Source organism: Paramormyrops kingsleyae, chromosome 24 (genome assembly GCF_048594095.1).
Source record: "Paramormyrops kingsleyae isolate MSU_618 chromosome 24, PKINGS_0.4, whole genome shotgun sequence".
In the NCBI taxonomy this organism is placed as follows: Eukaryota; Metazoa; Chordata; class Actinopteri; order Osteoglossiformes; family Mormyridae; genus Paramormyrops; species Paramormyrops kingsleyae.
Window position 1 is genome coordinate 6,252,796 of NC_132820.1, and position 68,945 is coordinate 6,321,740.

Below are 68,945 nucleotides of genomic sequence, written 5' to 3' on the forward strand. Positions count from 1 at the left end.
TGTCCAATAAAAATGTGCAGTGAGATGATCAATTTCTAAGATACATTGAAGTATTCCGTGAGAATATTTAATCTTAATTAAATTTCCTTTCTAAAGCTATACCGAAATCATTTGTCATGAATAATTATTACTTATTTCTTTTGCAACATTTAAAAATCAGACAAAAACCCATAAAAATAATGTATAAAATTAAACACCTATTCATCTCATTCTTAGCGTTTATTAACATTGATCAAAAAATGTGTGACTTTTTTTTCTCTTTTTCTTTTGATATATGACTTAAATACTTAATGTCCTCATATTTTGAGTTTATTCAATGTGATAAAAAATGAATGTAACCTTTTTTTTCTCTCTCTTTTATTTGAATAGTAACGCAGTTCATCTAGCTATACGGGTGCCACATGGTAACGAAAACCAAACATTAACACAATGTCCAACAGGTTCCGAGGCCCGGCCGTTGCCCCCCTCCCAGGACGGGGGCTGCTGATCGTCTCTGTCTTCCCCCGGGGAGCAGCTGAAATGTAACCGACTCGACGGACGGGTGAGGTTCGGCAGGCCGTAGCAGTCCGGCGGAACGTAAAACGATACCGAATCCGACAGCACACACTGTCCTCCAAATGAACCCCCGAAGGCCTCGAATTAGCAAGTTTCGTTTTCCAGTTAAGTCTTTATTTTCTCTTTAAAACAAACACAAATGGAGGCATATGTTAACAGCGTTAACAGACACCCACGTTCGAGAAGAAAACCAGATCAGCTGGAACCTAAATACAGACTGACTTCGATTGCTAATGTTAAGGTGCTACACATCTGTGCATAATACGTACGTGGAAGAATAACACACAGGTGAGTGGAAGTTCACGATGCCTGACTTAGAGCGTTAAACTTTTATTTTATAACTGCTGCCCGAAATAATGACCTACAGTGTGTCTGACACATTTGGTGCTCATGTATTTATGACTGTATTCCAATTCTTCCACAATGCAGGGTACATACCATGGAACCTGATTCACTTGTGAAACAGAAATTAGCTACAAACATTGTGATGAATAAAAATGATATTGGTGAAATGGACAATTAACACGTTTTTTTTTCCGACTCGGCACTCGAAACTCGTTTCCATTACAACATCAGTATATGCTTTGAATCCATTTCTGCACAGGCATCTCAAATCTTAATTCGCAACATGCATCACCTTGAAATGTTATTGCCATGACATTAAGCTTACGCACAATTAACATCCCACGTCGTTTTTGACCTTGACCAAGAACCGAATAGCTGTTCGAATAAAAAATTATTTTTGGCTTGTTTTTCACAAAAATAATGAACAGGGGCAAAAAAAAGCAGAATACATTGTCTTTAGCAAAGTGTTAAGCTTTATATAATATCTGGTCGATCTGAAATATGGAAGGAAAATAAGAGTGTTCTTGCATAGCACGAAGCTGACTACTTAAATGTAAATTAAGCTTCTAATGTGCAAAATGCATACTACTAGTCTCTTACAAACAATACCTATCTGTACTATAAGTAAATATTTATATGTATATATATATATATATATTTATATTTGTATTTATATATGTACTTTCTTGATAATAAACATCCGTACAGTATGTTTTAATTGGCATATCTATCCATTTGTATGTGTTTATACAACATGTGACAAGAGCACACAGCAGTTTGAGATGGACAGAGTGCTTACATACAATCTGCAGGGGAAAACAGCCCCCCCCCCCCCCCCCCATGAACACTAAACCCCATTCCGACTCAATCAGTCTTCCTCATATTTGGGCTGCTGTGCTTGGACCCTTAAAATATGTGATTTCCTCTTACTATTCGTGTAGCAGGAACCGTCCCAAAGCATCGATGGCCCAGAATCGCTCATCTCCCCTTACAAACCCACTCCACACACAAGCAGTTCATTTTCAACGGAACCAAGACCGAGGAAAAGCCTTAACCCACCAGAGTCTTTCGAATTCAAAGTACTAAAGTACATATTTCTTTGACGTCAACATAAAGCTACCATTGTGATCCCCAAATAAATTTGTTACCCAATAAAATATCTCCTGATCACTAAAAAGCCCTTTCTCACTATATTGCTACATTAAAATAAATTAAACAAGATATGCTGAGTTGTGAAATCACTCACTGCAAAGAAAAAAAAAACAAATCTCTAAAGTGGCTTATTTTGGTTTCTCTGGAACGTTCTCATACAGGACATCTGGCTACAAAAATAAAACATTTTGTTGTTACTGTAACAGCAGAAGACATCATTGTGTGCAGGGTGCAGTACTAATGTACAAGGCTAGGTAACGTTTTTCTGTAACAGACAAACAGAACGCAATAATCGTAATAAAAACGACGATGACAAGCTACTGAGGGCGTGTGGGATGGAAGGCAGTGCAGCTGGCACGTTCCGACCTTCAGTGAAAAGTCAAAACGAAAGAGTCGAACTGTATCAGGACAACGTAGAACACAGCGGATGGACTTCTCACAATCTGTGGAACGCAATCTGTCTTAGTTCATCCCTTCAAGTGGAAAAGGCACTGCTCTTCACGGTCAATGTAACCAGCTACCAGTGGCAACCGAAAAAGAAAAAACGAAAAAACGATGCAAAGAACTATTCAGCTCTGACAAAACCATTTACAAATGTCTGTTATATAATAAATCAAAATATATAATAAGTGATAAATATAAAATGCATTCCGACATTTAAATATTACATTTACATTCTCACATCTTGCTGATCCTTCTTAGAACGCATGTTGGTGTGTAAATACACACATATATTCATCTGTTTTTTTTTTGTTTTTGTTTTTTGTTCTTAATTGTATTTGACTTATGTGTTTAACACTGGGAACATAAACCAGTATTTAGAAGAACTCTAGCCTGGTAAAGAAACAGTCACTTAAAATTCATGAACTTCCTCATTCTTTGTTTAAACTGAGCTTTTAAAAGCTGTTCTGTTCCACATATAGAATATGTATATCTTATAGTTACGTTTTACAAAGCTTAAACGTAATATTGACATCTCTAACACTTGGTAATATTTACAATAAAACTAAATAGTCTGCTTGTTCCATGTAATACTCTAATGAACTTTTTTCCTTTTTTAAATTCATGAATAGAATCCACTGAGACGTGTTTTATTGCTATTGCTGAAACCCTATCGCAATTAAAAAAAAAATAAACAAATAGATCCAAACATTAAATATACTACTGCTAAATGTGGAAGATTAGCTACCTAGCTGATTGCCTTGGATTCAAGGTAATCTCTGCAAGTGAAATTAAGTAAATTTGTAAGGATTTTGAACGGATTTTGAAAATGTAGTGTATAAAATTTCATTCCATGCAACTTTTTTCCCATTTTTTTTAATAGACCGGTTTAAAAGTAATGATGTTGTGAAGCAAAATAAGGGATGGAAACTGAGACGAGGAGGGCCCGTTAGGCTAGCTGTTAGGCTATGTGCATTGGTAGTTTAGCATTCTCTCATGTATATATTTTAGCGTATTTTAATAGCAGAGCGATTCCTTAAAGGTTCCCATTCGTTTAAACCACATTTCTGGAATTCTAGAATCTCCTTTTTTCCTAATTTAAGGTACAATATTATCTTTGATACACATAGAAACAATGTGTCAACTTGAACACGACAGACTGCTCCGGGGGGAAAATATCATTCCCTGCGTCCCCTCCCCCCTCCCCAAAAAAGATAACGCAAAAGAAAGTGAACCTCCGGATTAGTGAGGCTGTGGCATCCCCTGCAATTTTGGTTTCTTATTCAAGTAGGTGGCCCAGTAGACAAGGTTGAAGGTTCCGAAGAGCAGGGGGAAGGCTATCCTGGCGATCCTGTCAATCTTGCTCACGCTGTTGAAGGTCTTCTTGGCTTCCGGGGGTTTGGGTTTGGGCTCCTCTTTCGGCTCGGTCGGTGGGGGCGGGGCACTTTTGGCGATGGTGGCCAGTCCGGGGTCTCTAGCGATATTTGGTGCGAAGGCCGTTGCAGTGGTGGCAGTGTACGTGTTGTTTTTCTTGAGAAGTGACTCCTTCTTCTTCTTTTGCTGGGCAAAATAACAATACCTCAATAAGGGCAAGTGAATATTTTTCTTGGGGGGGGAGATACCAAGTGTATGACTGTGACTGAACTTGCTGTTGTTAAACCAAATTAAATGTTCTGCAAATATTACATAAAAGTAATTATAACGGGAAAAAATGATGTACAACATTTAATATTTCCCAGTATTTAATTTGTACTGCTAATAAGCAGGCTTGAATAAGGCAGTAATTCAAATATTGAAGAAACACATTATTAATTCGTCGGTCTCAGCAAAATCAAATTAGCTTCCTTAAATGATTTTTACACACTTTCCATTAAGCCCGACCCGTTGCAATAATAAAGACGTTTGGGTACACTTTGATACTTCCAGACATTATGGCGTCATAAACATGCCGTAACAGGTTATAGTGTTTGATAAAATGTCATGGCCCCCACGACAACAGTCATAAACTGGTATTACGATAAAAGGATATTACAAATTGATTTAAAAGTTAATGCTCAACATAATCCCTATTGTCACAGAGTATGAATAAATACGTCATGAAACGACACAGTAATATCACTGCTATCTCTTACAAACATAAATGCTGTCAATTATCCTGAGTCTAAACTGAATCTCCCATTTCGTTACCCTCTTGCCGCTAATTTTCTAGCAGGAGAAAGTGTTAAATATCTTGCAGTTCTAAGATTTAATTTAATATTCATTTTGACATTACTTATCGAGGTGTCACTGGGCTTCATTCCCATAACGAGTTATGACACATGCGTGTCGCAGTGTTGTGAAGATTTTTGAGACTCTTCTTCTTTTGTCTTGTTTCAATTCATGGAATAATGTTATAATGTGTATCACAGTGTTAAGATGGTGTAACAGGAGGTTTTTCAAGATGTTATATTTAAATCCGATTTAAAAGCACATGGTGTTGAGAAACACATGATAATGAACCCATTGCTTTTGTCTGAAATTTCGCCGGCGAACAGTTTACACGAGTGTTTCTTAACTCAGTCCTCAGGAACTTCCAGTCCACATTTTTGCTCCCTCCCAGCTCCCAGCCAATCAACAGCACCGAATATTGGTACAGGTGTGTTGGGAGCTGGGGGGAAGCAAAAATGTGGACTGGGGTTCCCTGAGGACCAGGTTGAGGACCATTGGACTAGACTAATCGGTAACGTGCTAACGTGCTAAACAACATCAAAGGACACAAAAACGCACCTTCTCTGGCACCACACTTTTGCCGTCCCAGGCGTAGCCCCGCTTGGTGAAGTAGTTGACTGTAGCGAACTCGATAAGTGCGGAGAAGACGAAGGCGTAGCAGACAGCGATGAACCAGTCCATGGCGGTGGCGTAGGCCACTTTGGGGAGGGAGTTTCTCGCGCTGATGCTGAGCGTGGTCATGGTCAGTACGGTGGTCACCCCTGCGAAGACAGGAAAAAAGATGAAGAACAAGCACATGTGACCAATACAGTCATTATCTCAGAATCCTACAGGGAGACTACAGACTGTCCTTTGGTGAATGCATACCGAGCTTTACTCATGACTTGACCTTATGAAGCCTACGGATAAAAACAGATAAAATGTTATATACCATTTCACCATTTTGCAGGTAGACTCCTTGCCAAGAAGATGACAAACTCCATAGTGAGGTCGTGGTCTTTTGGTTTTTTTCCGGAACAAAAAATGAGGATCTGAGGTCTGACTTATTCTTTTGCACAAAGCCTTTAATCCAGTGTTTCCCAATCCGGTCCTCGGAGACCCACAGATAGTCCATGTTTTTGCTCCCTCCCAGCTCTTGGTAGGAGGGAGCAAAAACTTAGACCGTCTATGGGTCCCCGAGGACTGGGTTGGGAAAAACTGCTTTAATGGACCTAAAAATAGATCCCGGCAAACATGATGTATCAAAGTTATTCAGTTAAGAACGGGATACCATCCAAAAGAGAACACTTTGAACTGTAACTTTTACCTGTGCGTGATGTGTGACATTTGTTTTGTTAACTGAACTTATTTGGATCTGCGGTACATTACACTACTGTGCAAGTGTGAATGGTCAGCCCATGAAGAAGAGGGAAGCCAGCTAGCGCCAGCCTCAAGCATGCCCCGCAGTCATGGAGGAATTGGGTCCACAGAGCTTAGCCGTCCCTATCTGCCACTAACATTAGGCACGTATAATTTGGACTGTGAAAGGCTTTTCCTGTGTAGCAGATTTCTATCAATTAACATTTAAAAAAAAATCCCCATTCAGAATACCCATAACCCCTGATATTCTCATGAAACGGGGATATTGAGGGTCTCTCTCCCTGGATTTGCTGCAGAAAGAGGAGGGACGAACTCTAAGCTTTCATAACAAATAATCCAGCCGGAATTACACTGCGGGCTGTGTGACATTTTTCTACTCTCTGTTGCTCTTTGACCTTGGCCTGGATTCTGGTCACACCAAAGGAGAACAGCGTGATTGTGCATTTTAAATCCTCCTTATATTATTCTCTGTTTAGTGCGGGGGGAGGGGAGGGGGGGGGGAGCTTAGCAAGAACGGCCCTGCTGTTGACGGTCGCTTCAGCGAGTGCCTGAGATATGGACGACATCTGTTTCGGCATAAAAAACGGAGGGGGGAAAAAAATACTCCCAGCGACTGCGGCGGAATTTATGTCCGACGAGACCTTAGAATGTATTCAGTGTAGCGTTTCTTTGCTGGGAAATTGGTTAGAAGGTATTTAAACCCCATGTATGCACCGTGACTAACTCACACAAACAAAACGACGAACGCGGTCTACCGTGAACAATTATGCTCTAGCTTCATGTCGCTTTTCATCAGAGTTATTTAATCGCCCGTTGTTCTCAATGAGTGCAGGTGACTCATCCGGCCTTTGCTCACGCAAAGCCTATGTCAGTTCGATGGCGTCGCATTGGGCGTGACGACTGTGCATGGAAGCGATGGGTTTATGCTGAATTCAGACAGAAGTGTCATGAAGTCCTACTCCGTTGCCGCACAGATGTATCCTGAAATGCGACCTGCAGATTACCATAGTAAGGACCATACCAGTGATAACTGGAACTATGCTTTAATGCTTTGGTATCACTTTCAGTAGAATAAATGGCCACTATTGGTTTATTGGCGGCACAGACAGGGAAGCCAATAATTTACACGACATTCATGGTTACATGCTAACGAGACACACGCATTCCGCAGCAAACATTACGCAGTTACGCCGTTTACCATTAACAAATTCTACGATATGAGCAATGCGGTCCAAAGCATGCCGGCAACTGCATTAATTAGATGTGCTGACTAATCCAGCCAATCGTGGACAGGGGGCGGGATCAGAACAAAGGAAACGTACACCTCGGGGACCCTGCACGGGTGGTGTGCTGAAACGGTGATCACCACGGTGATTACGCCACGTACGTCATCGTATTACTAAAACGACATCAGTTCCGTCGATTACATTTGAAGTGTGCGGTCAGGCGGCAGATAATTTACGTCATCTACTGTTGTATTTGTGTGATGAAGTTGAAATTATAGTCCTTGAATATGATGACCCCAGTTTATTAGAGGCAAGTTTTTCTTTTTTTAAAAAAAAATAAATAAAGCACTGTCGTATATTCGGGCCAATTTCAGGAGGATTTTTCGTGTGTACCACAAAAAATGGGGCACAGGAGTTGGTCCCTTGTGAAGTAACAGAAATCCCAAATGGGTTTTTGGTATCACAGAATGCTTAATGCAGGTGGGCCTTTCTTACCCTTGCAGACTTCGAATCTGTGATGCTATAAGGCGTAGGAGTCTTACTTACACAAAAAAAAGTTCTGAAAGCAGAAGGAAAAATGATTGGTTATCTCTCTGAACCAATCAGATTGCAGAGGAGGTGGGTCCAAGCAACTAGAGGAGGCTGGAACAACACATCTGATTGGTTGGTCCTGCCTCCTCTAGTTGCTTGGACCCACCTCCTCTACAGTCTCATTGGTTTTCTCTCTGAACCAATCATTTTTCCTTCTGCCCTCAGAACATTTTTGTGTAAGTAAAATGAGCGTAATGTTACTCTCAAAGACGCCACCTGGCAGCTTTTTTCATCTGTTTCTCATCTAAGGCCCCGGTGGACTTTACTAAGGTTATGGGCCCTGAATGAACTCAGTCAGTCATCTGGAAAGTTCTTGAAAGGAATTGACTGATGTATAACTCGATTGTTGGGACTCTTCCACTCAATTTAGTCCAGCGAAATTTGATTAAGGCAGTGCACATATTTTAACAAGGCGTGCTCTGGCACACACACCGCAGGAGATGAAGAAGAAATTAACATAGATTAATCAGAGTGACAGCAAGGGAGCAAACACATCTGAGAAATGTCATTAGAGATCGTCGGCAGGTATCAGGACAGCTAACCTACACCGCAGTGATTCACACCATGACTGCACACCAATACTGGAACTAGTCACTACTAAGACCTCGTTAGCTAAAGTCAAGTCCTTTCTTGTGCACCGGTGAATAGACCATCCAGCATCCAATCCCCAGCCCTGCACTCACAACAGTCATAAATTCTCCGAAGCAACATCCACCAAAAGCACAGCAGTGTCCCCTAGCTGTAAGGCCACTTTACCACTAAGGCACAAAAGCCTCAAGTGGCTATTTTCATTAGCCTTAACAAAGGCGGGAAGAAAAATGAAATAGGATGACCAGATAATCCATATCAGGAGGATGTTATGAGCTACTTCAGCTTTTACAAACTACCTTAAAACCAAATGGCTCCTGTGTTTAGCTAAATAGTTCAGTTCTTGTGCTTTGACTGGTTTGTTTCCTTGATTGAACAACTCATCCAGCTCACATTCAAATTAGTGACACACGCATGACTATAGGAGGCTGACCATGGTCACCCTAAAATGAACAAAACGTGGACAGAGAGGATAGAGGTAACTGGGAGCTGGGAACTGGGACTTGAAAACCAATCAGCAGTTATATCAAGCAGGGCGGTGGGACAGTCAGTAAACACACCAGGGTGCTTCAAGAGCGATACCGGAATTGGGCTCATCAGCCACATTTCCTCTAACCCCAACCATGTCCCAAGGGACCAGGATGACCATTCAGGGGATCAGAGGTGGACATTTCAGGTCCGGAAAGTAAAAATCCAGACCAGGATTTTGTTTCAACCAACCTGCTGAGTATAAAGATTCACAGCCATATACTGTAGTACTCAGCTGGTTGGTTGAAACAAAATCCTGGTTTGGATGTTTACTTTCTGGACCTGAAATGTCCACCTCTGCAGGGGATAGATTAAGACTGTACAGAAAGACCAGCACAACAGAGTTTCCCCTTTCCTCCTGTGACAAATACTGCCCTGCAAGGGCAAGACACAGCATGTACGCAGAGGCTGAAACTGATTTGCCTTGGTGTTGGTGTAAATTTTGTAGGTACTGTAATGTTCAGACTCTGTTTTCTTCAAAAACTATTGTAGTTGAACGAAGATATTTTGTCATGAGATAAAACAGAGCTTAAGAGGCCCAATTTTGGTCATAACTCAGTTTTGATATAATATTACCGTGTTTTAGCTTTGTACAACATAATTATGTTTATTAAGGATGGAGCCCCACAACTGGGCCTAATGAAGTCAGGGTTATTACTGTTAATGAGAACTAGTACTGTAAGAATTTTTTTTCGTAAGCTAAAATAAAATAAGATACAAAAACAAATTTAAAAAATCCAACTAAACGAAAACTATAAAAATTGCTTCCAAAATGAACTGAAACAAAATAAAAACAAATGTCAAATATTTTCTGTTATGGTTTCGAAATCCCATTTAGCTAAAGCAACAATTTGTTTATCATTAATTATTAACCTGCTTTGATGACATTTATACATGACGTGCACCGTGTAGTCATTTAGAATTCTGTAAAGATCAGACACATAAAATGGCTCGGCAACTCCCAGGCTATGCTTAGAAGAATGTAAATTAAAACTACATAAAAAAAAAAACTAAATAGAAATGTATCTTTAAAAAATGATATCACACTGAGAAGGAACGGAAAATAACCTCCATTTCATTTGACAATCGAAAATGGCATTAAAACCAAAACGTAATTAGAAACTGAAGACTATAATAACACAGCATCGACTAGCAGAGAGACGGAGTCCCAGACCTACCTCTTCCAGTGAGTCCGATCTGCTCTGTACGTTTGTGCTTAAGCAGCAGCGGTACGTCCTTAACGCTGCGCCCGACTGCCTACGAACCTTTGACTTTACCCTTTAAGGGCAGCACGGTGCCTCAAACCTTGCCCTACCTGACAACACCATCGCATCACACATCCCGCTAATATTACCGCTGTCCTCTGATGATGGTTGTCCCTCCTAGGTTAAGTACCACCCTTGGGATTAGACCTGCACCCCCCCCTTACCGGCAGTACCACCCCTGGGATCAGACCTATATGTCTAATTTAATGCTTAATTTAACTCAGAGAATGCAGTTGCCCTCCACAGCAATGTGTGTAAGTGGGATATTTTAAGTTGCCATAGCCGTGGGAGACTGAGTCACACCAGTGCTGCGGATGACTGCGGCTTGTTAAACAAAATCGCCGCGGCAACTGCCTCATTATGACGCGGCAGTCGCCCTGCGTCGTCCCTGTACATCACATTGGTTTTTTTTTCTGTGGAAAACGAGGGATCAATTAAAAACACGTCACAAGCCATATAAAGAACGTCTGGCTGGCCGGCGCTTCCAGATCTCCTCTGCGCGGTGAACGAGTCGACGCGATCCCTCATCCTCCATTATGCAAAAAAATCATCCAGTGCAAATCATCTCTATAATATTATTATTGTTAACTTTGGCCAAGATTTACACGTCGGACCAGTGCCGATATCTAGCTTTTTAGCGGAAATTGGCCGATACCGATGTGATACCGATATATCGTATATGTCTAATAGGACATGAATGATCAGATTTGGCAAAACAGAGAAAACACCCCCTTCCTCCCAAGCCGTTCTGCAGTTGTAGAGCCGTGATAGTAGATTACACACAAAAACCTGCTCATCTGACTCAAAAGCGCTTCCCAGATAATCACGGGCATGCAGTGCTACCCACTGTTAGATGCTCATAAGTGAGAATTAGGCAAAGAGTTTTGTGGCCGTACTCCTCTGTCACACCCTAGAGGTGCGAAGCTACCCACTGGGCCAGCAGCTATCTCATTCAAATAAAAAAACCATCAGAAGATCGCAGAAGCTCTGTGACTGATGAGCAGACAGTTGCGCGTGATTTAAGGACAGACTAATGGGCTTTCAGATACTGAATGTTCCGCCCCTGAACTATGACAGAAGGTAACGCGAGGACAGGCTCGCGGCATGGAGATTAGAAAAAGGCTCCGCGACATTCTCCCTTACGTAACTCTGCAGGGGCCACACTCAGACCTGGCGGTTGCCGCGGTTGCCGTTGCCTGGGGACCCGGGGATGCACCAATCCGACGAGCCCGTGCCCGCATTCTGAATTCAGGCCTCTGAGGAGGGGCCAAACTCATCCCCCCAGTAATTTGAAGTACAACATGAGGAAAAAACTCCATCAGACTGGCGGGGGGAGGGGGGGGTGGGTCATTCCAGGTCATTCTTTATGGCACCCCCCCCCCCCCTACTTCTGGGAATTAAGTGAGTGCATTTTTCAAATAACAGCTACTCACCGAACACAGTTCTTGCAGGGACAGATTCTCTGTTGAGCCAGAACGACACCTGGGATAGAATCACCGTCATGATGCAGGGCAGGTAGGTCTGGATGACAAAATAGCCAATCTTCCTCTTTAGGTGGAAATGTGTTGTCATGACAACATATTCGCCTGCAAGAGGGAAAAAAAAGAAACATATTTTATTTAATCAAAATTTTACTCTTTTATTTTATGTTATTTCACCATGTCCCTGGATTAAAAAAAACAGTTCATCCAGATACAATACCCCTAATTCAACCATTACGCCAAGACTATTATCCAGCTCTTTCACACAAAAAGCAAACTTTTATGCTCCAGTGATTCTTGTATTGCAATACAATCAAAGGAACGCTACTTTCAATGCAATATATGGCATGAAATATGTTTCTCGATAAGTTCTTTTGCATCATGAGTAGTTTTACTGCTGTGGGGATTTATCGATACTGGTGCAGTTATGCTTGGCGACCAAATTATGTAGTCATCACGTTTATGAAGTGAAATATTAAATTCAAGTAACAGTAATAAATATTAATCCAATTATCTTATATGGGGTATCTGCTAGGTACGGGTAGAAATCAATAACTCCTTTTGGCAGTGAAAGAAATGAAGTTCTTACTGATTAGGGAGATTTACTAAGAGGAATCTAACAGCACTTGAAATTGACAATATATCCATTGACCTGGAAGTAGATTCTAAAGAATTTACATTGAAATGAATGGTTTAGCTCTGTCATGCCATTTTCAACCTGGAAGTACGCCCTTCTATACTGCCCTATTACTCCACACATTCAAAAACTTTATGTCGTCTTTCTCATCAACATTTTGAGAAGGCTAATATAATCAGAGGTGGAAATTTCAGGTCCAAGAAGTAAAAAATCCAGACCAAGATTTTGTTACAACTAACCAGTTGAGCATAAAGAGTCACAGTCACAGAGTAACTCAACTGGTCAGTTGAAACAAAATCTTGGTCCGGATTTTTACTTTCTGGACCTGAACTTTCCAACTCTGGTAATCACCTTTCTCAAAGTGCTTCATGTTTATAATCAAGGCACCTCCTTGCTGCTGAACCAGCATCTTTTGACATGACTTCGCCAGTAAACTGACCTGTGCTCGACTGGACCACACCAGAGTCCACAGACTGTCCCATTAGGTCATACTGGTTAAGTCGGGATCCATCTTCGGCCACAACCACAGACTGGGCAGCTCCCCTTGTCCACACATACACGACTTCCGCGCGCGTGTAAGCGTCTGGTCAGGATGTACAGAAATGTAGAGGTTAAGCGGAACAGTAATTAACAGGTTTCTCGTTAATCAGGTCCCATAACCAACAAAACAGCGGACTGTGAGTAGATCGCAGAGATAGCAGCATAAAGGTCAGACTAGACGTGCAGGTGTCCACGAGAGCCTCGTAAAAACGGGACAGGTGCGTTCTCCTGCGATCGAGCCTAAAAGGGGCTGCAGAGGACCTCCTCCACTCCAGAGGATGTTTTATCTTAAAACATTTAAAGACCTTGAGAAGTTCAAAGTTAAAGGTTAGTTTCTTGTTCACGCTGGATGTTTTTTTTCTTTCCAATTCTCTTTTACGGGGATGATGCTTAACGTCCCGTTTTATGCTGAAGGACATCGTAACGTCAACAGACTCGATGGCGGGGGCTATTGCGTGGACCCTCCCCCCCCCCCAAATAGAATCCTGGCCACACACAGCTGCCCATGTCATCGTTGCTCTCCACCTCCCAGGAAGACGGCTCCACTTACAGCTGCCGAACTTGAGCGGGCAGGCGTGAGCATCCATGGGGAAGTCCTCCAGGTGCATGGGACACTCAGCTCTCACCGTCAGCCTGGGGGAGGAAGAGCAGGGGGGGGGGGGGATTCAGTATTTATATCCCGTGTGCGTTTCAGTGTGGGGCGTCCTGCTCGGACCCACCACGGCACATGAAGGCACCCAAATCCTTGGGTCCTCGGGCATCTCCTGACAGTCACGGTGAAAAATCGACCGTCAGAGCCCTACCTGTCTTCCATTACTCATCCCCCCGCCATAAATATGAGCCCATGCTGAGCCCTAATCTCCAGATAAACGTTTTAGGAGATGCTTTATGGGGATCGTCCACGGCCCAGCTCGTTAGCGCCGCTCTCTAGGCGGCCCGGGGTGTCAGCACTTTTATTTATGGGCCTGGTGAAGTGACGGCACTGGGGGCTTAATCTGCGGCTGTGTCCACAAGGACAGCTGCAAGATGGTACGTAGGGGCGAGGAGGACAGGGTGTATAAAGGGGCGGGGCCCCAGCTAAAAGCCGATTGGCCCCCCAAGTTTCCCTTCCCCTGTCACTCACTGATTCAAAACATATCATTGGCTAATGATAAGGTTTGCCCCTCTGTGTGTATGAATTAAGTCTCTTACGTACTCTCACCTCATGGTGTAAAGCAGAGTGCCTTCCTCAGTGATGCGCAGTAGCTTGTTGGGCATCGTCATGTTATGGGCGACAGACTTCTTGCCATTGTGGAAGAACGTGTCCGGCGTCCAGATTTTACTCGCCATGAGATTGTTCAGCCTAAGCACCGCCATGGGACCCTTGAACTTCAGCCGCTCGTCCTTCCAGCTTTGCCGGAAGAAGACGTCAATGGTGTACTCCTGCCAGAAACAGATGGATGCAGGGGAAAGTGGGTTTTTTAACTGCCTCGGGACGGTCCTGCGCTTCGGGGAAATACTGACCGTGCAGCAAAAAGAGGGCAGAAAATGATAAACAACTGCATCCCGAGAGCGTCAAACTAACTGGTGGAATTTATGTTGAACCTTGAAGGTGCAGTACTTATTTTCCGTAGGTGAATGTTCCCGAACAAAAAATGGGGAAAACTGTTATTTTCAGAAAATAGACACAACTGCTGCTTAGAAAGCAAGCGTGATGTTCTTCTTGCCTAGATGGCAGGCGGTATCCCATACAAGGACTCTGCTTATGTGGCTTCTGCAGGGGCCACAAATCTACCCCTCATAGAGGGGCCCCATAACGTGGTCCTCCCCTTTAATGAAGACTATTTGTGCTTGAAAGCCATAAAGTGTGGCCTGTCACGTTGGGCCAAGTAGGTAATTAGAAATTACAGGAAGACGAGGCGCTAACGAACAACTATAACGACAGCCAAGAGCCTGCCTTTAATTTATTTATACAGCCTGACAAAGTCAGCTGCCAAAATAAAAAAAATTTAAAAATCGGGAGGACGCTTTCCTTCTCAGTGAGTTAATTAGACGGGTCTGCAACCGAGCTGAAAGGTTACGCGTGCAGACTGAGGGAGAGACGATAATTATTCCATTTTGCAGCCGATTTCGTAACGATGCAGCAGCGGGCCTGGCGCACGCATTACAGTTATCGGGAATTATACTCAACGTCAAAGGTCCAAGCAAATATTGCAGGAACTCTGTCAAGAAATTAATAGCATTTCGCAGATATTAAGTGTTCTGAACTTTGAAGCTAATCTTATCCCTTAGGGAACGTATTAAAATACAGCGAGGGCTAAAGAAGTTTCGTAATGACATTGTCAGTCTAATAACTTTTGTGCGATATTCATGACGGTGTATTTAAACAAAACAAATAACATATATGTACTTAATTATTATGCGTCTTGTAATCCTGTTTATCAAAAAATAGATGAATTGGTGTTTAACATAAGAGGGTAGGTGTAGATTTTAGATATCATTTTTGGAAAATAGTTTATATCCATCTTCTGTAACTACTTGTCCTATTACAGGTCATGAGAGGTCTGGAGTCAATGGGCACAAAGCAAAGAACAACCCAGGATGGGGCACCAACCCATCACAGGGCACAAAGCAGGGAACAACCCATGATGGGGCACCAACCCATCACAGGACACAAAGCAGGGAACAACCCAGGATGGGGCACCAACCCATCGCAGGGCACAAAGCATGGAACAACCCAGGATGGGGCACCAACCCATCGCAGGGCACACTCATGCATGCATGATTTGGTAACTCCACTTAAACTCAGCATGTTTTTAGACTCGGGGAGACCGGAGCACCCAAAGGCAAACCCACGATGACACAAGCGAGAACATGCACACATGGAGACTCGAACCCGGGTCCTAGAGGTGTCAAGTGACAATGTTAACCACTATGTCACTGTGCCGCCTCCTAATTCACATTTAAAATATATAGCAAGTAAAATTTATATGCTGCACAAACAGTCTGTACTTTCCAATGTCACTATCAAAACCTGTGCTACAAAAATGGCATTTAGATGTTGTGTTTTCAACCAACATTTTTCTGCTTTCGGTTCCCCAGTTACCCATTAATCCCTGGAGCTATGAAGAGAACAGGGTGTGGTCTAGATGACAGCAAAAAGGTCACTGTGAGATTTTATGAAAAATGCTCAGGCGGAATCAGGAGAAATATGAAAATGTCATTAATCAGCTAGAAGCGGCATTACAAAAAAGATGGTGAACAATTCAAGGACTAATCACCTTTCTGGAGGAGGTCGTGTTAAGAACTATATTTGCAAGGTGAACTAAAGATTTTCTCTGTAAACATTTAATTCCTTGGAGGTGCAAATGAATCGATTAACTTTCCTAAAGTAGAAATAGATGCAGTTAAGACATCCATAGAGATGTTATCTAAGCAACCGATTCGTGATTGGTGGAAACGAAGGCATGCAAGGGTGATGACATTTAGAGGAGGTGAAGACGGGCATACCATGTCGTGGTCCGAGACAGGCCCAATACTCGTCACGAAAATGTCAGTCTTGACTTCGGTTACACGCTCTGTTGAAGCAGGAAATTAGGACAGTGAGTGTCGATCAGCATTTTTCGTTAGACCCAGTTGCTTCTTCATCCAGAGGAGCATTTCTGAGCTTTGATCTAATCATCCTGGAATCGTCATGATAACCGACACCCAACTGTCTGCTTCTGTTTCCTTTCCCCTGTCAAGTAGCGCTTCGTCACTTGCCAATGCTGATCTGGCGCTGGCGTCAATGTGGGTACTGATGGCCAATGAAGTCACAATCCATAAGCCAAGAGGCTTTCCTGATCAACCTCAGCTCGGTCCTATGAACTTAGCTACTCTTATCTACCCTGCCGTCACTGTTATTTCCAATCAAACTCCCAGAATTAAGGATGTTGATCATTATCTTTGACCAGACCATCAAAAACCATCATTCCTGCGCAAGTTCCACTTTGTGTGCTCAACTCCACCTCTAAGAAGAACATGGCAAAGACCAGAGTCTCAGTTATAAAATCCAAATAGTCTCAACAAGGGATGAGATTTGGTCTGCCAGTGACCAAATGACTGGAACTGTCAGTTTCCAATCTAGGGTGCCAAAATGATCATGACAGACTGTCTGCGAGCATCCTTTAGTGCAGGGGTCTCCAACTCCGGTCCTGGAGAGCTACTATCCAGTAGGTTTTCTGTCCCACTTGGCTTCTGATGAGCCACACCTGCTCCTGGTATTTACCTGAGAACAGGTGTGACTCATCAGAAGCCAGGTAGGATAGAAAACCTACTGGATAGTAGCCCTCCAGGACCGGAGTTGGTGACCCCTGATCTAGTGGACTTCTTTCTTTCTTTCCAGTTTAAGAGTCTTGGTCTCTATGGATGCCGATCTAGCAAGAATATCAAGTACACAATCAAGGGCTACTTTCCCCCAAGACTTTTTTTGTTCACAAAATATAATGCGACTGACCTTCATGGAATGAAATACCTACAGGGCTTCTGCCACGCAGAAAGAATCGACTGCTTCAAATTTAACACGTACACTTATAGTTATCTGCGCCCAAAAAACTCTCCTGAAAGACATACCCCACAACCTCCTAAATGTCATGGAGTTTGTGAGCCTGGATGTGTACATTCATTCTCACCCTGGTCACATGGTCCTTGTTTTTCCGAGCAATAAAGTAAATTATAACATTGTGTCTACAAATAGCAGGACTAGTCGTTAGGAGTCAGTGGGGAACTGATTGCTATTGATTAAGATCGTGTGGATTGGGGAGCTGGTTCTGTACCTCCCAGTCCAGGCCGTAGTCGATTGTCGTACCCATCCAGCAGGCTATCCAGGATGCGGGTGAAGACAGTAGTGTTGTCTTTCTGCTCGTCAGAAATGCCATTCTGCCCGGAACTAGCAAAACGGAGACACGTGAGGTTTGTTGTGAAAAGATGTAAAGCGTTTAAGATACAAATTCAAATCAATTCCAGGTTAGCCCTTATTCTGATTGCTTCTGGTACAAAACGGAACGTAAAAAATTCAAAAAAGCAAATAACCTAGGTACACCACTTATGAGTAAAAATGTCTCTAAAAATATGCATTTTTGGTGTAAAAACACAAGCAAAAATTAATCTGATTAATATAATCAGAGTTAGGAACAAAAGCTAGGAAAAAAACAATTCTTTTTCCTCTGAAATTAACTCGATTGATGCTTTGTTTTTCTGGTAAACAGGAAGCACCGCTCGATCACTGGTTCCACAAACACTCACTGTTTGAAAAGTGCCTGCACACACAAAGGCAGCCCAAGGACAAAGGTAGGTTATTGGGAGTAGCTAATGTAGCCCTGCGAACGGGGCCCAGATTGAGCAACAGGAAGAACACGGAAGCATCAGCGAAGGCTGGGACTGAGTCACAAAGATTCTAGAGTTTTCGGGCAGATATCTGGTAAATAAGGACATTCTTACAATGATCTACTGCAGTTTACAGGCACAATCACAGCATCTCTCTAGTTTCATTTGCATATTCTTCATTATACAGGAACTGAACCATATGCTATCTGTACCCTTCCAAAATGTTTTATGTCAGTGACAATAGCACATTTATTGCTAACCTATCACTGAAGTAAACATGATTGAAACCGCACAGTGCTGAGCATTCTGGGAAACAATTTTTTTTTAGATCTATTAGTCATGAAATAACTGCTTTCATTTTTAGGGGCTTGACACAGATTGTAGTTCATGCACACAGAGCTTTATTTTGAAGATGCTGCAATTTTTTTCTGCACAATTTCAAATACTAAAAATAATGCGCGTGCACACTATCCGAAAACGCATTTAGAATGTGCATCGTTAAAGCGTGCATGTCGCTGTCATGCTGTGCTTGCACGAGATTAGCAACCGCTCCTGTACAAAAATAATGCAGGAATGCCTATTAGCACTTAATCTGGATTATAATCCAAATTCCTTAAAATTATTATTACTCTGGAGATAGGTGAGGGAGTAGCCCATGCAAGTATGCATGCAGAATCAGGGGAGTGTTTTTTTAAGCTAAACCCTCTTCCTTATAAACACTGTACACCACCCCCACCTACAGGTCATGCGAACAGCAACACTTCTCGCTGCGGGCTGCACGTTCCACGGACCATCAGGAGCTGCCGCTCATTTTCCTCCGAGTTATCCCATCATTGGGCCAAATCCCGGCTAAATATAGCCCCTGTGTTTCTACTCTATCCTTCTACTAAGCAATTTGGACCGTCGCACACGCCGGACCTGGAGGACTTTTAAGTTGAAGGATCAGAGAAATTCGAGTGCTGTGGTTTTATGGTCAACGGCGTCTGGAAAAGATTAAAAGTCTCGTTAAACATCCCATTGCATTATATTATACAACTATAAAGAAAACGCTGGATGTACCATAAAAATTATTTGGGAAAATAGTATATCACACAATTTGTATTGTAAAAATAGACTAATTAGTACGCCTATTTGTTTCTACTAAATGTGTTCCCTTCCGTCTACGTATATTACTATACAATCATTGTGTCCTATTTTTAATAACCATAACTGCAAGCCACGCTTAATGATAAATGGTTATGCTCAGATGTTAATATATTTAGGCCTAAACTTTACAGGTTTTAGAGCAGGGACTCCGTAACAGGACCAAACATACCTTCTGGTTTAGTCTAATTTTATGTAGGATAGCTTTAAATATTACCCCTGCGCCGCGCGGAAACCCCTTAGCACCTCAGCTCACTCTTGAAAAGTATTCCTCTGGCTAACTTTGCTGCCCCCTTTGTAACAGATGTGCTGCATCAGACTGTTTGTTTCGCTGTCATTTTATGGCACGACTGAGGGCCCAGGTCACATGCCCAGTGGGGTTGTGATGTTTCCAGTTGCTGCTAGAGGCAGTTATGTCTAAACCCTGACAGGCCCCGGTCAGAAACTCCTCGTCTGAGAACCAGCCCCCAGGCGAAAGCATGGCTCGCCACTTTGTTCATTTGAAACGGAAGAAAACGAACATGCCACACACGTTTCACAACACACACTGTGAAACTTCTCTGCATATAAGTGTCTGCCAGCCAGGTAACTAAACTTCTGACGCAATCTGTAACTCTCATTTCAGAATGTGCCTTTCATTAGCTTGTAGCATGGTCCTTAAATCATACTCTAATTACAAACATGCCGTTTCATAGTACATTACTGACAAATATAGGACACTGCATTACCGTAATAACTGCAAACACGCATTTTCCGACTGTTTAATTATCTATTTATCAACAATCCTGTCAAAATGAGAATGAACACGTCTAAAAAAATATTTTATGCTGCTATTCAAAATTTTACTTTTTTTTTGGGGGGGGGGGCGAGATTGATATTGGTCTTATGCCAGAGCTTACAATGTATTTTTTTCCTGTAACAAAATTATCCATCGATCCAGGGCAGTGTAAGTGTTGTATAAAAGCATAATTACCTTTTCCCACAGAGCACATGCAGCACCAGCACGCAGGCCCATAAGCAGAGCACGAACGATCCGGTTCGTCCAAACATGGTTTTGTTATGCAAATTTCACTGAAAGGAAAGAAGAGAACACGTATGTGATGCACCAGTAAGCCTATTTATAATAATAGACGCAAACATACACACAAACTTGTTTTTACTTCTGAACGGCCATATTTTATCCAAGGAAACCATATGAAGCAAAAGGCAACTTATCCAAAAACCGCCTTTACCAATTTTTTTTTTTTTATCCTTAATTATTTCTTGCTTGTTTGTTTAGAAAATAAAAACTGTACAGACGTGCCTTGCTGTTAAGCTACGGTGATCCCACGAATCCTACGTCTTAAATATCTAAGCGATATTTTAAATTAAACATATCATACACCTGTCTTTGCAAACATAAAAGCACGACCTTTCTAACAGATACCTTTTTGCCAAAGATCGCCAGTGCTGCCAGAGAGGAAAAGGCGCTCTTAGGCGCCTGTATGGCTTGGCGATTTGCTGCTAAACCCAACATCTTTTCGGGATTAGTTCACGATCTCACACGGGAGAACACGTCGCGATTGAGTTTATCAAAACCAACAGGCGTCGATCGGATAAACAAAATGCACGCAAGACCATTATCGCAATCCAGTTAAGTATTACAGGGGAAAAGAATATCTTTTAATAGACAAGAGAAAAAACACTAGCGAAAATCACGCCTCGCTATTAACTGCATCTGATTAACATCAATGTCTTAATGCCACGTCGTTTGTAACCATGACACTTTTAGGCATATAAACTATTATCAATCATAATAATTAAAAGCAGTACCAGCCAAGTCGTATTAAACACAACCCCGTCCATCATCATACCCTTTCTCCACACTATTTACCAGGCTAAAACTCGTACACAAAACACACCCAGGAAGGACAGATAGATAATAGAGTGCGCCGATGATTACCTGTCTGAATTTACTCTGACCCTTAAAAGGCGTTATTTACACATGTCCGGGGCATCAAGCGATTCGTCTTCCCCGGCGAAAGCCACTCCAATCAATACAAAAAACATTACGACGAAGAGACTGGCAATGAAAACGGCTGCCGTGGCCAAGAAACACACGTTATATACTAACCGGGAGCGCGATTTCGGCAGCAGAAAGTCAGATCAGCGTTGCAGCGTTTTTCTGCATATGATGCAGCGTGTCCTCTTTAAATTCCTATAGTCGACCACAATTTCATAAAGCTGACAAAAAAAAACGCAACCCGCATCTACACTTTGTAACTAGCATGCGATCGTCCTTAAAATACATATAAATCTAAAGTTGCTTGACAAAATGAGTGTCCGTCTGGCATGATGCATACGGCTGAGCATCCGCACGCTCGGTATTTTATCCTTGCGAAGTGATTAAGCAACTGGACGCCGCGATATTAAATCTGCTATCCGACAACCGGAGATTGCAACAGAAAAAACAGCAAACAGTGGAATCGTGTACATATTCAGCAAAGGCACCTTCGCTCCAGCCCCAAACTTGCCATTTCTTACTTCAAATGAAACTCCTTAGCAATCCATTTTTTGACCAGAGCCGTATCTACCCGTATTGCCGGAGCGCAACTCAATGCAGTTACAACTGCCAGTGTTTGTCACCCCCATCCGCCCCCTCCACTGTTTTCAACTGGTAAAAAAAACACAATCAAACTGAAAAAAACATTTAAACCGCGTACGACAGTATAGTGGAGAGATGCGGCTATTTTGTATCCGTGGATTTTTACCTTTTCTACATGGATCCGACGTGGAAAATCCTCACTGATCTCAGATCTAGCGGATTTTGGCTCGAGGCTCGGAAAGCGGCTGCTGACGATGCTGAGTTTGCGCAGGTCTCGCACACTATCCCTCGCGAGGGGAGTTAAACTCTTTCCAGTCCCAGCAGATTGCTAATCTAACTACAAAATCTACTTTAAATATAGAGATTGCGACCAAATAAAGCTTTTTCTCCACTCAGACAATAGTAATATGTCCCTGGGTAAACCGGATGTGAAATAGGCTGTGACTTCATTCCAGGGCGATTTTATTTTAGAATGGAAGGTGGTACCAATCTCTCATCTAAAGAACAATCCGCCCATTTTTTATATATGCAGCACAATTTAACTTCCACTGCTGTCGACTTAATCTCTTTTCAGTAGCTGCAAAATCAAATCCTCTTACATTTTCAGTCGGATCCCCCGATTTTCCCCCATTTTCCCTTCACTACACTGATTTCTGATGTTTTTTTGCTGCGAGAAAAAAAACTCAGTTTTATTTCATAAACATACATACCATGCATCACGGCATCGCTTTGACACAAGGCAATCACAAATCCTGCGTTTAATAAAATCAAGGTGCGTTTCTCTATATGACTCGTACAACTGTAAATAACAGCTTTTTATGTTAAAGAGGTATTTTGAATTCTGATGAGATTAACATTTTCCACCATATAGAATCAGTAATAACGTACCACTCAACAAATCATCTTAATTACACACTTTATTCTCAAATAAGAATATAGAACACGACTGCATCCGTATCTATGGGACATTTTTTTGTGATTTTTTTCCCATAGGCGACTGAGCAAAAGGTTATACAATATGCTACGATCGTTGCGAAACCACTCCGTAAAACACACGGGATCGTTAAATATGACCCGAATAGAACATTTTTCGTCCAATTCGCGACAATTTTTATAAAGGACAACAAGATCTGATGTCAATAATATATATTAATGTATTTCTCTCACACGACCTATATCCAGATGTCCTTCACAAAGAAACCATCACGCATTAAGAGCAAATAGACGGCAATGTTTATTTATTGCATCACTTTGGGAGGTTTGTATCGTTTGGCTTCTTCTTATGAAACTGAAGACGGGGAATGGTGTTAAAGCGCTGTCATTTCCCTGAATGATGATAGCAGCATAGGATGCAGGCTGATCTGGGTGCCGTATTTATACACAGCTTTGCTTTCTGGAGCAGTAACGCGTACAGTGCTGCCGCCTGGACCGTAACCTGATGCTTCCTTCGTTTCGGGACCGACTGGATGTGGACCGTCCTCGATCGGCCGGGCGATGCATTTTAATGACTGAGTTCCTCCGGCTCCGGAGCCTTATGTTTTTCCGTTTCTAAATTTAGCCAAGCGGCTGTATGAGCCGAGATAACGCCCTGCTGTACACCACTTTAAACACTTATTTATGTATTAATGCAAATGTTCAAAACGCATTTGCTGGTACCTCCCTCTTCACTCCCCGAAATTTGCTTTGCAGTGCATTTTTCTTTTTAAGTTAGGCGACTTTCATCGATATTTGGAGTTTCATTCCAGTTATTCAAGATCACACTCAAAAGGGTATATACCAGCAAACGCTGGATTAATGTCCAGCTTTCGTGGTTTATGGGATAATAAGGAAATCGGTGTTCAATGCAGGTTATACTTGTGTATAGCAAATTGCAATGCGGTAAACCGTTCTGTCTGCAGTTATTGCATTAATATGGCATGGGCTGGACATTTAATGCTAAATATTGCACGGTTTCGTCCGGGAAAGTTATTAGCGTATAGCTAAGGGTTCCACATCTTTAAATTTTAGGCACCATGGCAGCGACAACGCAGCCGGCCCCGGTAAGTGTTTCAGAACCATGGGCAGCTCCCAGTCAGCGGCACTGGAAATACGACTCGCCGTCCGAAGCGTACAACACAGTACATCTCGCGTAAATCTTGGAGACAAAGTGCATTAGTATAAATGCTCAGAGACGCTATCAGTGTAACAGTATGTGTACAGTATGTACGTACGAATGACATGAACCTGAATTTGGTAATCGACTTCCTATATAAACACCTTAGTTGAGATTCTTTATAGGCCTATGTAGTGCGTTTAGGTTGTTTGTCGCGTCAACAGTGGTATGAAAAGTACTTTCAATGGCATATATTGAGTTATATAAATACTTAACATTTTAAACATTTCATAGTCCATGGCCTCTTAGTGATTTGTTTTAGCTTTAATTGTAAAGCTATTTCAATGGTTCTGACAAAAACAGACAGACAGACAGACACACACACACACACATTCACACACAGGTTTTGAATTATATCTTTGTGGGGACTCTCCATTCATTTATATGGGGAAAACTCTAATCCCAACATGATGACTTTAACCCCCACCCGAGTCTTTGGGCATTTTTTCACTTTTTTGACTGCATTCACAGGTGTTTGTGGGAACCTCAAAAATGGTCCCCACAACGTCAAAAAAAAAAAAAAAAAACAGGTTTTTATAACATTGTAGGGGCCATTTGGTCCCCACATGCATACACATGCATACACACACACACACACACACACACACACACATATAAAGATCATAATGGTATATAGGGCTCCTCTAAGGATATCCATTTAATTCTCATGCAAAAAGCCGGCCAATATAACAGTCTCCCTTGAAATACAATTCCAATTTACATCCTTCCTACCAATCAGTCCCCAGAGAGCTCCCTCTTTACTGTGTATCTGATTCCCTAGTGTCTATTTAAAAAATAGATGTCCGTCCACATTAGAATCCTTTTTTTTTGGAGGGGGGGGGGGGGGGGGCAATACACTTCAGGAGGAAAAAGAGGAGTATACCTGAATGTGCATTGGGTGTTTTCAATCTATTGGTAAAAAAAATAGCAATAGTCAAAAGGCATCTTTGGGCACCGTGTGAAAGAAAAATGGCCAAAATGTTTTCCACGGGGCAGAAGCATTCGGCTGTGTGTGATGCACAGACACGTCCAGCACAGCTAAGCGGAGCGACGGGCGCTGAACATTTGAGTTATTAGGTTTAGCCCTAAGTCTACAGTTATTTTGCCCTGAACGCAGTTTAAACAAGCCACCGAACATCTTTGCTATTTGGGGGACTGGGGGGGTATTGAGAGCAGTCACACAGAGGGTGACCTCATGTAGGTTGCATTTGGCACGAAGCTAGATAATGATAAAAGACCAGACTGATCATCATTTTCCGATGGGCGAGCTCAAACAGTCTTACGAAATATGGTCACATTAATAACAAGCATCCTCCATTGACTGACTCATAATGCACAAACTTCTGTGGGCTAAACTCCTCAGGGTGCAGACAATTTGATAAGAATTCGTCCAATCACTCTTAATTTCACTAGTCATATTGAGTAAAACATTACTCATGGGTGAGATATGCTCAAAAAAGCACAAGGTTGTCATACAATGATTAGTATTATTGTTAAGAGGTGTCCGATAGTGACGTTCAGATAAAAGGCATTTAACAACAACAACAAATTTATTTTTGTATAGCGCATTATCACAACATTACATTGTCCCAAAGCGCTTTACAGCATCCCCACCCAAAGCCCCCAGTGAGTAAGCCATAGGCGACAGTGGCAAGGAAAAACTCCCTAGAAGGAAGAAACCTTGGGAGGGACCAGACTCAAAGGGGGAGCCCATCCTCCAGGGGCCGGCAGGGAGAGTCAAATACAGTGTAGTCTGAAACACAAACGCAGAGTAGGGGGGAGATGACAAGCCGGTGCCAACACTTCCTCCAATCGCCAGGCAGCCAGAAGGCAGGGAGCGGGTCGTACAAGGAAGATGACACTGGCAGAACGGCGAGCTGGATGCACGGTCGTCATTGGCAGTGGCGACGTCACATGTTGCAGAAGCTGATATTCTGATTTTACTTCTTCCCATTTTGCCTACGGAAGGTAACGATGACGGTTTTGTCGCGTTGATAAAAGACGTCACTGTCGTAAGCCTCCGTAGGCTTCCAACCAAGGAACTCAGAAATTTCAGGGTGGACTTTACCTACCTGATGTGCCCCTAAGACATCGACACAGCTTGTGAGTGGATGGGGCTTCTGGAAAGTTCTAGAAAGGTCTCAGGTTGGCATGGAACTCATTAGCGAGATGGGGGCACATGCCCCGCCCAAAAGTGCGGACTGTAAATGATGGACAACATCTGCAACCCAGTCAGACATTTTACATTCAAATAATTAGGCCGTCTGACCTTGGAATATCGGTGTATAAGTTTAAACCCACACATCTATTCTCTTCAAGCATTAATCTTTCTTTTGTGGCATTTAACTAAATTATTAACTTAAGTGCTATACGTTTAAATATGGCTTAATTATTCCACTGGCAGCGGTGAGCTTAATGTTACACTGCATCCCATAATTTATTTATTCTCAAACTGTGGCACATTTCCACGCTTACAGCCAATATGCAAGTCGTCGTCTTCTGTCAATTTCGCATGAACCCTGAGCGAAATAATTTCAGCTCAAATTTTAAACCCTCTTTAATGAAATACAGTTATAGCGTTTTGTTAATATTACTTATGACAAAAAGAAAGTCGGAGAAGACAAGCCAAGTTTCTGGGACATCAATCTGCCTGTTTTTAGTGCGACCCAAACCTTAAACTAACCCTTTTTTAAAATGCTTGTGGATAATCCTATTTGGTATGGGTGTCTGTCACACTGTCAGAAAAATGTACCAATGTGTGCCTTTGAGGGTACATTTACTTGTCACTGGGGCTGTACCCTCAAGGGTCTGCCAATTGTACCCTTAGCTGTAGGTAAATGTACCATTTAATGTACAGAAATGGACTCTAAGGAACATTTTTGTACCATTGGGGGTATATTATTGTTACTTGTACCTAGGATTATCCCCTTTTTTTCAGCAGTATTTAAAATGGAACACTGTCTCATGTTTTCATACTCGGAGTGTTTATGGCGGAGTATTCATTACTCTCTGGAAAGGTTGACAGATGTGTATAGTGCCAGTGAACTCATCATCTGTACTGGATCTTCATTTTACTCTCCGCTTGTGAAGTGAGAGAGAGACGGAGGGGGATGAGTGCAGTGTGACACGGTGGAGGCAGACGGCACAGCGTTCGCAGTCTGCAGTTTACATAACGCTGATTGTAACCCCAAGACTTATGAAACAGCAACAGTTGGGCTCTCTTTTTAAAACCTAGCTGACCATCTGTTCATCTCCTTGCTTTTTCTTCCTATAAATATCTATAGAAATTCAGCACAATATTTGAATGTCACGGAATCATAACAGTTCGAACGTCGCTGAATCATAACAGTATAATTGGTATTACAGTTATAGGCCTACCTGAAGTTAAAGAAAATGAGCATTTTTAGTTAATTGAATGAATGAAAATTGTATGGTCCCATTGTTGCACCCTAAGGCATAAACGGTATTGTATTATCCAAATTAAAAGAAAAAACGAAAGCTAATTTTCTTAACCGCATGCGGTGACGCAAACCATGTGGTTGAAAGTCAGTCTTACATAACAGATGAAAACAGTAAGGAAGGGTTAACGAAGGCTCATTTAAACACATTTTTTAAAAATATTAATTTTATAATGTGTTTACAGATGAGGCCAACTTTAAAAATCTAAATTGTCAAGTTTAGATATTTTTCAGTGGTGTTCAATTTTTGTGGCATTCGGCATAGATTTAATTTCTTAAAATAATGACACATTGCCCCAGTGTATAAATATGCTTAGTAAAGCTTTTCTTTGTCCGTGCTCAGAGATATATCGAGACTAGAATTACCAGCCTAGCCACTTGTGGGAAGGCCTGATGACCGTTTTAGGCGTGCCAGGGAAAAAATGTCTACATGAACTGATTGCTATTGTACGAACATGAATCAGTCTTTCTGAGGTCTGTCTAAAATATGCATTATCTTTGCCTCCACATTCGTGGCCCACTTTCTGCCCTATCATGAATAATCTTAGGGATTTTGGAAGACGACAGGTCACGTCCTAAATTCTGTCAAGCAGGACACCTGCATTGGGGATTTCAAATCAGCATGCATGAAGGAAACCACAAGTTCTCCTTTATACAATAAATACCGATGAAGGCAGTCTGTAAATATAGCCCGTTTATAATGGAAATCATTTCCGTGAATAAAAATATAGACTGAGATGTTTTTCAAAAGCAGAATAAAAGTGGATGGGTCATAAAATGGTGCAATTTGTAAAATGAAACAGTTTCCTTTGTTTCATTTGCAGTGTTGTCAAAGGATGTTACTATTTCACTGTTTGTACATTTTTTAGCATCTCATTGTTCTCTGAAATGTTCCAGTGCTATTGTTCTCGATAAAAGTGTGCATAATCTTACCTGTGTGATGATTTAAAGAGGAACACATATACAAAATGAATTCAAATCGTGCGGTAAGATCACGCATTTTTAAAATCTTGCATTATAATAAAAGATAATTTGGTGCCTAAGAAAATTAAATGTCAAATCTTTGTTCATGTTTATTAAAAAAATAATAAGAATCTCTCCAGCATTGCTTTTATGGACTGGAGACCACAGTGATTTCAGATTACTCCAAAAAGGCAATGCATCCCCCAAGATCAACGATCTTTTTAAGTATTTGAAGGTATTTAAGGCCTTTGAAAAGTTGACTTGATTGTCAAAGGTGCACTCGGTCCCCAAGGCTTCCCATGAGCATAAGGAAGCTTATTCTGGATAGAATCTGGTGAGCGACTTCAGCACCAGTTAAATATTCCACATTCAGAAAGAGGGCTTCTGTTACTGCATCACAACAAAGCGCAGAGCTAGGATACCATGCGCCTTGATGAAGTTCTTGCAAGAACACACACCACCCAGGACATAAGTAAAGTCCGCCACTGCTTAACTGTAGGTGTTCATTCTCACTGCAACATGTTCATTCTCACTGCAACATTCCAACAACTGTATAGACGGCTGATAAATGGTGTTCGAGTAGAATAACAGTTCTAATCCCAATAAAGGCACATTCTTTGGAGATTATCCTTCACAGTGGAAAGGGATGATAGTTCATTCTCCATGACTGAGGGTATTATATTAGCATCAAGCATAGTGTATATAATTCATTGATATAAAATTGCATTTATATGTCCTTTATATTTATGTTTCTTGTAATTCTTAGAACAATATTGAAGAAAAACTACGATATTTATCCATATATATATATATATATATATATATATATATATATATATATATATATATATATATATATATATCCTATAATAACTTCAAAGGACAGGACAGGTTTATATATTAAAAGACATAAAAACAAGATTGTTGTCAGACACCATCGGGTTGTGTGTTTCATTCTGCTCGTGGGAGTTCTACTTACACAAAAATGTTCTAAGGGCAGAACAAAAGAAATGATTGGTTCAGATAGATAACCAATCAGGTTGTAGAGGAAGTGGGTCCAAGCAATTACAGGAGGCAGTACCAAGACATCTGATTGGTTGGGCCCGCCTCCTCTAGTTGCTTGGACCCACCTCCTCTACACAACTATACAACTATACAGGACCCATGGTTTGGATAATGGATGGACAGATGATGAGTGGCTGGTTGGATGGATGGATGGATGGATGGATAAAAGATCACTTTGTAAGAACATGCTTATCAACAGTCTATTCCATTTATAATATTGGAAGACCTACTAATCTGAGTTGGAATTAAGCATCTCTTCAATGGATAATGTGTGAGCATGAAAACTCACAGGCAATGGTGGTTTCATGAGAACTGGCGAACCGGACAGGGGGAAGCGGGGGGGGGAAGGAGGTCGAATTTAGCTGGGGAAGGGCTCCTTGGAGGAGGTGAGGAGGTCCCAGGGTGGTGGGGGATAGCTTCCGGCACCCTCGCCCTGTGCCAGATTCATCTGGAGTGTGAGGGAGTGAGAGAGAGACAGATAAAAAACAGTGATTTCCAGCAAAAAAGGGGGGGGGAAAAAAAGAAAAACGACATGGGATCATCTTCAGCGACGAGAGGGATGGTCGATAATTAAGAGTGATGAGTCAGTCTGTGGTGCCCGTTTTGACAGCTTGTCTCTGCCGAGGAAGCAGGTTTAAAAGAAATACGGATGCTGAGGAGAAGCTTGCAGCCGGTCCAATCGTCTTCAGCTGTATGGTGTCAGGGGGCGGAGCTTCGTGGCCATGTGCTGATTGGCTGACCTTACAAGAGCGTTGGTGTTTTTACAGGTGGCTGCGGTTTCAGGCGCTGCAGCTCGTCGTGAGGCCACCTGCCAGTCAGCCGGACTGGCAGGCATGCGAAGGTCCCAGAGGGGCCCTTGTGACAATATTTAAAGTTTACCGACGTCCGTGGTGTTGAAGTGTGTCATACTAGTGCCTGAGATCCCTGGCCCCCCCCAAGGCCTTATCGTCCCGTTGGTCAGACGTACAAAAAGCAAACAGCGGACGATACCTCGGGGAGGTGGGGGGGGGGGGGGGGGTATTGTGTCTTTTTTAAGCAAGATGAAGGATGGGCACGTATTTTAGTGAGCAATGGCGACACAACAGACATCTTTATTTCCATCCCGAAACAAAAAAGGCTCATTTCAGTCAGGTGGCGTTAAAACAAAAGAGCAGACGGACCGAGCTCCGGCGGCTCCGAGAGGTTGGGGGCGACGCAGATGTGAGGTCTTTGAAGTGCGACATCGCCGCTTTTGAACGTTAATTATGCATGCACAGGGTACTCTGTTCCCACGCCATCCACGACTGCGGTGCCACGTGAAAGCAGAAGGGAGCGCTTCTAAATCCGTGACGGCCGGACTGGAGCGGACGCCGGCGTAAACGCCGTGAGGGGGCAAGTGGGCCGATTTTGTTGATGCTGCTGTTGTTTCGATCCCGGCTTATTTCGCACAGTGTTTCCCGCTGTGTTGAAAGGCTCTGTCTAAGCAATTGCAGCACCTTGCCATAGTATATGTGACATTTAACCATACAGCTTACCTGCAAGTCAGTTACAATGCAGGGGATTTTTGCTAATGATGCTAAAACAGGCTACAGCGTTGTGTAAAGGTTGGGTTAGCATTTGCCTGCTACGTATTTACATCGATCATTATGGCACAGTCAGCTGACCTTGAGCGGGCGAGCGAGGGCCACCTGGCCAGGCACCGGCTGGCCTCTCCGTCGCTGTCGTGCCACTGGTCACCGCGTATCCCGCCCCCCCTCGCCCTCCCCCGACACCACGCATATGAAAATAAAGGGGATGAAGCCTTACAGTGACCCAACTGAATCTTCTCCTTTTCAGATGGCAGAACGCGAGGCAGGAGCAGCGGATAAGGGCGGCCATGACGGAAAGAGAGGAGGGGAGGAAGAGAGATGCAGAGAGAGAGAGAGAGAGAGAGAGAGAGAGGTGGCCTGTGATGCCCAGGCAGCCTCCAGCACCGACGTGATGCGGAACGACTGCCTGCCCTCTAGTCTGCACTGTTCTCACGCAGGAGCAGGATTACGGGGGATTACCGCCATGGGCGTGCGATAATCGACGGGTGTTACATCACACACACACACACACACACACACGTTTCCCCTATCACGTCAATGACTGCAAAAGTACTTCCATATTTCTATTTATATCAAAGAAAAGCTACTAATTCATCAAACGATCGCATATGTTATTTAAAGTAACATAATCAATCGCTGTATATTATAGACCTGGACCCAGATGGATAATGCAGGTGAGCATAGCACTATGTGCTAAAAGCCGCATCGGGGGGGTGTATGGCTTGCAGCCCTCTCCGGAGACTGGGGTGTTGTCGCTTGGTGATTTACACCCATGCCTTCTTCTCTGGATGCACTTTGGTGTGATCACAGAGCGCCTCCTACCTGTCACCCATGTCGTAGCACCCTGGGACCCACGGTGTCCTTTCCCTCTCCTGCCTCGCCTGCACCCTCCTCACCCTCCTTTTCTATACGCCTCTGTAACTTAACCGCTTCACTAACAGCAAAGCTTGAAATATCCACCACGGAGAATATTTTACAGCCAAAGCGAGTGCGATCCCATTCCTGCGCTCTTAGCGGAGTTTGGCACAGTGGTTGTGGAGCTATGTAGCATGATGTAATAATGCAGGGATTCTCCCAGACGGTCCACGTTTTCGCTCCCTCCCAGCTCCCAAAATATTTTGAACCAATCAGGCAAAGAAGAACACCGGATACCTGTTACTGATTGGGAGCTGGGAGGCAGCAAAAATGTGGACTGTCTGGGGCTCCCTGCGGACCGGGTTGAGGAACACCGCATTAAGGCTTCAGGAAATGATTGTGCACTGCGTGCAGAGTTGCAGAAAGAGCTAAGACGTGTTTGACTTCCATGTCTTTGATTATATGTGTGAGGGTTTGGATCTTATAATCATTTAGCAGACACTTTTATCCAATACTAAATGCATGACAAAGGTCAGAAAATACAGAGCAGTTGCGCGTTATGGGTCTTGCTCAGGAGCCCAATGGTGACATCGCTGTGCTGCTCCCCAGGATTTGAACCAGCGACCTTCTGATCGTGGGAAAGAACCTGCTTAGGCACGCACAGCTCAAACAATCAAACAAACCACGATGACGGAATACCCACCATTTGCTCACCCTGGCACAGAACAGCACAACTGATTTCCAGGGTTATTTTGATTTTAATGTTAGTTTTATTCTGTGATGGAATGGTACCAAAATGAGGGTGCCCCCCCCACCTTGCTTGCTTAAGCTTTGTACCTCATCCCGGACGAGCCCCCAATTTCTGTTACGATCCCCAGTCTAGGGTTGGGGATCGCCAGAAAGGTAGAGGAGAGGAAGAGAGGAAGATGGGACAAGCAGGGAACGGGGAAGGGGGACACAGGAAACAGAGGGATCTTTTTTGTATTTTTTTATATTTATTCACAGACACGGTTACAAACACGAGGTGCAACAAACTTCGGGAGTGACCCACGCCAAAATAAACAACAACCAAAACAGCTAACAAACACGTCCCAAACTAAGCTAACTCTGAAGGTAATGAAAACAAGAGGAAACAAAATGACAAAGACTAAGTGTAACTCCCTAACCAAAACAACAGTAAACACCACGTTCGCAAAAACAACAAGGCAGTCACTCCTTACGCACCTAACAGACATGTACAGAAAACACACAGGCCGAAACACGGTATCCAAAAGGGCGAGGCAAAGAGAGCAGTCAGGAGCTAAACAAGAGGTCAAACCAGAAGACAAACAAACCGAAGGCAAAGGTACCAATAGGGCAAAGCAGAAAGTCAGAAACCGGGAAACCAAAACAGTCATACACAGTAAGAGTCAATAACAATCCAAACACAAATCCAAAAGTAAGCAGAGCTCCCGAGTTAACTCGCTGTCCGGCTTTTCTGCTCAGGAACCAGGAAGTGACGCGCGGCGCATTGGAGGAGCCGTGGGCGGGGTCTGGTCAGCAAGGCGGAGCCAAGATGCAGCCGGCGAATGACGACGAGGGAGGGAGGTCCGGAGTGGAGTCGAAGGAGCGGCGGAGGAATGGGCGAGTGGGCAGACTTCCGAAGAAACCGTAGGCTTCCCCTGGAAACTTATGGCACGTAACAGGACTCACGGGGGGGGGGGGGGGCAGAGAAAGGCTCATTTTCCTCTCAGCTGGGTGTCAAATTGTCTCTCGGCCTTGTCGAGCTCCCCTCAGAAACCCTGATAGTGAGACGAGGCAGTGGGGGGTGTGGGGGGGGGTGCTTTATGTAAGTGGTCCCTTAGCATCAATCACACAGAACAGTATACAAGGTCCTACTGAAAGTAACTGCCCAAGAAAAAAATCATCTGGCATGGCGCCTCCAAAAGAACTTTCCCTGGAGCTCCTCACTGGCCCTAACCAGGATTGTCAGGGAGATGAAGGGAAAGACAACCCTATAAGCACTATTTATGGATGGAGAAAGGCGACAATCAGGGCAAGGCGATCGAGTGAAAAACTGTCATGTCTGAAGCAGGTGAACTGCATTCTGTTTCTATGGTTATGTCTGAAGCAGGTGAACTGCATTCTGTTTCTATGGTTATGTCTGAAGCAGGTGAACTGCATTCTGTTTCTATGGTTATGTCTGAAGCAGGTGAACTCCATTCCGTTTCTATGGTTACGTCTGAAGCAGGTGAACTCCATGCCTTTTATGTTGTTATGTCTGAAGCATAGAAAGTACATCGACAAAGTCAAACATGCCGTCCTGGTCGCTCTGCCTTCCTGCCCAGGTAGTGAAATCCCCAGGAGCCCCCTTCCTCACTCTCATTAGCATAGACTCCATCCAACTCACCCCCTCCATCATCAATCATTCGGCTGAGAGCTGCTGACGCCAATGAGATCCACCTGTTTGTTGTCACTCTCTGGCCGTCCTGGCCAAGCAGAGAGAAAAAGTCTTTCCCTTCACAAACACAGCCATTCTAATTTCCATCTAACACAAAGAAGAAGAAAAAACAGAATTTCTCTATGGACCTAAATCCTTTTTTCTTCATACAGCTCGTTTGAAATTTATGTTTATGGGATTATGGGTATGAAATGATGCAGATAGTGAGAATTTCTCACGCAACCTAAATTGGTAACATTATTTGACCTTTTTCCTACTTTCTCACCTGAGGGATTTCCTGAACAAACAACTGGTTCCAGGGCGTAAGCTTTAAATGTGTTTTAGTGGGAGGAACAGCAAGCATGATGAATGGGAACTAGAGGTACACATCTATGTAGAATGCATAGCCAGCAATGGAATACAATAGTCTTGCTATGCGTCCTCATTATAATGTGTTTTACGAATCATTATTGATTTTCTTATCCATATGGGCACAAATTAATAGTTTACTATTACAGCAGCCCCCGGGACCCAGGCAAGTAAAAACCGTGTGATAATGAGACTTCGGAGCTTTGGCTATGATTAGATAACAGCCTCACTTAATTCTACACCATCATTCTGTATTCAACGGACTCTTGTTTGACTCATATACAGTATATAGATGACATTTAACACATCATGTATTTCTAGTCCATTATTTTCATATGACGTGACTCAATAGCAGTTTGTGCGATTTGTATGTCCTTAAGATTTGTCTGATAGATTAAGTAAGTTAAGGAAGCTAGTGCCTTTTGATAGAGCTAACTAACTGTTGCTGGCTAAGTACTGAATCGATTCTGTACAGATTATTGGTGGTTATTATCAGGAATGGTGATTATTTTATCTTCAGAAAGGGAATATCAACAATATATGGCTCAAGGGAGTTTTGCTTACACAAAAATGTTCTGAGGGTATAAGGAAGATGATTGGTTCAGAGAGATAACCAATCGGTTTGTAGAGGAAGTGGGTCCGAGCAACTACAGGAGGTGAGGTCAACCAATCAGATGTCTTGGTTCCACCTCCTCTAGTTGCTCGGAACCACCTCCTCTACAATCTGATTGGGATCTCTCTGAACCAATAATTTTCTCCCACAAGCCAATAGAATCAATAGAAGCCTTAAAATACTTCAACTGGACTGAGACAGGATGCATCCACTCACTTAAACAACCATTTAACCAATTAGGAACCTAAAGGCTATTCCAGGCAAACACTTGGAAGAGTCGTTTTCTGGATACACACACACTGATGGCAGTTTAAGGTCACTGCGAGTCCTTGAGCCATGGGAAGGAATCAAGGTACTTCAATGAAAACCACAGAAGGAGAAAACAGATCACCATGTGACCCCGATTCCAGAGCAGGTCAATCTAAGGCAGTGTTTCCCAATCTGGTCCTTCGAGGACCTACAGACAGTCCACGTTTTTGCTCCTGGAAGCTGGGAGGGAGCAAAAATGTGGACTGTCTGGTAGGACGTTGGGCGGGAACAAAAACATGGACTGACTGTGCATGCCCAAGGACCGGATTGGGAAACACTGCTCTAAGGCGCTAAGCTATCTAGAAGCACGATATACCAGCAGCACCCACCACCCACCACAATTTACTGCAATTGTTTAAAAAGCAAGCAGCAGGATATTGGAAAATCCATAAAACTGTCCCATTCCTATTGACTGGGAAATGTTGTATGAGTAGACAGCTTGTTTTGGAGTGACTATGGATTCTTATGCTGTAAAAATGTTGGTATAAGCTATAAAAACATTGGTATAATGAAATATATAAATATAATGTGTGGTATAATTTTAGGTAGTAATTCATACATAAAATTACAGTGAGGGAATTCAATCCCTAGGGTACATCAACAGATTTTGGATATTAGCCCAAAGCTATTCATCATAGCAGCCAAAACATAACTTCAACAATATGTCTGAGCACTAGAGAGGCCTTTTGTTCTTTTAACAGAGCACATTAGAAACTACAGCAGAACTACTTAACGTCAGGCACTTAATTGCGGGACTAGGTGATGTACAAAACAGTTATTTGCAACACACAGCAAAATCCTTGGAAATGTTGTCTCTCTGAGGTCACAGCTACAATTAAGTTCCTCATTAAACAATCTAGGATGGCCTCCTTCATCACAATGAGTAGATTATACCAAAACAGTTGGCCTTCCGTATCCATGGGTTCCGTATCGGCGGATTCTACCCACCGCAAATCAAAACTATATAAAAAAATCCATACATTTCCAAAAACCTAACTTGAATATGTCATGCACTATGCTGAATCCACACGAATGTAATGATGTGTAGGTAAATGGAATGAATTTGTATTTTATCTATATGTACTACGATGGTTGTGTTTGTACTGAAAAGATACACCTTTTTGTTATTATTCCCTAAACGATACAGAGATTATTTAAAGTACACGGGAGAATTGCATAGGATATATGCAAATACTACGCCATTTTATGTAAAGGATTTGAGTGTCAGGGTCCGTGTCTGTCCGACCCTGCCCTTCATGTTCCTTCCCTGTTTGGCCAGCAGGTGTCACTGGCCATCTCATCTAGTCACTCACTATTTGATATCCCTTGTGTGTTGCCCTTACTCCCAGGACTGTTATGTGACCCAGTTGGTTGAGCGTGTGGCTCAGAAGCTGAGAACCCTCTAGTCATTGGTTTAAGGCTACCCTGGAACTAGCCTTACCTGTTTTGCTTAATTACTGATTATAGAAATCAGAAAAACGGTACAGCCTTGGTGCAGTTTTGTACCCCAAGGTACAAACATGAATGCACCGCCAGTGTTACAAACATGTTCCTCAGAGTCAATTTCTGTACCTTAAAATGTACATTTACCTATACAGTACCTAAGGTACAATTTGCAGACCCTTGAGGGTACAGCCCCAGTGACAAGTAATTGTACCCTCAATGGTACAAATTGGTACATTTTTTCTGACAGTGTAGGGCAGATGCAAAATGTTAAGTATGGTACTGTAATATACACACTCTACAGAAAATCACAACATTTCATAAAAAGATTGCACTTAAATTTCACAAAAAAAATAAGGCGCGTTATTGTACTGCGGTATTAAAATATTACACAGTAACTTTCTTTTTATGTAACGAAATAGCACAGTACAGGTATTGTATCTGTATCATTTCTGTTCATTGTAGCTGTCCATCATTTGTATAGTACTGAATGCATACTGCATTACAGGGTATATATGGACAGGGGGCCGTTATATGGCAGCGCTGCCCAGTGTTCCGCAATGTTACACTAAGCGATACAGCCGCCAACGTCCGACTGCGTCCGCTTTCAGGCGTGTATCGATCATTGTGTTATTTAAAGTGGACCTCGGACGTACATATGTGGCCAAAATTGTGGAAACTCTTCCAACTTTTACAGATTGCAGAACTTTATTCAATTGTTGCTCCAGTTACTTATTTAATCACGCAATCAATGATATTAGTAAACATTCCTTGATTGTTAGTAAACATCACCGCCAATATTTGTGTAGTGATTTTTAAAGCGCAATGACAAAAAAGCTAGGTGTTTCCACAATTTTGGCCGCTAGCGTAAATGCAATTGAACGTCACTAAATATGACGTAAGTTGAGGGATACCGCGATGTGGTCAGTGAGGGCATTTCCCTTACAGCAAATATGAGGTTTCAGAGGTTCTTGGCTAATTTACAGGGTTATGATAAGCGGCGAGACTTCAATAAATAAATATATAAACCCCTGCTAAATATCTGGGGTAGATTTTATTTGGTGAACGCCCAGACCTTCGGTGCTCTTCACAGCTCAAGGTTATAGTGACGTCTACCCTTAAACTTGATTATTCTCTCACTGATTCTGAAAGAGTCCCAGCAGGAAACGTCTAACACTTCATTCACAGAAAGAGCTATTAGGCAGCCATGAAACATTAATTGCTGACTAATGGGAATTTAATTGTCTCTGGAAAACTTCTGGGAAAAAAAATGAACGTAATCACTTATCTAAGAATTAACTTCTGTGTAATTAAATGCAATAAATGTCGAGTTTATTGATAATCGAGTTTAATGTAAAAAAATCCAAGGAATACAAAAAAGAACCAAACGATGTTCAAGCTCTACTTATACTTCACTCCTCCTTGTGTGACGGCCACGCTAGAGTTGCACAAGCATAAAGCTTATAACATTACCTGTGGATGCGCCAGCCCTTGATATACACAAATCAGACGTGACATTGTTATATTACAGACTCTGCAGTCTGCTTCTGGATCTCTATTCAAACGCAAATTTTAATATGATAAATTCCATGCTGGGAAGCAAGTGTTACTCTCTCTAGTGATTGGTTCTTGGAAGCTCTATATAACAGTAAGAAAGCCAATGACAAAGCAGGAGTTATAAATACATATTCAACTTCTACTAAGGTTATGCGGATAGATGACGTCTTTGACACATGTGAATGACATAAGGGAATTTGTGTTCAAACTGGGAGGGATTACCCTTAATTCCTAAATATTTTCTTGCCCAGTAACTACCACATTGGGGAAGTTAAGAATGCTTGTGCAAATCTAAAGAGGTCACTTGACAGTAATTTAAGTTTATTTTTAACTACAGCGCGTGAGGGATTTTAATTAGAACACGCAGCTCCCCGTCAAATGAAACAGCAGCGATTTCCTTCCTCGCGTTGAAACCGATGCAGCTCAGAGATTTGTTTTTTAGTCTAATATTCTGCATTCCCAGAACAGCTGGCAGATGATAATAAACGTTTAAACAGCAGGATGTTATGTCCACGCACCCTGATTAAATGCACTTAAAGAGCACTTTAACACTGGAGCACTTTGTCACTGGAAATTAATTTATGGATGCGGCACTTTTACGAAACCAGCATGTGATAATACTGCTACAAGTAGCGGACGGTTTATCTATTATCATATATAAATGCAAAAATAATTTTTAGAATGTAATATCTTAGGTACTGAAATACATTTAATAACACAATTTGGTGATAAGCTTAAAAAAGTCTTCAAATACAGACATATTTGCCGCTATGTGGCTCTATGCTTTCGCCCGTCAGACGAAAAGACGAAAGCATGAAACAGAATTGTTGATTATTTTGAGGGACAAAGGCGATAGCCTTTTAGCCCCTATTGTGTTGGCTGAAGACATTTCACTGCTTCTGTCCACTATTATCTAGGTAGAAAAAGACCAGACAGATCCTTCGCTCTATGGAAGAGCCCTAAATCACTACTCATAGAGGTTAGGGAGTGGAAATGATCAGATGCTTGCAGGATTAAATCCCAAAAATTCTGCTGCATGTAGTTTTTGTGTCGGTTAAGTTAGTTCCCGTACCAAGGGTAAGGGTATATGAAAATGGACTAAGGAAATAAATGTGAACAAGAATATATAGATTTCATGTAAATAATATTCTACGAAATTCAGTGCTCGTGGATTTAGTATGTTTGCAGGTGTATCTCAGTCAATGGCGGTATAACTGTACACTGGGCCCTGGGGGAAAAATAGAAAATGCCTCCCCTATCGAATATCATACCCATCATGCACTGTAGTAGTTACCAAATTCAACAAGCATGCTTTATTTTCATTAAATGCATGCCAGGACAGCATATTTTGTCAACAAAACATTACAAACTATTACATTTCAAAATTACTTTAAGTATTGTACCAAATATTTTTTGCTTTTTGAATCCCACCATAATGAGATTGTATACATGAAAAACATGAATGATATAAAAGGAGTATGTCACACGTCATGTAGCATGTATGACTTCAGTGCCCTAATGCTCACGAATGCCGTACATAAATGTGCGATCAGTAGTCAAAAGCCCTATATATCAGTTGGATAGCACAGGCCTTGCCTAGAAGTTGGCATCTAAAGTATCTTAATTATATATCTTACACAGAAACATCCAGGAGTTGCTCATTTGTGATTCTTTTTTGTTGTTGTTATCATTCTGTTCTTGCTTCTTGTCAACATCGCTGACTTTGATCACCCGGAAGTCACATGACCCGCAGAGCCGGCGCGAGGTGAATGGACCCTAATCGCACCAGGAACGAAAGATGTGAGCGCGAAATCGACACGATCGACTCAACGTCCCTGCCTCTCCGCAGAGCTGCCTGCTTCTCATCCACCGGTCAGAAGCATTGTTGCTTAAAGTCAGCGTTCCTTTGACCGGCCCTGAGGCCTCCGAGTGGCTCCTGGGTAGTTTACGATGTAATAGGGCATGTATTGGGATGTAAGCCAAGCTGGTGTTGTGCCATCGTCCAATAGGTGGCACCCTATACTTTTTGAGTGACCTAAAGCACTTATAATGTATATAGAACATATAGAATGAATACTGAATGTGTACATCCTGGACACTCTATACTCTATTCATTAAATACTAACTGCCTTCAGAATTTGACAGCTAGGCCAGCTTCAACAAACAAGCTCTAACGAAACAAGTTTGAACAATTTCCAGCTTCAGTAATGTGTGGAATACGTCGTTACCTGGAAGCGAAGCTTTGCTGCCTATATGACCCCATTGCTTCAGTGATGCTGGGGGCATTGCTGCCCTTAGGAGGGATGCTCTCCGAGGTGCTGAGATGAGCTGGCTCACCATTCTATTTTGGTCCAGATGCAATAAATCACACTAAAGGTTTTTAGTCTCTCACACTGCCCCTTTAGCTCTCTGGCATTTAATAAAATGTGGAATGATTTAACAGACAAAAATGATTTTGAAAACTATTATCATTTATATGGTTTACATGCCCTATTTCCGACAGGTTCCAAGATGACCAGGATCAAGAGCTTCACTTGACTGATGTCACCTCTGGCATTCCTGGCCACTCTATTCGTCTGGTAGCAAGTGCAGGCAACTCTCTCTCTCTATATATATATATATATCCAATATATATATATCCAATGTATCCAGTGGAAACACTTCAAGTATTCAAAGGCCCAGGTTTCTATAGAAACCGGTGGGGAGGAGCAGGAGGGAATAAAGAACTGATGATATTCACTGTAAATATATTCAGCAGAGTACGGTCAGATGTTCAAACTTTTCAAATTGAAAAAAAAAAATGAGTTTGGTGCACAGTATGATCTTGTTTGTGTAATTTAGGTTGGTTGATAATACTTTCTAATCCAAACAAAAACAAAAAAAAAACTTTAAATACGGATCAGTTTGTTCCCCTAATCTAAAACACGCTGATCTGGATGTCAGGTACTGCAGACCCAGTTGATGTGCACTCAGGGATGGAGGTTGTAAGAACAGAGCATCCCATACCTCGATGCCCCGGGTTTATCTAAGAACACGGGGATTCACACTAAGTCAGCCAGTGTAACATAGCCCGAGGCGCCAAGATGCACAGCACTATCGGAACCGTGTCTAGAGAGGGTAGTGGCAATGTGCAAGTTTTCAGATGTTGACAGGAACTTTTATTAGGTCATCTGCTAGAGGTTGCGTTGATATGTGTAGAGCCCAGGGTGCCACTCTCTCATAGTCCAAGGTGAAGAGACTTCAACTGTGTAGAATGTTCTACTAGGTTCTAGAGGATCCCAGAACAGTAACAGGAGGTTACTCACTCTGAGGCAATAAAACAGCACTCACTCACTCTGAGGTTCACTCCGAGGCAATAAAAGAGCACTCACTCACTCCGAGGCTCACTCCAAGTCAATCAAAGGACACTGGCTCACTCTGAGACAGTAAAAGAACACCAAAAGACAATTAGTTACAATATCTCTTTTTCAAAATTGACAAGACAAGCAGGAACTATATTTAACTTGAACAAACGAACAGAGGTTTTTAAGTCTTTACAAAAGAGACATATGTTCAGTTTTTGCATTGACAGCTACAATAAATTAGTATCGGCGGCTGACAAACAATTTTGTATAAAATACAAGATAGCAACTCTGCCAGGAACGGGAAAAGCTCATAAAAGATGTTTTGAGGAGAGGTTTAGAAGCCCTAAGGGTAGCACTGTAATGTCATGGACAGTAGAAATTTGAAAAATGCTTTGAAAAGATGACACTTTACATACATATATGGCACCCCAATAGATCCAATACAAACTGATATAGACTGTTACTCTTCAAATGGGATTGTTACTCTTCAAATTGGAATGTTACTCTTCAAATTGGATTGTTACTCTTCAAATTGGATTGTTACTCTTCAAATTGGAATGTTACTTCTATAGGAATGAGTTGAGGTTTATTGCATGACAACGGCTATTTGCGCCAAGAACCACAAAGGTAAATAAAAAAAGATGTAATGTACATAGAATTTATTCAAGCGGAACAATGAACATTCATTTAAATTCGGCATACAATAATTATATGGATGTATAATACATTTATCAAACAGTAATTGATATGTTTGTAACAAATCAGATCTTAATATTCTTTCATGAAAACAAGCTGTAACGGGAATGATTAAATATGAGATATTATCATATACTTTGGAAGGCTAGAAAAATAAAAGAAAATCTGAGTAACCATGCCTAATATGCGTACGGAAATCTAATGTGTATGTACGGTCAGTACATTTCCCGAAGCAGGTTCATCTCTTGATGAGTAGAAATAAAATCAACATTCAGAAGTTGGAATGAATTCAGTGCAGCTTACATGAAGCACATAATGATTAGTCAGCAGTGAAGGATAGTCTACAGTCATGCTGGTCCCAAACCTAAATAGCACATTAAAGACTGTAGCAGAAATCACTCCATTTCCAAAATAGCATGGTCCCACCATCCTGACAGAAGAGGTGAATGAATGAAACAAAAGTGTGCATAGTCACAACAAGCCAATTAAATCTGATAAACCTGACTTCACCCCAAAATGACTTAAAATCTGAGACCTTCTAGAAGTTGCCATCATTAGTGAAGATAGTTTATGCAAAATAAGATTGCATTTATAAACTGCCGTTCACATTCGTCTGCATGTAGCCTAAGCAGTTACGTAGTAATACAGACCATGTTTGGGAGAACTATTGATATATCAGTGTACAGACGCTCCCCAGGTTACGATGGTCCGTGTTACGATATTTCGACTTTACGATGGGTAAATGTTTTTCAGTTTCAGTACATTTTTCTATAATTTACATAAGATAATAAACACTTTATTATATTTAAAAAAATGTGTTCATTTTGCCCAACTGTAGGTTGCCTAATGTAGGTGTTCTAAGTATGTTTAAGGTAGGTTAGGCTATGATGCTCGATAGGTTAGGTGTACTACATCGCCTTACAATATTCTTACCGTACGATAGATTTATCGGTACGTAACCCCATCGTAATCTGGGGAGAGTCTGTATTTATTAACCTGGATTAGGGGAGGATTTTCACACAGGCTGTTAGTCTGACTGTCATCCTTTCATTTCCACGTGTGTGTGTCAAACCTCACTATGGCTGTACACGTGTGTTTGGGTTCCTCATTGCGAACACTGGGAGACATTTTTGGACGAACAAAAAGCATCGCTGTCGGGAGCAGAGTTACGCATTGGCTACCCAAGGCTGTAGCCTAGAACCCCGGGCAAACATCAGGGCCCCACACTGAAACAGTTTGGCAAAATTGCCAACACCTGAGTGTCCATGCTGGTGTCAATCTTAGGCCTCCAGATAAGTGAATCCGCCCCTGATGAAGAGTCTGGCAAAAGGCCACGTCGCCCAAGCCCCCGCCAGTCAGTCAGTAAACTCTTTGCAGTAATTAAAAACAAAATAAAAAAAAAACAGACGGAGGAAAGTACGGTTTGCGCTGCAGCAGCAACACTAATAGAGCTGGTCTCTACACACCCCCCTTACAGTGATGGTTTTGCCTCCTTCTCTGCCAGGCCATAGACAGTTGAACCAGCATGGCTGACCTCATTTTGCAGGTTGGGGGGGGGGGGGTCTCACGCAGACTCCCTGTGATGAGAGAAAGGGAAAAAGAGTTACAGTTAAGAGAACATTTGCACGAGACGGGGGCAGCACCAGGAACTGGCTTGAGTGGGGGCTGTAGCGACCCCTGTCAGAATCAGAACACACTTCTGATACACCCGCCGGTACTAGAAATTTCTTTTGCCAGTACTGGTGCATGCATTCACGGTCCGAGCCCTGCTGGTTTCCAGCCTGCCTTTACCTGTGAGCCAGTTGTGAAGCCTCTGGCCAATCAGAATCAGTAATTATTAAACTAACTACCCGGGAGAACCGAAAACAAGGCCTGGATTTGGAATCGAAATCTGGATTTGAAAAGCCCTGATACAGAACATAAATTAAGAAAAATAGTGTAAGTAGAAATTAGATGATTTAATATAATAGTGCAAAACAGTGCAAAACTGAAGACTTACTATCATTAATTAAATATGAACTTAGAAAGGAGACATACTGACTAGTGAACTATGAAAAATATATATTACCCAGAAGATCACACAGATGAAACAGATGTGGAAAATGCATGCAGAGGATAACACTAGCCTAAAAGGGTTATACTTTTGGCGTCATTTCAAAGCATTTTTCAAATTCCTACTGTCCTTTAAGCTACAGTGCTACCCTAAGATAGCCATAGCACCCCAAAGAATTTTTTTTATTATTATTATTTTTAATGCATGAATACTGTAATTTATCCTTTGAAAAAGAAATACGTAAATAAAATGTGTGAACACGTGTCGGAGGTAGTGCGACAAGTATGCGACTCGAGGCTAACAGATTAAGCTACCAAGGCAGCGGATGCAGAGGGCGGGAGCTGCGTACATCATTTACGGACAGGCCTGTGGCAAATGCTGACGGTGTGCGAATCTGACTTCCTCCGAGTCTCTGCGCACGAGTTCGTGCAGGAGGTCCCGTCTACGAGTCATCGTAAATGTCGCAACAAAACCAGGAATTACACATCCATTCTCTAACACTTCTGCGGCAACGCGGGAAGCGAAGGAGCTTGAGTCGAGCTTGCTAATGAGCTGGATGACTGCCGTAACGACAGGCCGGCACCCTGGCCGGTGTTGCCGTTTGATTAGCGAAACGTGGAGAATCGACGCTGAGGGATGTATACAGGTACAGAAGGTCAGATGTGAATTATTTTGGTGCCAAAGTGTCAAAATAACAAAGCAATAGCAAATCAGGCCACAGTCATAGTGCTTTTATACTTGACGGACCGCAAACGAACAATCTTGGGACTTCTTGGGAAGTGCTAGGCTAGAGAACTCAGTGTGACATTTACTGGTTTTGATTTATGAGAACAAGAGAAGCAGCTCCTTGCGCAGTTCAGTAAGCAATAATGAGTAAGTTTAACACCTGCTGGGAGACAAATAAGCCCAGGGCTTCAACGAACACCAGAAAATGTGTTTCATAATCCACTTAAACAAAATCATTCATTAGAAGAGTTACCGCTGGTCACATGATAAATTATGATGAAAACTTTGTACCTTTTCTTGTCACTGGGGCTGTACCCTCAAGGGTCTGCCAGTTGTACCCGTAGCTGTAGGTAACTGTACCTTTTAAAGTACAGAAATGGACTCTGAGGAACATTTCTGTACCATTGATGGTACATTAATGCTGTTTGTACCTTAGGAATGTTCCTCGGAGTCAATTTCTGTACCATAAAAGGTACAATTACAAGAGTACAGCCCCAGTGACAAGCAAAGGTACACATTTGTCCGTAATTATCACGGAAACGGTAATGCCAGTGACATACTGTACAGGTGAAGGGAGCACGCTTTCCCAAACTTTACATTCCAGACATTTTCCCTGCCTACTGTGGCTTTTCTGATCACACCTCCTACGCGCCGCAGGGCAAACTTTATTGCTGCCAGCATTAGTTGACAATAATAGTTGACAAAAGTTGACGCTGTAATTTCATCATGTAACGTGACTTGACGTTAGATGCTAGAAGTGGCATCCCACTCGCCACGCTGTGAGAATTAAACAAACGGATCTTGCCGCTTCCTGTAGCTGAACACGACATACGACTGACTGGATCTGTATGTGCTCAAAATTAAAAATGAAAGATTTATTGTTCGTGCGATGGGCTGGCCCCCTGTCCAGGGTTGTTCCCTGCCTCGTGCCCAAGGCTCCGGAACCCCCAGCCACCCAGTAGGAAAAGCGGGTTGGAAAATGGATGGATGGATGGATTTATTGTTCATTTATTTAATGAAGTAAAATACATTTCCATAAACGCACCTCTTCTTTTCAGGATTCCATCTATAGTTTCGTTTCCGCCTGCCTCAGTGCCCTCATTTTCTTGATAAAATTAAGTTAGTCGGTGAGGCAGTAACATAAAAATGCATTTAAATATTTTCAAAGCGAAATATTCTGCCTTAAAAATTGAGCAGAATTAATAATATATCATACAGAAATGAGTCCCAAGAATTAGGCTGAGAAGTGAAAGACAATATTTGAAAGCCCGACCCAAATAAGGCTCAAAATCTATAGAAGACAGTTGAGTATATATAAACCTCTGATTACGCTGTAGCTTAATGAGACCAAACAGACACAAATCTTCACCAATTATCACAATCAGCTGGCATATAATATAAAATTTCACAAATCATTTCCTACCAAATATTTACATTTAGCAAAACTATCAATAACCACATATCAGCTAATCACAACAAACAGAACCAAAGAGAAATAATCAGCTTTCAAGTAAACCCAGTAGTATGGGGGTATCTTTGCTGGTAATTAGCTAGTTAGCATTATCGTACACAGAAAAACAAACTAACTACTCAAGGCTTCCGCTGCTATTTAACAGACGTGGTAAAGTGCCTGGTTCCAAATTTACCCCAGAGAGGCAAGCAAGCATTGACTTAACTGTAAACATGAAGCGGAAATAAATGCAGGGTCTCTGACTTCAGTCAGCTGGCTGGGGCCTGATTTTCATTTCCAGACAAGTCTGAACACACATGCACATGCATTTGCATGCATGTAACAGTTTCATTACCTTGTAAATAGTCTGGGTCTGATGTAGTTAATTTTAGGTTTATAATGTAACACTATAGATTTGCCGGATGTATGAGAGTTAGCATCCCTGTAAATGCGTGACGTAAAGTGCATCAGGTGTTATTAAAACAACCCAAGACAGAATGTTGGACGTCAGAAGTGTTTTCTTTGTGCTGTTGGGATTAGATTAACGGCAGGGGCACACGGTGGGCTAACTGATCATGGCTGAGGTAACGTTTAAAGGCCGAAATCCAATCAAACAATATTTAAATCCATATGCTTTCATAAAGGAGATTAACACAGAAATCACATCGGGCTTAAAGACACCGTTAGCTTCTGTTACTTAGAACATCAAAATGGTTAAAATGAGCATCTTAGAGTGAATGATATGTTGTTTTTTTTACAAATAAATATAAAAAAATGCATCCTGCGTGCTATCGGGGCAGATTCTCAGGGATCCTGGAACCCAGACAGGAACGGCCACAAAGCAAGGGAACGCTCTGGATGATGTGCACCACATCAGCAAAATATATATTTTTCCTAGTTTGAATATTATCGGATTTATTAAACTTTCATTTAATTCCTGAACATGACGTTTTAAGGAAAAAGGACTCTGGTGATTCCACTCCAGGAGAAACTCTGTCCTCCTAACAGCACGGATTCTATTCCAGGAAGAAACTGCATCCTCCGTAACTCCGATACTATAATTTAACCGACAAGACACTGGTAGAACGGGTATGCCTGCCTTCAAAGAGGTTTAAACGTAATTCTGAATATCGCTGGCTGGCTCTCGCAAGCACATTACATTCCAAGCACATCAAGGCCACATTGAAGGCGGATAAATCTGTACCTCAGAGTTCAAAAACTGCAAAGCCAACTTTTTATAAATAAGATTTAAATAATCATGTAAACGCTAAAGGAACTGCTAACAGTTTAACAGGGAGAGATACACTAGACAATACGTACCTAAGGCATAAGATTAATCTCCCAAACACTTAACTAATTAATTGCCTACTAATTATGCATAATATATGTAATAGTTAGTTGATCACTATCTTTAGAAAAGAAATTAAAATTCTCTCACGAATATATCATACAGCATAATATACAGAAAATATGAAAACAAGTACTTTTAAGTTATAAGGTTAAAGGCTGGTTTACAAAAAAATTAAAAATTTAAAGATAAGTTAACTGCTTATCGAGCTATTTCATACATCTTACTATTTGATTAATGTATATTTAATAAAGACAGTTATTTATCTTCCAATGCTTCTTCTCAAAGCGACTTACAAATCAGTCAACACAGGAAAGATATCAAACACCTGTCAACGAGTGTGTGTATTTGTGTGAAACCAGGTGATAAAGCAGACAGTTATACCCGAACACTAATTAATAATATTATATAACGAAACACTTTGTGACACATGCAGTCAGAAGATTTACGGAATGGGTTGCACAATCAGTGCAAAAGGGACTATTTTGGTCTGACTGAAACTTGCATTAAAATAAGATTTTTGCTTTTCAGTTGTCTGGTTTGTTATTATTGGACATTATTAATAAAGTGCTTCTGTCACTCCCACTACAGTCACATGCATTTTCCCAGAAATATCCACAGCAGATGCGTTTAAGTCACAGAATACAACAGTTTTAAATAATGACAGTAATGAATATATGATGCTGTCATAGGTCTTGGACACACATCTGCCCCGATCTGAGGACCTCAAAACATCATACTGAATGTTAGGGAATTAAAATCAATGACATGGGAGCCAGAGATGGAGATGCACCAAGAATAACAACCATAATTAATAATATTAAATAACGAAACACTTTGCGAGACGCGGAGCCAGAAGATTTACGTAATGGCTTTCAGAAAGGGACTGACTGCAACTTGCATTATAATATACTTTGTTTTTAGTTGTCTGGTATGTTATAATTGGACTTTGGACATTATTAATAAAGTGTTATTCTCACTGACTAAAGTCACAGGCATTTTCCCATAATACTCTGCATGGCAGATGCGCTTAAGGCGGAGGTTAACCAATCAGCATCCAGGCTAGAAATAACGGGCACGTTTGCCGCGAGTAAAGTATCGATCGAGCTACGCGGAAAACCGGTACCTTGAGGGTTCCATGGTGTCCTTGGTGAGATAGACGATCCAGTAGACCAGGTTGAAAGCTCCGAAGGACAAGGGGAAGAGGATGCGTGCGTACTTGTCGATTATACTGGTGCCCGGCAGCCCGTTGCTAGGCGGGGCGGGGGGTCGCTGCTGCACGAACACGGGCGCGGGGGTGGGCTTGGGCTGCTCCGCAGGTGGAGGGGCCTCGCCGCGGCCCACCGAGTTCATCCTCTTCTTCAGGCTGCCGCCACCGTCCGTCGCGGCCTGGCGGAGAACGGAGAGCGTCGGCGTGAGGCTTTTGATCCGCCGTACCGCCGCCTGAACGCGGGGCTACCGGAACGCATCCCTTCCTTCTTAATCGGCTGCCGTTTCAATGAAAATTAAACCGTCTTTACCGGTTCTCCCGGCGCCAGAGAGGCAGCCCACGTGGCCGATCTTACGTAACCGTTTAAAACGCCACGATCGCGTCGGTGCCGAGATGAGGTCATCAGAACTGTATTTACTGGACCAGCTTAAGTAAAAGCTCCCACCGCGAGGTCCTTCTGCTCTCCGCCACCCCCCCCGGGGGCTACGCGGCACTGGGCCGACGAGGGCCACGCTCTTGACTGCCTTCCATCCACCGGGCCAGGTTGAGGCGGCAAATGTCAGCTGCCGGCCGCAGAGTGCAGCCCCCGCCGAAGACGCGGGGCCGTGCGGGGAGGATAAGCGCCACGCTGCTTTCAGAGAGCGGCTATTTTTAAAAGACGGCAGCAGGCCGGCCCTCGCCTGGACCCGGCCAAAAGTCCACACTCCCAGCCTGCTAGTTTAGCGATTAGCGAATAGCGGAGTACAAAGCTAGCCTGTCGCTTATACTAAATCACTATGCAATTCAATAGCATACAGAACTTTTCTAAATATTTCAAATATTCCAGTTGGTATTATTTAATACTTAATTTCTTTCCTTCCTTTTCCCCCATTCTGTATCTCTCTCTAATGATGTTTTATGTATCACAACACATTCATGTTAAGCTTTTGGGATGATTCTGTTGTGAAAGGCGCTATATAAAAATAAACTGAATTGAATTGAACAAACGCAACAAGAAATAACTAGTTAGCAAACCTGAAAATGCACGCTGAAACCGAGCTTACTGCTAGCAATCTATATTCTGCTGGCTTATTTTTGGATTTGACACAATTATATAACTGATATTTTATTTACAATATACCACCAGAAGACACGTTACCCATGTCATTTTCAAAGATTTTCATGTGGCAGTTTGATTCAGAATTTTCTCCTAGAGACACAAAAGACCCATTTTGCCGGTTCCTCCTCCAGCATATTTCGAGAACGCAGGTGGGCTGATCTGAGCACCTGCCACCTAGACCGCAAGGCAACACCCGGAACCTGGAGCTGCGCCACACTTGCCTAACGCCGCACTACCGTGTACGTCCAGCCGGGGGCGCTCTCACCTGGACCACCTCCTCCTCGGCCACGGCCGCCTCCAGTGCAGCCACCTTCAGGGCCGCCGCCTTGCGCTTCTCCCGGTTGGCCTGCAGCGTGGAGAAGTAGTTCACGGCGGCGAACTCGATGAGCGCGGAGAACACGAAGGCGAAGCAGACGGCGATGAACCAGTCCATGGCCGTGGCGTACGACACCTTGGGGAGCGAATGGCGAGCACTTATGCTCAGTGTGGTCATGGTAAGCACTGTGGTGATACCTGGAAGAACACAGAAGAGGCTTCAGTTCAGTGATACAGCCCTAATGTCAAGCTGACCCCTAAGGGGTCAGACTGACCCACAATCTAACTACAACGACCCGCTGTAACTAACGACAACGACCCGCTGTAACTAACGACAACGACCCGCTGTAACTAATGACAACGACCCGCTGTAACTGCTCTTAGAGCCTGTGCAAACTCCAAATCCATAGCAATTTGAATGGGAACAAAATATTAACTGAGTTTAATAATGTAATAAAAATAATAATAATAAAATGACCAAAATAACTTGCAGCCTACAGAGTCACAACTCCTTACATTCAGTTAATATAACGCAGCCTTATAGTCAAATTGGGAATTAAGGCAAATTTAGCAACTGATGCTAAATTTTTGCTAAACTAGGTAACTACAAGATCACAAATGCATCAGCAAACACATAGTTAAAATTAATTCTGTTCAGCTCAAGCACAACCCTTTTTGTTTACGATCAGAAATGGGTCTGTGTCCAGGAGCCTTGGTGCCCAAGAGGTTCTTAAAGTTATAAACACTTGGAAGACACTGGTAGTAATTCTTCTAGTTCACTTTCCATGTTCACATCCCAGCTAACCCAAACCACATCGCCTTGGATCGGAAAACCAAGGTCTGCTTTGGAAGTCTTCAATTAGACTGAGTAAAAGAATACAACAATTTTAAGTAATTACGGTAATAAATACATGATGCTGTCATAGGTCTTGGACACACGTCTGCCCCAATCTGAGAACATTATACTGAATGTTAGGGAATTAAAATCAATGACATGGGAGCCAGAGATGGAGATGTACCTGCAACAGTTCGTGCAGGAACAGACTCTTTGTTGATCCAGAACACAATCTGTGACTGTGCAACAGTCATGATCAATGGGATGTAGGTCTGGATGAGATAATTACCTAGTTTCCTTTCCAGGAAAAAGTGGATGACCTGTACGGAATAGACACCTGGAATGGAGACGCGATGAACAACAATGATGGAGATGAAACACAGGTTTCACATGCGATTAAGATCCAAGCCCAGAAAAAGGGATTCCTGGAGAGTTGGGCCTACAGCCTTGTTCACAAGCTCTAGATCAAAATTTATCAAGAATGGAACAACAGAAGAATGAAGCATCCATTTAGACACTAGAGAGTCCACAAGCGCAAGCGAAACCAGATGTCTTCTAATTTTGAGTTTGTGTGGTTTGACCACCCACTTCCAAAGAAGCAAAGCCATGGATTAAAATATCAGCATAATGGACTCGATCGACCAGCCAAATATGAGATCAAGTCTGTATGAAAACCTCTCTATTAACTGGATGATCACAGACCTGGTGAAAGTTTTGTTTCAGAATATTGCTCTACCTTTTGTGTCTAGTGTCCCCTTCTTGAGATATAAACACGGTTAATTTACACAGGGAAAATGTGCCAGACATTTGTGGCTAAAGCTGCGCTTCACTGCATTTAGAGTCGATGCGAGTAGTTATTTTCCACGGAGGTAGCAAGCAGACAGGGTGGTAGCGTAGGTTAACGCCTAGGAAAATGGGATGCAGAAAGGAAATAAAGGGAGACTGGAGAAAGAGAGAGAAAGGCCCAAGTATGAGACTGGGTCTGTTTGAGGGGATCAAAACATCTGAGCCCAGATGACCTCATACTGTGAGACAATGGCTGCAGGAGCCAGTGTCCTACACTAGGGGGAAGCCCTCTTTAACATCCATCACTGCGGTTATTTTACCAATTAGAAAGCTTACTAACGTGCACTAGATCCAAATGACCCCTGATTTGATGCTGTAAAACTGTCATAATCACTGGAAACAGACCACACTGCCTGATGTCGACATGGGCTGGTTAAGGACTGTAAGCCCCTGGCAAGCCGCCCCCTCAGAATATGCCGCCCCCTCCTGCTAAGTTGGCGCCCCCTCGGAACACGCTACCTAACGGGTTCACCAACATTGTTGACAACAGTTCCCCAAAGGACAGGGAATCGTTATTTGCCAAAAAAAAAAAAAAAAACCCATCAGGAGCACAGTTAATTATTTGACTTTATTTTGTACACAAAACAAACGCAGCCCAGATAAGCGAATCGTTGGACGCGCCTCTCCAGGGAAGCAGAGCCTCCTGAGCTAACAGGGCGTGTCCGTCCGGCACGCCGGCCGCGGGGACAGACAGCGAGTCCAAGCGAAGGCGCGCCCAACGGAGCAAATCAGAGCTATTAATCGAGGGAGCGGCGCTGAACTCGGGAGTCCTCCGCTCACGGGGCGGCGATCGAGTCGCTGAAGCACGAGCTACGGGGCCCGCCAGTGACTGCCACATGCGGCTGTCTATCCTGAGATGCCCGCTTCGCCACAGAGATTCTTCACACTTCTATTTTTTCACCCTCAAGTGACGAGAAACCGAAGGCAATTCAGTGGGCAGCCATTGCCAATCCGCACTGGTTACCTAGTAACAAAGCAGGTGCTAAGAATAATACAACGTGGGAAAAACAACGTGTTTTGCGTATTATTTTGTATGGAACGTCTATAAAATCCAGCCTCTCAGGTTTACCCATCATATTCTGATGAAAGAAAACACATGAAAGCCTTTTTTTTTGTTTGTTACACTGCATGCAAACACAGAGACATGATGGCTGATGGGACAGACTTGATTTCTGGCGACGTCAGGCCTACCGAACACGGTTCTGGCGGGAACCGATTCCTTATCGATCCAAAAAGAGACCTGAGACAGTATTACGGTCATTATGCACGGAATGTACATCTGAATCATGAAGAAGCCCATCCTCCTTTGCAGGTGGAAATAAACCGTCATGATTATGTATTCGCCTGTCAGGGAAAAGAACGGAAACATTGCGACGCGAGACAGCAATTCCTGCAACAGCGCGCGCTGCCGCAGGCCGCTAATACAGTACAGCGCAAATGTCAGATCAGACAACTGATCTAACGAAAATGCAACGTTTCTCAAAAGGAAATGCAATACAGAACAACAAAACAGAACAAGGAAAACTGCCGCTTTCCAACAAATTATGGTGATGTCATTTTCTATATTCTTATAGAAATCACGGGGTCACAGAGACCTCAGAGCCCATCACGGCTACTCCAGGGCCAAATCAAGGGACAAACGGCAAGTCACGGCACATTACCCAAAAATATCTTTTGGAACAAAGGCTCTTCCCCTTTGTATAAATGATTTAAGGTATGACTGAGAAATACATCCGATTATCTTCTAACCTCTTTTCTGGTCTGGTGTGTGGGGCGGGGGTCTATCCCTGGACTGATTGGACACAAGACTGGGGTAGTGGGCTAGACCTTGGACGGGATGCCAGTCCGTAGCGGGGCACACATACACATTCACGCCCCTAATCATACACTACGGGCAATTTAGAAATGTCGGTTAGACATTGTCCATCGTTTCTAATTATGGGGGGAAAGTCTACATCTCTTTGGAAAAACAAGCAAATTCTACACAACTGAGATTCAAACATGCAGCCTTGGGGCGAAAATGCTACCTGCTGCGCCCCACCATGTCTTAAATATACGAGTAAACTTAACCGAGTCATTTTGGAATAAATGTGTCTTACCTGTGTTGGACTTTAACCTTTCGCTAGACACCGTCTGACCTATCAGATCATACTGAAGCAAGCTTGAGGATTCCTCTGGTACCTCTACTGACAACAGAGGTCCTTTCTTCCACGTGTAAACAATCTCACTGATGGGATAGGCGTCTGTAGATTTAATAAGGAAAACCACAGTTTCATCACCAGTCACTCTCCCCCTTCTTAAAAAGGCACCCAGAGCTTCATCAGAGACACTTACAGCTGCCAAACTTGAGGGGACAGGCGTGTCCATCCATCGGAAAGTTCATAAGTCTCATCGGACATTCTGCATTAATAGTAAGCCTGCAATTAAACAATCCGCTATTTAACGCAGCATTAACTCCGCCTTCCATACATAACCACTAATCAAGCAGAGTCAGAGTGAGTCTGCAGTCTATCCCCTGATATGTACAAACACGCACACAAACAGACACACACACACACACACACACACACACACACACACACACACAAAGAGACACCAGTCTATCACATTGCAAACAAGTGAATCCCCAAATCACACATTAAAGGTGAATTACTGACACATATTCCCCTAACCACATGTTTTTAAGAAACCAAAGATCCCTGACGATACTGATACAGACAGCGAGAGGATATAGAAACTCCACAGACACAGCAGGAGATGGATTTATACACTTGACTCAGCAGGTGCTTGGTAACAGTTCTACCCACTGAACCAAAGCTTTGCCATATTATGCATATTATGTGAATAAAAAGAGAAAGATCTACTGTATGTAGGAAAATTGTATGTATGCGCGAAATTATACAAATTGATGATAAAAACACAGATTATAAAATGATTATAACATGAGATCAGGCTGGCCACAAACTGTTTGTGGTACTTAAACCTCACGCATGGTGAGGACACATTGTGTTCTGGAAGAGCTGGCTCTTTTGGTTGCGTGTACCTCATGGTGTAGAGCACAGTCCCATTCTGCATGATACGGAACAGCTTGTTGGGAGTGGTCATGTTGTGAGAGATGGATCGCTTCCCGTTCCGGAAGAAGGTGTCCGGTGTCCAGATCTTGCTGACCATGAGGTTGTTCAGGCGCAGGATCTCCGTGGGCCCGTCGAATTTAAGCCTCTCGTCGATCCACGTTTGCCGGAAGAAAACGTCCATGGTATATTCCTGCGTTTGTCCACATCCAAAACTCACATCACCAGGTCACCGATTTATTTATTTTTTTTTAATGATGAGCTCATACAAAAAGATATATCTATTCCAGACATGCTTCAATTTTTGTTCACGTTTACCATTTATTTGATAAAACAGGTTCTGGGGTATTCTACTGATTAATCTAACTATAAAATATAATCCAAAGAAACGAACAGCACAGCTTTTCAAATCAAAATCCAAGTGAAAACACAAGAACCACATGCAAGCCAGGATGTTTGAAAGCTGTGTAAGTTCTAGTTTGAAGCCATAGGAATCATATAACATGTTACATGATGGAGACAGTGGGTTTAAGGTGTTAAAATAGCACAGGGAGACACTAAAATTAACGGCTAATCTGAGACCTTCCCCGACAAGGACTCTCAAACAGATTAAAGTGCTTAATCGGTTAAGAACAACGTTCACAACATAACAATAATAAAAGGCGCTTGCTCATATATGTCGCAAACCAAGGACCAGTCACTAATTTACTTACTCTTTTATTAAAATCATTTATTTTTTTTAAAGACAGACACAACTACGATATATACAAAGGCATGCAATCGCTGGACCTACCATTTCTACATCTGAAACCGGACCAAAACTGGTGACAAAGATGTCTGTTTTGACCTCTGTGACAGGACCTGAAAACATCGTTTTGTAAAGTCATACAAATGACGTGGTTTTGTTTTCATAAACTTTGGACACAATTTATCAATACAGACGAAAGCGATCTATAGAAATTACATTTATAAGCACAATTCCACTTAGCCAATGAATTTTACTACTAAATATGCATTAAACAAGTGAGTTCATTGAACAACTATAGAGAAAAAAAAAGTAACTGAACAAAGTGCACAAAACAATAATAGTCGTTCGAGAAATTACTCACTGAAACAAGACATACGCTGTTAGATGTTGCGCAAGAAATTCCTACTGATTAATACATAACGGAGAATATTTCAGTATAAGATAAATAAAAGCTTATTGACACTTTTAAACACTTTAGCGGGATTACAGGAAATACCTCCAAATCCAGGTCGGAGCCTGTTATCGTAGCCGTCTAATAATCTGTCCAAAATCCGGGTTATATTATCCAAATAGACCCTGGCTTCTGTTTGTTGGTTTCCCCAAACGTCCCCGATGCTGCAAACAAACAGCGCTCCTTAGTTACAAACTCGCCGCGCACTTCGCCCGGCGTTTTATTACCGCGCTTCATGACATAACCATTAATCAGAAAAACGCGCCTCACATGCTTCGCTTTTTATTGCAAGCGAACGAAAACATCGACTCACCAAGACAGGAAGATGCAAGTGATGAAGAAAGCCATAGTTTTTGCATACTCTGCAATGAAAAGAGGTGCGTCAAATAAAATAACCTGCGCCGCCCATAATTTGATATTATCGATTCAATTCGCATCCGCGGTTTAATATACATCTAAATTGTTTTTGCGCCTGCCCTCATCCACTTGACTCTTGCGGTAGGTCTTCATCTGAATAACTCTGTTTAGGGGAGAAACACCGAAGGAGTTTTAAGAGACGTAAGAACAGTAAGGGAGAGCATTGACAATAATCGAATAAGGCATTATGGGAGATTAGAAGGAAGAAATCCACTGATAGTTTTGGCAGAGAATTAGCCCGGACCCTTTAGGAGATTTGGAAGAGGCTCAGATATCCCGCTGCTGGAGATTACGCCAGAGATGCTTTCATTTTCCCTGTGAGAGAGCACTCCACAGATGTTAAATTCATAATAAAGTTTAAAGGCGGAATCGAGCTGAGTATCCTTTTTCAACAAACGCATTTCATTTTGTTTATTCGTTTTTATTTACAAATGACTGAAACGCCACCAATATCACACCAGGTAATAAAAACGCCATGCACAGGAAATATATAAGTCGCGTATGAATTGAGTTTGCAAACCCGACGTGTAGGCCTACACAATGTGAGAAATGTAGTTTCTTGTACTTAAATAATTACAGACTTATTTCGTGCTGTATGACATGATTAGGAATTGGATATGCACGACGGTCAAAAATCCATTGGTCACAGGTTTATTGTTTCATATGCTTGTTACAGAGTATAAGACGCCATTAAACGGAACAATGGGTAATATTAATGGAATACAACCTACTACAATAATGTACTTGACTCTCTCCCCTCAGGGCAATATGCATACGGAGTAACTTGAAACTCTGCATGCATGTTTATTTTTATTTTTTTTCTTTTCAGTTAAAAATTACAAATGTCAGATCTCTACTCATTAATGACAGGTTGTATTACGTTACAATAGATGCTTCATGTTTTGCCCCTGTAATTATTAACTAATGTGGTGTCGCATGTAAGACGTCCGTCAAAGAGTTGTGATCTGAAGACACTTTACGTGCTAAGCTGGTCTCTTTTTGGGAGCTTCTATGCAAACTCTTCTTTAGTTATACCAAGAACCGTTTACGCAAGAGAACTGAAATAATATAAATGAAAATAGCATTTCAGCATAGGACAAATGTTAGTAGTCAAAAGACAATAAGCGGACATACAGTCGATACAATCGTATGTAGTATTAAATGGTTTTTGTTTGTAGGTGTTTTTTTTCTGAACCCTCTTAAAATTCCTTTACTACACCATATTATCATAGAAAATACAATGTGACTTTTAAAACAATAATTTCTGCGGCTGGGAAACTTGTTGACACTCTGGAAGCACTGATCTGTGTCAAAACAAATGGCTTTAGGTTGATGGAACAGGTCATGTGACGTGGCTAATCAGAACAGTACACAGGGCTATGTCCAACTAAACAGGCTTCAAGCCAACATTTGATACTATCCCCCAGAAGGCGAGGCACATCGATGCAGCCAGGAGCCAAATGTCGAGGGGGGGGGGGCAATGTCAAATAGGAGGGGCAATGTTGCGTGGGAGAGGAAATGCTGAGTGGGAGGGGCAATGTGGGAGGGGTTTATAACAAGGCGCCTGTTATTTGATACCCTATCCCGACCCCATGAGATAAACCCCTCCTACTTGACATTGCCCCTCCTACTCAACATTGCCCCTCCTATTCGACTTTGCCTCTCCCTTTGAACATTGCCCCTCCCACTCTATATTGCCCCTCCCACTCGACACTCGGCTCCCGGCTGCAGTGACATATACTTGCCCCAGAAGCAGAGCTCAAACCCTTTATGTCTTTATTTACGAGATGATTGGCTGACTCCAGGCGGGACAGTGAACTGAACCATGTGGGTAGGAAGGAGGAATGTGGACTTCGGGAGAGGCGCAGGGGTGGATTAATGAACGGGTTTACCCAGGCTGCTGCCCAGGGCCTACAGTGATGAGGGAGCCCCTGGACTCGTTAATCTGCCACTGGGGATGGGTGACACAACACAGAACCGTGCAGTTTCAGCACCGACTGCAAAGAAAACATGCAGGGAAAGGAATCAGGCTGTCGACAAAGCCATTATGGCCAGGGTGGAACAGAGTTCTACAATGCGTGTTCTGCAGTTTGACAGACCATCAATCATACACTGTATGTACTGAATATCAAAACATATTTTACATCATTCAGGCTTAACTCGCTGAGTAGCTGTGGGACCCATAACATACTCATGAGAAGAACAAACTTCTTTGATTAATCTTATGTCTCTTTGTGTTCCCTGAATGTTCTAATGTTGCATTTCTGGCTCATTCTCAAGCGTTTTCATTCAAGGTCCCCCCCCCCCCCCCATCCAGAAAAACATCTTTGGGCCCCCCCGCACAGGCTACCATATCATTTCTCTGATATGCGTTCGCTGATGATGACAAAATTTGCCGATGTTTATTTATACAAATATAGTTTAATTTGGTTACAATATCAAACAATATAATTCCTTTTGAACGTATTCAGCTGATCAACCTGTTCTCAAAACAGAAGACAAATATTTATGAACAAAACAAATCTAAAACCTCTGGCAAATGACTCTAAAAACAGAAACCAGACAACCACTAAACATGCACTCAATATCTGAAAAGACCCTCATTGTAAGGTATTAATCGTCAACAAAATAAAACAAATATTGCAAATTATGATATTTTTAACAATGTTTTAAAAGGAAATGAACCCGGTAACAATGTTTCCTGGCCATCAGCTTTCCTGTGAGATGCCGCTAACTGAGTGGTTTCATTTTAGCTGTGAATTCTGGGATTCTGTGTGATTCCATGACTGAAACTCTCACATTATTTGCAAACTGGAAGGAATACTACTGGTTTCTATTATATTTGTTTAATAAAGCCCTAATTTTAATGCGCAATTACAATCTATCAATATAAATAGTATTGTGTCATCCTGAAATTCATTTGGGGAAATTATTTATACACCGCAAAAATCCGATATAGGCCCTAGCGTCAGTCAGAATGTCATCAATGTTGTCCTCGCTAACGCCCCCTAGTGGCCTGTGGTACCCCGGTTCAGAACCACTTGTGTAGCTCCTGCTCCACCAATAATGCTCGCACCTGTACCTGGCCATTCATTGGAAGCTCAGCCTAGCCACACTTATGCCTTGTCGACTTCTTGATAGCATATAGGCTAAGATGAAGGCAATTCTAGCCCTTTTCAATATTTTCCTAATCTTACAAGAATATGTGCAGCACTAGCTAGGAAATAACTCATTGCTTCCATCTATGAACTGAATAAAGCAAATTCTATGCTGGGATAAATATAGTTTATGAACTAGAGCCTAAATAAAATGGGCAATCATGGGTTATATAAATTGCCCCAGTCCTGTGTTAACAAGGTCTGCTAAAGGCGTCTCTGTCCAGTGCAGAGTAGCAAAAACAGCCAGTGGCTAGAATTACCCTTACACTAAGTTTGCAATGTGCTGTTTGCCTCAATTGTACATTGCATCAACTAAATATGTTAAATGAAAATGTACAGTACTTAATGCTACATAGCCAAAGACTGCGCATATTTATATTATATTGCCAACTGTTAATTATGTAGAATATGAAATAGATTTCCTCTTTCATCTAGCAGGCTCTGTTGAGGTACAACTAGCAGACTTTCTACTGCACTAATCGTCACTATTTAAATGATTCCTGTTTCAAAGTTATAAATGACTTTTTCAAGGGTGAAATGAATGCCATGGAAGAAGTTTTTCCGCCCCAATCTCATTTTCAGCTTCTCTGCCCATTTTTCCCACACAGAATTCACTCAGCTATTTTGAGGATCTAGTAATATGTAGCAGATGTCAGGGGGGGCGGGTAGGGGGGTGTCACCAAAGCTTGGTGCTTCTTTCATTTATTTGGTAATGAATCATGCTATTTTCAGGTGTGAAAACCGCACCTGACATGAGGACGATAAATGGATAATTAGGGTCATCTGCTTGAACACCTTGCTAATGCTGGGCCTGATTTGAGGCTCGGACAAAATCTGACTAATGATGACTCTCAGAGTTGCAGTTGCCTGGCTGTCAGTTGGTGTAATGCAGTGTCTCCCAATCTGTTCCTTGGGGACCCGCAGACATTCCATGTTTTTGCTGCTTCCCAGCTCCCAGCTCCCATCGCACCTGTACCAGGTATTCTGTGTTCCTGATTGGTTGGGAGCTGGGAGGGAGCAAAAACGTGGACTGTCTGGTGGCCCCTGAGGACCAACTTCAGAAGGGAGCAAGGAACCTAACGCAGGAAATGCGGTGCACAGGCAGTGAAACACCCTAGCCTGAATGCCAGTCCATTGCAAGGGACACTAAGGACAATTTACATTCAGCTGATTCTGGGGGACCCTCAGACCGTCCACATTTTTGCTCCCTTCCAGCGCACCTATACCAGGTATTCGGTGTTCTTGATTGGTTTGTTCTTGATTGTCTGGGGGTCCCTGAGGACTGGGTTGTGAAACACTGGTCTAATGTATATTAATATGTTATTTTCATTTATGGGGAAGACCATGGACAGAGTTTGGGGGGGGGGCAATGCCCCTGCCCCAGAGATTTCTGGGTTGGAAGGTATGCTGAAGGAACTTCTTTTGGTTAGTTGTTGGAATGCAGCTGTTTACCGTCAAGGTTCAGCGAATCGATAGTATTGTGAGGTTACAATCGTGTTCTATTTTGCCACTTTGCACTGTTGCATAAGCAGTTTGTTGGTACCTTATAGGTAGACAAAATAGTAGGTTATATGTGCATCAGATACATGCGCTAATACAGGGTTAGCAAGATGCGGTTTTTGCTCCCCTAAGCGTAAACGTCAAACTCCGCCTATGGGGAAGACTCACCAGTTTTAGCCAGTTCTGTTTACGTTCTCTAGCAACTTCTGTTTACCTGGTGAATAAAGCCTCTTCTTTAATAAACAAACAAACGAACCAACAAACAAACAAACTTTCAGGGTTACAAGCTTATATATTTGCGCAAACAACTGTCTCATTAAGACGTGTCTGAGAATGCGTCTGGCAGAAAAGGCTTCGTCTGCTGGCTCTCATCCTTCCTCTGTTTCAGTCTGAGCTCTGAGACGAACCACTAAGGAAAAGCTCTAATCACGCGGCACATTTCATGTAAGCTGTCCCTCCCCAGTGATTTTCTTTGACATTTCCAAACTTCCATTTCCTTCGCCCATCTCCAAAGGAGACCCTTGCGTAACAAGGAGGTGAAATAATATAAATGACATGGTAGGATGTATAATATCGGAGTGGCACAGGAGGTCAGTACCAAGGCTGAGCCCAGGGCCCCAAAAATGTGTGAGGGAGGGGCACAATATCTTAATGCGGTAGGTAAGCCCCCAGCAATGACTTTAGCCCCCCCCACCCCTTTAAATTTGGCCCTGGGTAGCACTGTAGGATTGAATCCCACCCCAGCTCTCTGTGTGCTTGCATCTTCTTTCCTTGTTATGTAGGACTCCTCCAGGAACTCCACCGTCAAAAGCATGTTCTTAGGTGGACTGACATCTATGCAGGGTCCACAGTCTGTGTAATGGACTCCTGTTCCCCTGCCTTATGGCCTCTTCTCTCTGGAAAAGGCACTGTGACCTTGTGCTGGATGATTGGTAATAGAATACGATGTTTGTATGTTTACTATTGTCACATGTATCACAAACTCGCATATTGAAATTTCCGGAATTATCCGGGTGTTTGTATTCCCTTTTATCCATCCGCATGAATGACAGTATTTGTATTTTCCGGTGTCTTTCTGTATCTGTAGAAGCCGCCATCCAGGGCTGCCAAATGTGAACCCGCTGGCTCTCATCTCCATGACGAAGGTCAAATGTCTGGCTGTTTGTTGGAGGAAAAAATAGATAGGGACAGAGGAATGGTTTAGAGAAAGTAAAATCAGAGATTAGCATGTTTTTAATTTGTTTTCTCTTAGATTCTGATATCCTTTGAGAGACGCTCGTATTCCAGGTCTCTCGTTCAGTCATTTATATTAGTTGACATGTGTGCTGATGAGTTTCATTTTGCATGTCCATTATCAGTCAGGACATTTAGACTGTTACAGATCAATCATTGTCATTCCAATAAAAATACTGCAAGTGGACCCGTTGGCTCAGGAAAATGACACAGTGAGTGACACCCACTGGGGCTCTGAATGTATTAATATCACGCAAAAAGCAGATGGGAAACTTTAACTGGTCCGTGGTGGACAAACAATGCCTCTCAAAGCCATATTTCCAGTGGCCACCGACGGGGACCTGCAGGGGTGCTGTCTGTCACATGGAACCCTACTGGAAACAGTGGGCGCCAAAAACCACGACGCCACAAAACCCAGGAGATTGCATCATGAAGCTGGATTTTTGAGTTAGCAAGATAACTTGTCAGATTTAGTAGTTTGGATCATATGTAAGTTGAACGAAGATGAAATCCATTCAAACTAGGGTACCCTGGAATCCGCTAGCTAGCTAAATCTCGCTTTGTAATACAGGCCCAGAGATATTTGGCAGATTATTTTTACTTTTACAAACACAAGCCAGAGATACTGTGCCCTAATGCACAATATTGCCCCTCTTTCCCTTTGTTTTCTAATACTGGTATAATTACATGAGTTACTTTAAGGGGTAAAAAAAAAGTCCTTAGTTTGCACTTTTTCGAAAATTTGCCCTTTCAAAAATTCCACTCTGACCTTCTATTGTTATTAAAATATCTGTAGGCGATACTGAGACAAATACTTTCAAACAATAACAATAGAAAAATAATAGAGAAGCAAGGTTTGCATATAAAGTTAATGCTAAGCGAAAATCCAGCAGATGATCTTTTTTGATTACGTTTGTGTTTGTTTGGAGGAAGTTGTAAGCACTCAAAGGCATAATGTTCAAAACACATAAAGAGATCTCGTGTTTTAACAATCACCACAGTAACCACAGTAATCCTTAATCATGATCAAATTAATTTTCCATGGTTTATCAAGTCATAGAATGTAGGACATTAGGTAATAAATACTAATACTGAAAGTTGGGGTTTGTTATAGTGCATTTCTTGGGTCCTGGGATAACAGGTATGTAGCCATGTAGTAAAATAACCGGTAGTAAACCCCCCCTGAAATTTATTACCAATCAGGAATGTAGCTAGGCAGTAAAATTATGAGTTTAAACACCCCCCGAATTTTGTTTCTTCAAAATCTACAGAAGCACCCCCCCCCAGCCCCCCACCCCTAAAATTTATTATGGCTATGGGTCTGTGGAATAGTAACACTACAGTAGCAGCTTTCCACTATTGATTTTTGCAAGAGATTACAAGTCCCGAAAACAGGAGAGATGCCGTGTGACCCGAAGTGCCGAATGCACAGTCAGGTGATCCGGCTAATCAGAGCACGCTATGCCTTCATGGGATTATATGCCCTTGATGGTGTGATTATGTTTCCCTAAGCAGATTGTCACCTCTGTAGCTTTCTGGCTCACGCCCTTGAAAGCCTCTTGGAAGGATGCGACGGGCAATCAAATCAGCTTGATTTGCATTGGGGCACCGTAAAAGTTAGACGATTCCACATCTGCAAAAGTGGAAAAGAGACGGCAGCGGAAAACGCCGTGTGGGTTTTGATATATGGGTCAATAGGAGCTGCTGAGGAGTGGGTGTGGCTCATTAGGCTGGATTGCTATACCTGTGATCAGAAGGTTGCTGGTTCCAATCCCAGGCTCAGCAGAGTCATTTCACCACTGGGTCCAGCGACTGTCTGATCCTGTATGTTGCTTTGGATAAAATCATTTGCTAATTAAATAAGATGGGTATCCTGTGAGGGTCAGGCATTTTTATATACAGTACAGGAGGAATCTGCTGCTTCCACTCCGTCCCAACACCCACATGTAATTTAAGAGACTGTCAACCCTCTCCCTGCTATCCCACTTGAAATCTACACCCACAGAAATTACCTTCTTCATCTGGGGGCTTGGGTCTTTAGCTGAGCAGGCTAAAAATATTTGTTGGCTGGGACCGTGGGCCCGATCATTTCCGACACTTCATTTTATCGATATCATGACCTGGGACTGAAATGAGTATTTGGAGAGAGCCGACAGGAGGTTAGGAAGGCAAGGAGAGGCCTAAATGGTACTGTAACATCACCCGCGATCCACTGGGCCACCAAATGAAGTTAGCCTAGACAGAACCTTGGATCTTTATCTCTGTGAGCTTCTCACACCTATTCCTGGAGGCTTTTAAAAGGTTCTCCAGTACAAAGGAGGCAAGGTTGATGCCCAGTTAGTTTGAAGCTGTTAAACTTTCACTGTAGAGTAGACAGAGAGCACTATGCTAAGCACAGCATCAAACAGCATGAAGAACTGGGTTCCACTGTGTGCTTCTTCTGGCATAGAACTACAGTTGCTTTTTAGATTCCATGTCAAAGTGACAAAAAGAGAGAAAAAGAGATGCTTTAGATGTTAACCTATCGTTCATGAGATGTAACTGGCATATACAATACTGTACAGAAGCCTAAGGCTGTCATAGGAAATATTTAAAGCTAATTTTGAGCGGCCAGTGTATATTTTCTCAGAATGAAAAACACCATTTAATATTAGAAAATATGCGATTATGAGTAAAACAATAAAAATTAACAGGAATTTCTCCTGTTCTCCAAAAAGCTTCTGGTATCTTGTTGGACGGCTAGATGAACAGCGCTCCAGCTCCCAAACCTCTCCTCAGGGGCACCTCAGCCGTTCCGTGTCTTTGTTAAATTTCACTACCAGCTCAATTAATTCATTAATGAAACTAGTTTTTAAAGAGTTACTATGACATTGATTCGCTATATGAGGTGATGCTGATGGTCAAGTCAAACACTACATGGCAGGTTCTTGGTTGTTACTTTCCAGCCAAATTACGTTGCTCCTAAAATCTCTCCACCCCTTTCTACACCCACCCCTACACCCAATCCCTTTTCCTTCTCCACTCTCTACCCGAAACCTTCTACGCAAGAACAGAGTACTTAAAAGCCTTGTTGTATTTGTTACAGTAATTCATTAAACTCTGATCATTTGTTTTGTTTTGTTTTTTTATATAAAGTGTGAATTATAAATTTGATCCCTTTTGTTTTTCTCACAGGTAATTACATTCCTTTTCCCCACTGACAGTATCTTGAATTCTTTACCACCCCCACCCCCCCCCCCCCCCGCCCCACCCCACATGGGTATGCATTGAATACACCGTCAGCAAACCCGCAATGCTAACAGTAGCGCCCAGCATGCTAACATCTCCGCTACTTATGTTGTATTCCTACATAAATGCCGCATTCCGGATTATTAACCTCGACCATCGACACACAGGACCCCACCTTTGAACCACCTGATGGAAATCGCAGCCCATTGTCAAGCAGGCAGCGCAGTTCGGTGGCCGAAAGGTTACAGTATGCAAACACGGGAGGTTCAGGCTGCATCCCTCTTGCAAGTCAGTAATGCAGAGTCATGCGGATGCTTGTGCAGCTAAATAGCTGCCACGATTCCTCAGAAGGCTCTTCAGAAACCTGCTACCTGACCTTTCTAAGGCTCAAGGGAAAACAGAGCCACACTAACACAGGTATCATCCAATCGCATTGGATTATGGCTACTTTTAATGGACTAGCAGCTTAGGAATGAAATAACTTCGCACGTGGGAGACATCTGATTGGTTGGTCCCGCCTCCTCTATTTTGCTTTGACCCGCCTCCTCTAAATCTGATTGGTCATATCTCTGAACCAATCATTTTTTTTCTTCTGCCTACATTTTTGTGCAAGTAAAACTCCCGTGAGCCACGACTAAAGTTCCCTTCTGGCTGGCCTACGACGAAGACGTTCATTCACTCAACAAAACACGTACTTGTGCCCTAAGGAGCAGGCCTTGTTTTGCACGCCTGTAGTCATCTTGCATACAGATGATACCGGTCTGGTGTCTTCTGGCTGATTTAACGCGGTGAACCGAGTTCTGATTCCCCCAAATGATGGCCACCTGTTCCCCTCACTCCTGCTGAGGATTCCATCCTGCTGTCCCTGTTCTCTCCGTCAGCTCCATCCCTCTTCAGATACCTTCTCAGGCTCCCCCCACCATGAAAGTCTGCAGGAACCTGCAGATGACATTCCCTCCGCTCTCATCCCCATCTTCTGCCTCGCTTCTGCGTGCACTGCACACTACCTGACGTCACAGGTCAGCTGGGAAAACGACCTGAATTCCAGCCGAGGGTAGAGCAATATATTAATTTTGAGCTGAAAGTGTCGAGCGCAATGTTTCTATGGTGTATAAGAGGAAAAAATGTGAGTGTAAAGGTTATATCATCCGGCTAAAACATCCGTCCACCTATCCATCCATCCATCTTGTAACAGCTTGTCCTGGTCAGGGTTGCCAGGTGGGGGGAGCACAAGGCTGGAATACACCCTGGATTAATTATTTTAGCCAAGCACAATGCTGCCTCTTCATTTATCCCCCTGAGATCTGCTCCAGGACTCCTTTGATGCTGGTGTGATTAGTGTGAAGATAAGGGCGACCCTGCATCTGACAGTACCACTGTAGCCCTTCCCGAATCTCATCAGTGGCTTCATCATAAGACAAGGGAACTATATCATTTACATTTTATTTATTTTGCAGATGCTTTTATTGTAAATTATGTTTTGTTTTGTTTTTTGAGAAAGTATGATCAGACAATCTCTGAGGCAATCAGCAGTTAAAGATCTTGTTCTCCAGCCCAGCAGTGAATTCAACTTTGCCAACTGCGGGATTTGAACCAGTGACCTTCCGATCATAAGCCCCGCAGCCAAAGACTACCCCCATACGAGGTTTAACGTTGAGAAAAAGCGTATAGGGTGCATAGCCCCCTCAGATCCTAGTTCATGATGGCCGGCGCTTTGTTTCGGTCAGCCAGAACGCCCACACGTCTCACTGTGTGCCTTGGATAAAGCACCTCACCTGTCGCCAAAATGCAGAGAACTCTCAGGCTTGCAGCTGTAACCTAGCGCATTAGAGGCAGGGGAAAGCAATCTAAATGCAAAGCATATTCAAATCAAACAGACGATCAATGATGTTGTTTAGACGGTCTCTACGGAAACGTTTTATTGGGCTTCCTCTCCGGTTTGCGTTGCGTAACCCAAAAGGCATTCACGAATATCTGCAATGGCTGGGCAGGTTCGATCTTCACGGTACCTGCTTCTTCAGTCGCAAAGGACGTGCTACAGACATTTAAATTAAAATGACCTCACCTTTCACAATCTGCACGATCGTTGTTCGCTAACTATGTACCGGGGGGGGGGTCGATTCATTCTGTAACTACTTGGTCAGTGTACAAACTGCTTCAAAGGGGTAGACACTGAACTGCATCTCAAAGAATCCCAAAAGCGACCTGGATCGCTGACCAGCTAATCGATAACTAACTGAATCCATGATAAATAGACCGGCCCACTGATTCAAGGTATGAGTCTGTCAGTGAATTTTAGTCCCTGGGCTCAATGAATCACTTATCTTTGTTTTCGAAACCAATTACTGATGATGTGGTTAAATGCGACCGGGACCTTTGCAGACTCAGCCACATTATAGCATAGTTCCTGTCACATGATGCTTTTATTTCTGAAAAATCTCCAAAATCACAATGTAACTG

General features: G+C 42.6%; 2 protein-coding genes across 12 annotated transcripts; both read right to left on the reverse strand.

Annotated features, from left to right (window-relative positions):
* Positions 1–647: 647 nt before the first annotated feature.
* gabra1 (gamma-aminobutyric acid type A receptor subunit alpha1) lies at positions 648–22,718 on the reverse strand. Of its 8 annotated transcripts, none has more exons than XM_023803623.2 (10): positions 22,697–22,718; positions 20,376–20,473; positions 17,710–17,822; positions 16,406–16,473; positions 14,118–14,338; positions 13,467–13,549; positions 12,816–12,959; positions 11,692–11,844; positions 5,260–5,462; positions 648–4,053 (listed from the first exon to the last, which is right to left on the reverse strand). In XM_023803623.2, exons 2-10 carry the CDS (start codon positions 20,450–20,452, stop codon positions 3,736–3,738), a joined length of 1,380 nt encoding a protein of 459 aa, XP_023659391.1. In that variant the 5' UTR covers positions 20,453–20,473; positions 22,697–22,718; the 3' UTR covers positions 648–3,735. The 8 variants fall into 8 exon arrangements, with proteins under 8 accessions (XP_023659391.1, XP_023659393.1, XP_023659386.1 ...); XM_023803625.2 differs by lacking the exon at positions 22,697–22,718 and adding an exon at positions 22,153–22,474 and having other exon boundaries at positions 648–4,047; XM_023803618.2 differs by lacking the exon at positions 22,697–22,718 and adding an exon at positions 22,153–22,472.
* A 19,481-nt stretch (positions 22,719–42,199) lies between these two features.
* gabra6b (gamma-aminobutyric acid type A receptor subunit alpha6b) lies at positions 42,200–57,632 on the reverse strand. 4 transcript variants are annotated; one of them, XM_072706565.1, is made up of 11 exons: positions 57,263–57,631; positions 56,995–57,113; positions 56,544–56,611; positions 55,723–55,943; positions 55,014–55,096; positions 54,779–54,922; positions 53,871–54,023; positions 52,018–52,170; positions 50,949–51,196; positions 49,501–49,763; positions 42,200–44,374 (listed from the first exon to the last, which is right to left on the reverse strand). In XM_072706565.1, exons 1-11 carry the CDS (start codon positions 57,295–57,297, stop codon positions 44,362–44,364), a joined length of 1,500 nt encoding a protein of 499 aa, XP_072562666.1. In that variant the 5' UTR covers positions 57,298–57,631; the 3' UTR covers positions 42,200–44,361. The 4 variants fall into 4 exon arrangements, with proteins under 4 accessions (XP_072562666.1, XP_023659412.2, XP_023659411.2 ...); XM_023803644.2 differs by lacking the exon at positions 53,871–54,023 and having other exon boundaries at positions 57,263–57,632; XM_023803643.2 differs by lacking the exon at positions 52,018–52,170 and having other exon boundaries at positions 57,263–57,623.
* Between the last annotated feature and the right edge of the window lie 11,313 nt (positions 57,633–68,945).

What these genes read in the sequence shown, in the direction of transcription:
- gabra1 (XM_023803623.2), bottom strand. Translation starts at nt 20,452, where the DNA reads ATGTTTGGACGAACCGGATCGTTCGTGCTCTGCTTATGGGCCTGCGTG. An exon ending in CCCGCTCAAGTTCGGCAGCT is followed by an intron (nt 12,960 to 13,466) that starts GTAAGTGGAGCC and finishes CATCCTGACCAG; the next exon opens with ACGCTTACACGCGCGCGGAA. An exon ending in AAAGTGTGGTGCCAGAGAAG is followed by an intron (nt 4,054 to 5,259) that starts GTGCGTTTTTGT and finishes TATTTTGCCCAG; the next exon opens with CAAAAGAAGAAGAAGGAGTC.
- gabra6b (XM_072706565.1), bottom strand. Translation starts at nt 57,297, where the DNA reads ATGGCTTTCTTCATCACTTGCATCTTCCTGTCTTG. An exon ending in CGGTTTCAGATGTAGAAATG is followed by an intron (nt 55,944 to 56,543) that starts GTAGGTCCAGCG and finishes GGACAAACGCAG; the next exon opens with GAATATACCATGGACGTTTT. An exon ending in AAGGTTAAAGTCCAACACAG is followed by an intron (nt 54,024 to 54,778) that starts GTAAGACACATT and finishes TTTCCCTGACAG; the next exon opens with GCGAATACATAATCATGACG.